We start from the raw sequence: 72,089 nt of genomic DNA, 5'->3' as shown, positions 1-72,089 counted from the left end.
CTCCAACCACATGACTTTGCTCAGCCAATCGGATGGCATGTAAGCCTGTCCCGGCTTCCTCCCGTCAGATGCGTGGAGGCAAGCCAGGTGACAGAGCTGTTGCAGGTGTGTATTGGCAAACATTTGCTTTTCCCGTTTTAATGCATTTTTTTTTAACACAAATTAACTTATGCAACTTAGATGCTGATTACTGTGAGCCAGAGCCATAGTGTTGTTGTGCACTGAACAGAACGGAATTGGTGAGTTTGAACTTTTAATTGACTGTTTGTATTGCTACCAGCTGACGCTAATTGGCTGCTGCCGGTCCAAACAATTTGATTTTGATTTGACCGATAGTTGTTGAATAACGAATGTTGTGGAGCTACATAGTATGTATGTAGCAGTTGAAATGTTTCAGTTAAATCCTTATTGGTTATATTATATTTAACCAATTTATTTATTTATAAATTGTGTGCACAGGAACAAGAATAACTTAATGTATTTAGCTTAATTGGCTGTGATTTCTTATTGGCCTTGTTTATTTAATGCAGGCCAGGTGAACCTTTGGGGTATGAAAGAGGATGGCGAGCCAATGAAGGGCTAGGAGCAGGACTCATTCTGCAATTGAAGCTTCCACTGGTTGGGTAGGAAGCTATCAAAGACAACGCTCTGTCCCCATTTTCCAAATGCACTGATTTCTGCAATCATACACACCATTCCCCTCATTTCTGGACAATAGCGCTTGGACATCTCTCATGGACATTCAGATAAAACTCATGGACTTCAGTGTGGATCAGTGGATTTGATATTAACATGTGGTGTTTATGGGGGAACCGTTTTTTGAAAATGTGTATTGCTTGGTATAAGCCAGAAGAATCTGCTTAGTTGTCTTTGTGCACCCTCACTGGGTTTTGATTAATTGGATAGCTGCAGCAGGAGTGATTATTTAAGTTTTTCTTTTGTTATTTTTCTTTGGGGTTTGGTTAAATACATGGTACCTGCAAAAAAACATTTTTGTGTTGTGTGTATTTATTAATTACTGCCCATCAGCTCCAGTAGCATTCCTAAATCTTCTGATTAATGATAACCATAATATTTCACTCAATCCCTAGCCTGTATTAATTCATTAGCGCTTCATCAGTGTTACATACAGGTCAGGTTTTTTGTCCCCCTTTGAATTGATCTTCTTCATATTGAAGTGGCGAGCCGGTAGGACCATTCTTTGTTTTTTGTTTTTGTTTTTTTTCCCCCACTTTGCCGTCTTTGGATTACGGACATATTTCCCCATTGTATGAAGATGGACCCTAAGGAGGAATACCTTAAAAGTGAACTTTAAAAATAATATTTTGCCCTTTAAGTTACAAAGAGTATTTTTAATGTGTTCAGGGGGAGAAGATAGTAGAAGGAAATTTTATTTTAAGCATCAGTTAGCTAGGACAACACAAAGATTAATGAGTGCAACGGTTAGGGGTATACGACTGTGGAACTCTCTTCATTATAATTTAAAGAATTGTATAAGTTTACATTGTTTTAAAAAGTGTTACATGCTTAAAACGATAACTCAATATGAAGAATGCGAATGAAATTGGAGTTCATTGAAAAAGGATCCTTTTATAATTTGTTTTATTTTTATTTTATTTTTCTCCTTGTTACTATGTGGAGTGGTGTATATTCTCATTGTAAATTTGTAGTTTGGTTTGTGTTAGGACCGGAGAGAAATGTTAATATTACTTTGTTCCCTGATTTTTGGTGTCCACTTGTAATCCGGTTGTTCAGTCTGACGTCACTAGCCGTGTCTGGGCCTAAACTCCGCTGCAGGTCCATATATCAAACGATCACTGTGGCATTACTGGGAGTTGAAAAACTGTCTAAAGTCTTTCATCTTTAATAAAATGATCAGCGTTCTGCTCTACCAGGTGTAACAATTGAGTTTAACATCCAGGCATCCATGAAAACGGAAGTTATGACATTTAACGGAGTTAGAAGTTAGCAGGGAGTTAGCTCGCTAGCTTCTATCTAAATACAATATAGCATGTCCTGACTGCGGGGTTTTGGAAACAAATTCAAACGTACAGCTCTGTTATCACTTCCAGCATAAATGAAGACAGGAAACTAAACAGCAGTGACGTTTGTAGGGTTACTGAAGTTGGGCTAGCTGGTATATAATGATGTGCTACGTGACCGCTAGCGACACAGCTATGTTAGCATAACATAAACAAGCTAACTTTTTTTCCCACTCGATAAAAGCATGGCAGGATGCTGTAAAAGGACCAAACTTCAGCCAGGAGAACAACTGAGATAATCCATCCACAATACGAGGTTAGTCATTCATATACTGCTGCATGGGCTGGGCTGTAGCTACATCCTAAGGTTTTAAAAACTGAGCTTAAATAAATGATTAGCGGTAATAAAAGCTGAGGGAGGTCAACAGTGATCACTGACTGTTTTAGGAGCTTTTTGAGATCAAATAGAAGAAAATACAAAACATTAAACATGTTAACAACACAAAAGCCATATTAAACGCAGACTACTTTAGACCCGGAAGTAGGATTCGTCACGTCATCACTTAACGACCGGATAGAAGTTGGATTGTAGATAGGGGGCGGGGTTTAATAAGAATATTTTCTTCTTCCTGCTCCTTTTCACACATGGTTGTAGTGCTTTATTGATAGAAAGTGTGTTGGTTTGTTTGATCTGTTGTACCAAGTGTGAAATAAATGAAATGAAAAGGACTCTTGCACAGAAATCACAGCTTTGATTTATTACTTAATTGTGGGCATTTGTTGTGTGTTGTATTATTTTTCTTCCATTTCCCCTTTCCCCTATTTAATATATTTTTGGTACAAGACATTGCAGTCTTTGGTCATCATTCACACCATCTAGGCTCCATAAAGAACTTTCTTCTGCGCGTCAGTCAGTAAACTCATCCATTGCAATAAAACGAGCCCTTCAATAACTTTGCGTTACAGACGTGTTTATTTGCGGCTGTAACTGGTGCTTTCAGACTTCAGTACAAACTGGATGATTAACCAGATGCAAAGAAAGAAAGCTGACAGATCCTAATGCGAGACATCACAGAGCTCAAAGTAAAGAGTACTTTATCCTACATGCCTTCTTTCTATACTGTACTGTCATAAAGGAACATGGTAATACGTGACTTTATTGTTCTAATGTTAAAAAATCCAGTAACTGATAATGTGGATGGTCTTGTCAGTGTATATATACTACATATTTTTTTATAGTTTGCATTAAAAGAGCAGCCAATCACATGCTCTGAACTTCAGTGCTGGGTGGGCCTCCCTGTCGGCCTACATTTAAAACACTGAACGTTTCTTTACTTCAATTCCAAATCAAAGCTGAAGTTTCACATGTTTTTGGTTTTTTTCCACACTAGCATGGCAACGATGCGAGTATAATACGACTACAACGACCTCTCCTAACATCACAACACATGGATGGATGGAGATCTGTTTATCCTGCACATCAGCGATAGCAGCTTGATATGCAGGCTTGTCTTTTTCCTCTCCCCGTCTCCGTTCAGTGCTGCACCACGTTGTTATTTTCACTCAAATTCATTCTCTGATTTGATATTTTCTGAGTCACTTGAGTCAGATAAACATTCAGCGTTGCTCAGTCGGGAAATGTGTTTGCGTGGAATCATCACGCGTCATGTTCTCCGAGTTAAACAAGCTCGGGGAGTCAGGAAGTCTGTCCCTGTTTCAACACAAATGTAACCGAATGCTCATCTCAGTGACAGTACGTGTCAGCAAGAGGAGAATTATAGGCTGTTTAGGAACTTTACTGACACTGAGGCCGTTTTCAAGAATTATGCTGCACCACTGATCCGTTTCTGAGCTTGAGTTCTGTCACATTCATGGGAGTCAGTCATTTCAGTTCTTAGGCCTGACCAGCGAAACCACAGTAACCTAGAAGTGCTCAGTGTTCTCATCATTTGCTTCTGCAAAGAGGACTGGGCCACAGTTCCTCCACAGCAAAGTGAAACGGTCATTGCCACTTATCACAAACACTTGGTTCAGGGAACGATTACATTTTCCACACAGGGCCGGTTGGTTTGGTTTGCTACTTTCCTTTAATTCATGAAATCATCACCTAACAATTGCATTTTGTATTAACTGGATTCTGCAGTCAGATAAACATTCAGCCTGTTTAACCCTGACAAGTCCGGTTTGTCTGATATTAACATTTATTCGATAAACACGCTAAAAGCTGAGAAATGCGGAAGGGGGGAAATGGTTTTATAGCAGCGCATTAGCGGAGAACTGAACGCAGATGTAACGATTTTAGATATGATGACTAATTTTTAAATAATTCTCCCGCAGCTTTCCCAGAGTCGGATCACATCCGAGCAGAACAAAGGCCTGCGGAGGATGCAGATCATCTCGGTGCCGTTTCCCACAGTTTAGAGACTGAGCGTTTAAAGCTGGAGTGTGACCGTGACGCCACTGACCGCTTGAATCTATTTTAAAAGATTATTATTAATTATTATTATTATTATATATTTTTTTATTATTATTATTATTTTGTACTGAAAGGTTCGTGAGTGTTTGAGTCGCGTTAATGCGATTAAAAACAGATTAGGGCCTCTTACCAAAGGCCTTTTTATAAAAAGATTTGAAATGAAATGAAGCCGAGTTTTACTGAAGCAACAACATAAAAACCGAAGATATCTTCAATATCCCTGCAAAAGGAAACGAAAGGGGGAAAACGGCCCAGCTGGTTGTTTGAAGGGCGTTTGACAGAAAATAGCCGAGCAGTCGTCCCGTAAGCCTCGAGGCCTGGAAAACGTTGGGACTATAAAATAATTCATGTACAATAATTCACACAAGTGTGGCGTTATCATTAACAGACAGAAATCATGTTAAAGAATGAGGCCACAGCTGCAGGCCTGCGATAATCCGCACTGAACATCCACCGACCTGATTCAGCATCGTCAGCAAACACCGATTTGTTTCCATGAATTTAGGACGACAAAGAAACAAATCTTAATTACGAAACACAATAAATGTCACGTGGATGTTAGAATAGACGGAGGGAAACCTTCAAAGATGAAACGAGAGAAACTTACACTCGCTGAACGGGTTTTCTCCTCTTGCGTCCTGCATACATGGCTGTTACTCTTACGGAAGCCTCTGGAGAATCCGTCTTTCTGCGCTACATGTGCAGAAACTCTGCTTTTATCCTCCGCATCAACTGGAAAAGCAGGATCGTCAAATTAAAATATGTGATAAAGAATCCGACCTGCCATAAACGAGAACATTCAGCTCCGCCTAAACATCAACTTGTTATGAGTGAGAAAGCAACGCAGTTTTGCTCCTGAGGAAAAGGAGTGCGCACTCTGCTCCACTTTCCAACTGCAGCTCAAAGACGCGCTCCCGGTATTCCCATTTACTCAGCAGTGTCCTCCAATTAGGCTGGACAGCAGTTACGAGATGGACAGCGGGTGCGCGCATTCCACTGGCGAGTACGCCCCATGCAAATTTCTAACGGATGCGCGCTTCATGGGATTCGCCTTAAATGCAGTTTGGGCAGCGGGGATGCGTGTGGGAAACGTGCGCGTGCACATAGGAGAGTCTCCTGGAAACACTAGCACGGTGAGTTCACGCAAGCGCGTTCCCGAGCGAGTCCTGGCGTCCAATCAGCGCACAAAGCAGACGCGGAGGGTTATGCGGAGGCTGAATGTGGGACATGGGTCAGACTCATATATGTCAGGGAGTTTATGCGGACGTTGATAACGTCTGTGATGGGACAGAGGGACGAACGTGAGCGCAGAGACACAATATTACCGCAAAGAGATGGAAAGACTACAGAGAGGGGACAAGGATTCAAATAAGAAAGACAACGTGGAAAACAGAGTGTTGGCAGACAATCAAATAATTACATCATTTCTGAAAGAAATAATTAATATACCTTAATGCTCGTTAATAGTGTCATTGTTTAAGTTACGTTGAGTAATTTGAAAAAAATTATTTTGTGGCTCATTTTCATTATTCTGTTTTCCATGATTTCATCATTTTGCTTGTTAACCTGCTGGTGCAGCTCAGGATGTGACGTTTTGTCAAAGCTGTCCAGATTTACCACTAACGAGAGAGCTTGAAAATTATGTGCAAAACAACATACGAAATCAAAATTGAGGGGAAGAACATTACCACTTATTTTGAAACTAAAGGAAAAAAAATATGTGCCAATAAACTCAACCCCTTCATTTAATTTGTTTTTGATTGAAATTGAATATTACTTAAACTCTCTTAAATTAACTTCATTCAGAAATGTTTAACGAATGAGCTATCACGGATACAACTTTCAAGTACAAAGTTGTTATGTTTTCCCTCTCCTTTATTTATTTATCCTTCTTATTTCTTTGTACTCTATATTGTTACTCTTATTTGCCCTCTATGTTTACTGTACAAACTGAACTGGAATGACTGGCTGTTCACTTTATAATTTCAAATAAAGTTCGAGGAGGAAAAAAAAAAGATTTACCACTAACGTCCAATCAAATTCTCTCATTCTCAAGTGTTTTATTATAGAATATATAGTTACATAATTACAATGTGAAGAATTAAAATCGCTCTGACTTTGCAAATGTTTTTAAGACACTGTTAATAATAATTAAATGAAAAATGCTCTGATCTGTTTCCAAGCAAAATGTAATTTTAAATAAATTCAATTGAAATTTGATTAAAAGTATTTCATTGAGCTAATCCACCGTCAACCACAAAGATATATTGTTTTACCTTAAAGCTGTGATGAACAGGTTTTTTCTCTCTCTCAGGGCCGCAGTAGGAATTGTATCTCCTCACAAACTGAGCCCTCAGACGGAGACCGCACGCTTCAAGTACGCATTTTGAGTGCGATTACGTCACCGCCACGCGACGACGGCTGTGCCAATTCAAAGTGTACTTCAAACAAAATGCGTACTGCAAATGCGCCGTCGATTTCCCGAAATATATAAAACGTGGGCTGTATCCCAATTCAGGGTCTGCAGCCTTAAAGGCTGCATTTTAAGGCCGATTACGTCACAGTTGCGCGCCGAAGGCTGTCCCAATTCAAAGGCTGCTCGAAATGCGGCCCTCAAATGCGTCCTTCATTTCCCTGAATTTTAAGGCTGTGGCGGTGTAGACTTCGTGGCCCAACATATCCCACAATTCATAGCACGGCAGTCAGTGTGGATAATTTTTCCGCAGACGGCAGAAGCGGAGCGGCCGAAGACTAAACTGTGAAAATTAGTGATGGCCAAATGAAGCTTTCCGAAGCACTGAAGCTTGTATTGAAAAACGGTTCATTACTCGAAGCTTTTCAACACAGTCCTCTCCGGTGACATCTGGTGGTGAAAAGTTTGAAGAGCAGCTTGAATCTGCAAAATAAAACGGACTGCTCAATTATCACTGCTCACTCAAGAGTGGAGTTCTCTCTGATATTGGGCCACCGTTCCGTTGCTTTGAACATGTAATTGGTTTTGTTTTCTCGATTGGGGGGCTGAAAAAATGTAATGCGTATCTGCGTAATACATTTTAATCAATAAACTTTCCCTATTTAAACATGCACTATGGTGGCCTTTCTCTGCTCATAACTCCTTGATGTTGGTAAATACAATAAGTGAGCAATATATATAATATACATATGAGAATGCACAGCACATTATGGAGTATGCCCCTGCTGTGAAGTCCTGCCTCCATCTACTTGTCGTTTAATCACTGGACAGCTGGACAGGTTCATACAAAATATTAGATGAGGCCAATTGTCCTATACATATTTTTGACCTAGGGGTGGGATTGATTGTGAACTGGAAAGGGAAAATGCTTAGGGAGCTGAGTACGGCTGCATCGTCACTGATTTGTAGAATCATTTTGATTCGATACAGGATCCGATTCAATTTGATTGGAATCTGGAAAGTTTTGCCTCAGTCAGAAATATTACAAGTCTGATCATTTAACAGTATATATCCATAATTTCGTATCTATTAAAAGAAAGCTGACACATGTGAGACTTAATTAGAGATGTAAACAGAGAGTTATGAAACCTGCAGCTGCAGAAGCCAGCGGGGGAAAAAAGAGGCAAACACAGCGCGGACCCGCCGACACATCAAAATCTGACTCTGACGCGTCGGGTCCGCGCTCTGTGTTCACGTTTGTATGCAGAATCCGTAAACCTGCTCCCAGTTACTGTTTTAGCTGCATGGTGTTTGACGACATGTTGTGAGGTTTAACCTGAGATGCTGGCGTTTCAGGCATAATAACGTTAATTTACAAATCGACACGGGATTGTAATGAATCAATATCACTTTATTCAATTTAGCATGGATTGTAATCAGAAAGGCGATAATCAAAACCCACCCCTAATCAAGAACTTGCAAAGTAAAAACATGATCTATGTCAGGTAGCCCTTTTGTTATTTACATTTAAAAAGAGGATTAGTGTTACTGTGCGCTGGCTGAGTCTGTTTCTTTTCTTAGAAATAGTTTCTCCTGCCCTGGAGAAAATCCACTTGCATGGAACAGAAGAGGCTGTGGAGTGCAGGAACCACACTGCAAGCTGGTAGATATGCAGGTATTCCTGGGTCCTGCAGACTATCACCTAAAAACAATAAACAAAATGATTTTCTAAACTGTAGCAATGTAATGTACGTATAGTGTCAAATACATTTTTGTAGTCTTCATTAGCTTTAATTCACATGGAAGTGTTCCTAAAGTCATATGCTGTAATGATATTTACATTATGAAAACATGATTTTGGACATTTCAAGTTTTTCACTTCGGCAGATAAAATGAATTGAGCAAAATCAACTCAAAATATTCCCACACGCCAGAACGTCCTCTCTTCCTCGCTGGCTCCATATCTGTCAGTGGAATGATCACCTCTTCGCTCTCTGTCACCATCAACACACTCCACGAATCCCGTGGATGATTCACTTCCTTATATCCGTTTGAATCAGGTACCGAAGCAGTTACGTGCGTAATGAAGCTTCGGACGTCACTGGTCACGTGACTTTTGCCAAACGAAGCAAGCCTCGACACAGTGCTTCTGAACCAGTGTGTTGTTTTTTTCGACACACGCTCCGGAGCGTCAGCTTCAAGCGGGCCATCACTAGTGAAAAGTAAGTACTAAATATGATGTCACTTATTTATGTGTAAATGTTTAATAATGAGGAACATTAAAACATTGCTGTTGGCCACATGTCAGCAAAGTTATGTGACATTAGTGACGTTTGTACTAACTTGGTTTTAAAGCCTTTACTTTAAAATATACGCTGTTCAATAGCTGAGCTTAATCTCACAGAGAATGTGATGATTTATGGATAATTAAAGTCAGTCATATATCCACAAACACAACAAGCTGAAAGTCAGTGATGCTGCTCGGTTTGCAGTCCTGAATATGACGGCACCAGCAGGATTCACTGCACTGTTAATGTGAGCTGTGTTATATTGCTGCCTCTGTTCGGTGGTGTCGAGCCAAACGGACTTTAACGTGTGTTTGAACGAGCTGACGGTTCACTCGTTAAGCTGAAAGAAAGATGCTTTAATCACAGCAGTCACACATGTGTCCACTGCACCATCTTGTTTGTGTCTCTAGTATGAAGAGTTGGACAGCACCAGGCCCCGACATGGTTCGCACCTACTGGCTGAAGAAGCTGACTGCACTCCACGAGCGTCTGGCAGCACAAATGAACCAGCTGCTAGTTGACGAGAGACACCCGGAATGGCTAACCGAAGGTCGGACGGTCCTGATCCCCAAGGACCCCAAGGAGGGACCGGTCCCATCCAACTACCGACCAAAGGAGGGATATTAGGCCCCTTATGTCAAACAGAGTGATTTGTGGCCCCAATAAAATGATTTGTGACCCTAGGAAGTAAGTAACAAAAATATGATATTCATCCAAAATATGCTAGTTCATAGCTCATTGCTTCCCCCCCCCCCCAAAAAGAACTAATTGATTAATTTAAAAAGGTTTTATATCTAATAGCATTATTTTATTTTTAAGCCATTAAAAAAAGTTTGTACTTTTCATGCTTAAAAAACGCCATCTGGTGGTGGGTCAGTGTGCCTGCACCTGTGTGTCTGTGTGCGCTCGTGCGCCCGTGCTTGTGTGTGTGAAAATGTGTTAAACCAGAGTAAAAGTGCTTAGTTAAACTTGTGCTTTTGTAGGCATTCGACCGTGTCCCTCGGGGTGTCCTGTGGGAGGTGTTGCGCGAGTATGGGGTGTCTGGCCCATTGCTACGGGCCATTCGATCCCTATACAACCGTTGCAAGAGCTTGGTTCGCATTGCCGGCAATAAGTCGGACTCGTTCCCGGTGGGTGATGGGCTCCGCCAGGGCTGCCCTTTGTCTCCGGTTCTGTTCATAATTTTTATGGACAGGATTTCTAGGCGCAGCCAAGTGGCGGAGGGCTTTCGCTTTGGTGGCCTCAGAATCTCATCTCTGATTTTTGCAGATGATGTGGTTCTGTTGGCTTCATCAGGTGAGGGCCTCCAGCTCGCACTGGAACGGTTCGCAGCCGAGTGTGAAGCAGCGGGAATGAGGATCAGCACCTCCAAATCTGAGGCCATGGTTCTCAGCCGGAAAAGGGTGGAGTGCCCACTCCGGGTCGGGGATGAGTTCCTGCCCCAAGTGGAGGAGTTCAAGTATCTCGGGGTCTTGTTCGCGAGTGATGGGAGAAGGGAGCCAGAGATCGACAGACGGATTGGGGCTGCAGCTGCAGTAATGCGGACGCTGCACCGGTCCGTCGTGGTGAAGAGGGAGCTGAGTGTAAAAGCGAAGCTCTCAATTTACCGGTCGATCTACGTCCCTACCCTCACCTATGGCCACGAGCTGTGGGTAGTGACCGAAAGAACGAGATCGCGGATACAAGCGGCAGAAATGAGCTTCCTCCGAAGGGTGGCTGGCCTCTCCCTTAGAGATAGGGTGAGAAGTTCGGCCATCCGGGAGGGGCTCAGAGTAGAGCAGCTGCTGCTCCACATCGAAAGGAGCCAGCTGAGGTGGTTCGGGCATCTGACAAGGATGCCCCCTGGGCGCCTCCTGGGTGAGGTGTTCCAGGCATGTCCCACCGGGAGGAGGCCCCGGGGCAGACCCAGGACACGCTGGAGAGATTATATCTCTCGGCTGGCCTGGGAACGCCTTGGTATTCCCCCGGACAAGCTGGAGGAGGTGGCTGGGGAGAGGGAGGTCTGGGCCTCTTTGCTTAGGCTGCTGCCCCCGCGACCCGGCATCGGATAATGCAGAAGAAGATGGATGGATGGATGGATGGATAGTGCCCGTGAAATAACAAACAGGATTTTCTCGCATGCAAGTCCAGGTGATCTTATACAATTAGAGTTTATAGGGCAACAGTTACAAAATAATGTTTCAGTCATTTTACGTGACTATGATTTGTCTGAATTTGAAGATTTATTCTTGAGAACTGTGCAATCAAATTGGTCGGTTATGTGTGAAGGCTCGCTTGAGCTCATAGCTCAGATCGTTTTACCGCTACCGGAAGGGGGTCTGAGGCATCTTAGTCAGATACTCAACAACGAAAAGGTGTGTTTTTTTTTTTTGGGGGGGTTTTTGTATACGTAGTCCATAACCCCGTGAATAAGTTATGTTTTTCCATAAGTCTCGCCCACCTTCTGCACCCCGATTTTAACGACCTGCAGGCAGAAGCCTTTGGTGGAGAAATTCAACAAAAAGCTGGTCTAAATGATCAAACGCCTGTGGGCTTTAATCAGATAATTACATTCGAAACGCTACTCAACTGTAAAATTATAGTATTTTACCGTAACGAGTATGATCGTAGCTTTTGTAAATTTCAAACTAGTACACCAAATACAGAAAAAACCCTGTGCTTACTTTTATTTGACAATCATTACTACGCTATTAAAAACTTAAAAGGATTTATGGGCACAGACTGTCTGTAATTACTGTTACACTGGGTATAATCACGTGTTATCTCATTTCTGCCCCGATCGCTGCTCTGTCTGTATGCAATCCACATGTAGTAGCGACATCCTGTCTCCGCTGTTATGCCCAGACTGTAATCGCACCTGCAGATCTCCCCTTTGTTTCCAGAACCATAAAAAGCCAATTGAGAGGCGTGAAAGACTCTCAAGCAACTGTCAGATCTTTAAAAAATGTCTCAAGTGCTCTCTTCTTTATTATATTGCTGTAAAAGGGTAAACCCCACAAATGCAAGAAGAGCAAATGCAGAGAAGTGATCAACAAACGCAGCTAGAAACAAAACCTAGCTTATGCAGGTCCTTACCCTCCCCCCTCAGCCTATAGTCTGGAACGCATGACGACACAAGGCAGGCAGGAATTTTACGAATGGTATCATTCAGTCAGCTTCGGCACCTTTAATTTCATGAAAGAGGTCCTGTTATACTGTGAAAACGATGTTGAAATTCTAGCTCGGGGTTGCACATTGTTCAGAAACGGGTTTATTGAAGAGACAGGAGTAGATCCTTTCAGCCGCAGCACGCTTGCAAGCGCGTGCCTGAAAACTTATTTAACAAACTTCATGCCAGCGAAATCTTATCATTACCATGCCCTGTAAGTTACCGTAATCAGGTCAAATCATTTTCCTCATCCTCAACTCAATGGCTCGAATATCTCTGGTACACACAAGGTGTTTTTATCAGACATGGACTCAATCAAGGAGAAAAACAGCTCTGTTGTTATTATGTGGATGGGTATGGTCAGATTAAGGGTAAAACATACGTGTGGGGGATTTTTGGGCTGCTACTTCCACGGCTGTGTTAAGTGTTTTTCGAATCAGGCCGATGTTAATCCCCTGTTAGGTGCGTCTCTTGCACACATAAACAGCGCCACTCAAGACAGGCTCGCTAGATTGAGAGCTGAGCATAATGTGTGTCTTGTTATAATCTGGGAGCACGAGTGGACAGAGTTAAAACGTAGTGATGAGAGTGTAATCAGCTTTCTCAGACGTTACGATCCACCAGAGCCTTTGAACCCTCGCCATGCACTCTTTGGAGGCCGTACAAGCCCAGCACAGCTGCGTTGTAGTGCTGGGCCTGGTGAGAAAGTCAGGTATGTGGATGTCACCTCGCTGTATCCATTTGTAAATAGCACCTGTCGTTACCCCTTAGGTCATCCTCAAATAATCTTTCGAGATTTTCAGGACCCTAAAAACTGCTTTGGGTTTATCAAAGCGGTTGTTTACCCACCCAGAGGGCTCTATTTTCCCGTTTTACCATATAAAACAAAATCAGGTAAGAGTCTCTTTACTCTCTGTCTCACTTGTGCTGAAATGAACAACCAACAGGGGGCGTGTAACCATAGCAACGAGGAGAGAGCTCTCAGAGGGGTGTGGACCACCCCTAAATTTAACCTGGCATTAGAAAAGGGCTATCAAATAAGTCGAATCACCGAGGTATGGCACTTTGAGAAACAGAGTAACACAATATTCACAGACTATGTACATCATTTCCTGCGTAAAAAAACAAGAGGCTTCAGGCTACCCATCAGATGCTGTAACTGAGGAGGCTAAACAGCTTTACATTAAAGACTACCAGGTTAAGCAAGGAATAACTTTAGACCCTGAAAACATAAAACTAAACCCTGCTAAAAGACAACTGGCCAAACTGTGTTTAAACTCCTTTTGGGGAGAATTCGGTCAGAGAAATAATCTCACGCAGAGCAAACTGGTGAGTGACCCCGAGGAATTCTTTAACCTCATGTTCTCTCCAAAATACAAAGTGAGCTATTTCTCTTTTGTCAGCGATGATGTGGCTCTTATTCAATGGTGTTATGTGACCTCTGCACTCCACTCCCAAACTCCACAGATAACATCTTCATTGCGACTTCACTGCTTCATATGGGCGTATGAAACTCTACAGTTACTTGGATCAGCTGCAGGAAAGGGCTATTTACTACGATACTGACAGTGTTGTTTATCTCACAAAGCAAAATCAATCTGAACTAGAATTAGGTCGATATTTAGGCGATCTAACAAACGAGTTGGATCAGGATGATTTCATTAGAGTTTGTTGCAGCTGGACCTAAGAGTTATGGCTACATGACCAGAAAAGGTAAAGTTGTTTTGAAAGCAAAAGGCATCACACACACATGATGTCTGCGAAAGGGTCAACTTTGAATCTGTAAAGATTCTTGTTGACAATTACACTGATAACTGTGGAGGAGGGTCTACACTTGAGGCCCCTCAGCACAGTATCGTTCGTAATAAATCAGCCTTTTCACTACAAAAGTCATCATTCCCCAAAAAATTCCGAGTTGTTTATGACAAGCGTAGATTGCTGCCAGGAGGTCTGACTTTACCCTTTGGTTATTGATTATTTTTGTTTGTTTTTAAAATGTTTCAGCCTGCTTTAATCCAGTTTGATCCCAGACTTCATGTGCCATTTTCTTGTATGGTTGTCGGGCCCAGTGGCTCTGGAAAGACCTTTTTTGTGAAATCTGTATTGGAAAACTGTTACATGTTTTGAGCAAGCTTGTTGACAATGTTGTGGGTTTATACATCCTTTCAGCCTCTGTGTTCTGAGCTGCAAGAGAAAAACAAAAGCATTAAATTCATTGAAGGTCCAGAATCTTCATTCTGGACCAACCTTCTTACAGGTGACAAGGCTCTGCCCCGAACACGTTTCAGTTGTTAAAATTAACAGTGGTTACAGCGCCACCTAGTGGGAACAGGAAATGTCATGTTTTACACTTTGGAGTACAGTTTCAAGCCACTTCACCCCAGCAACCTCAGATTTATCCAGGAAAGCTTTGAGGATTTGGTCTTAGGTTCGATTGAAAACTGTGAGCGTTTCACAAACGGCGCGACCCCAGCAGCATGGTGAGTGTTGATGTTTTGCAATGAAGTAAAACTGCTATAACTCAAATCTAGTCCAGTATCTACCAAACTTCACAGGCACGATGAAAGTCCCGCCCTGAACAGATTGATGTACCCATTATCAGCAATAGAGCACCACCCAGTGGGAGCAGGTGGTGCAGTTGGTCATGGAATATTGCAAACTGGCTCCACAGCACAAAGTACAACATTTACAGAATACAACATTTCAAACAAGCAGCTCCTGCACTGTTTCATCTGTGACTGAAATTTGGTAGCCTAATGTATTATCTTAAGGTCTCTTGGAGTCATAACCTAAACCTAACAGGAAGTCAGCCATTTGGAGTTTAGACTGTAATTTTGGCAACATTTTTCACCATTTTCAGGCCTCGTACCTGAATGAACTCCTCCCAGGGATTTCATCAGATCAACAAGCTGTTCGGTGAGGGGAATCCTTGGTAGGACCTTCTATTGTCAAGCATTTGAGTTTTTGTGAAACAGCGTGGTCGTGGTGTCACGCTGAGTTCCCATCATTCACCGTGCAGCATGTTCACAGCAGATATATCGAACAATTATCTGGTAAGTTATTGGACAATGACACATTTTGTTGTGTAGCCTCTGTGGATGTGACTGAAGTGGAAACTTTCAGCTTTAATTCAAGGGATGTTCATCGGTTATGGACTTTAGGCAAAGGATAGATCCAAATGTCAAAAACAATACTCTTATTTAAAATTATGTTCTGAAAAGAAATGTGTCAAAATAAAATTCCTAAACAGATGAAGATATATTTTTGTTTAAACCCTTGAAATGAAAGTGATTAAAGCCTGCAGTTCAATCATTTCAACAGGTCTGTTCATAAGTAACCGTTCCTTTTGAGCAGGGGCTCGTCTGTAGCAGCACTGTAGACGTTGGTAAGCACTTGTCCTTCATGCTTTAGGTACTTGGGGTGTTCAGAGACAAGAAACACAGTGCATTTGTTTGGACACTCGGTGATCCCGGAACAGACCCCATCATAGCTGTAAATGGGTTCTTCATGCTCTGAGACCAGCACAAGAGAGCAGGAGACTCTTTTTGTACAGTGGATCAAGCAGCTATCACACGGGCTGGCATTTAATATGTATTCTGATGTTACCGAACTCTCCCCCACTTTCAGTAATGAAGACCAGCAAATTTACAACCAGCTCTGCTACAGCTCAAAAGTGAGAGAAAGGTGGGAGACAATACTGGTGTGTGGGGATCCTACATCCCTGTACACCAGTGTTAAGGAGAGGAATGCTTAATGACAGGTTATGGTGGATTTTGCAAAAAGGATTGAAATGGCTGTGGTGAAGTGCAGTGGTACAGGTATCAAGAACGAGGGTGATGCACAGAGCAGTTGTAAATACAGGGGGATGAAGTTGACGACAACGGGAAAGACTTGCTTAAGAAGCAACGTGACAGTGAGCAGCAGTATGGCTTCATGCTGAGAGAAAAGCAAGCGTACCAACAGAGAGCTGTGGAGAAGGTCTGAAGGAGTTACGCTGTCTCTTTGTGGAGAAAGGATGTGATGGTGACAGGAGGGGAACTGTGGTCCTGCACGACTGCAAGGTACATGAGGCTGGTGCAGGAACTATATATAGGACAGTGAGCCAGTGGTGAGGTGTGCAGCAGGAGTGACAGATGAGCTCAAGGCAGAGGTGGGATCGTATCAAGGATCTGCTCCCAGCGCCTTCTTGTTTGCTATGGATACACACATGGTCTGTTAGATGAGGTCAGGCAGGAGTGTCCATGGACTCTGATGTTTGCAGACGACATTGTGATCTGAAGTAAGAGTAGGGAGCAGGTAGAAGAAACTCTGGAGAGGTGGAGGTATGCACTGGAGAAAGAAGAAATCAAAGACTGGTAGGAAGGTGTACACACAAGGAGCAGAGACGGTGGAAGTAGATGAGTTCAAAGACCTGAGGTCAACCATCCAAAGCAACAGGCAGTGTGCAAAAGAGGTGACGATGCATGGTGGAGCAGGTGAAGATGAGCAACAGGGGCGACGGAGGAAAAGCAGTAGTGAAAGGGAAGCTTTACAATACAGTAGAGACTCTGAAGATGATGGCACTGACGAACAGGAGACTGGGCTGGAGCTATGCACGTTCAGTCCTCATGTAACTGCACTGTTAATGAACTTTAACATGCCACTCCACGCTTGGGTTTCTGAAAACTGAACAGTCTTAGCTGGTGAACAGGGAACAGGTCACAGTACTTTTCTCAGTCCTGTCCTGTCTTTGGAAACGTTTCACTGGGATTCCTTTAAAATGTTTTTGTTTGAAAGGATCCATCCATTCACAAGTACATCAGAGCAGTGAACATACAGGCAAAGAGCAGCTTTTTGGAGTCATGGACATGAATCACAGCGTTAATCCAACTATGGATGTGGTGACTTATCAACATGTTCATAGTTGTTTGAAAGATCAGACAAGAAACCCCTCAAACGTCTCCATCGAGTGGATGGAGATTAACGGGACATTACCCAAACATAAATTCTCCTCATTTCTAACAGCAAGTGTACTTTTACTGCCAAGAGCCATCACATCCATTAACAAGTTTGTTTAATAAATGACTAAAAGATTTTCCCTGTGGCGTTTATCTGCAAGTTTAAATGTTGGCTTTGTTTTCATGCAGTTTCCTCTCCTGATTTCTGGGCCACACGCTCGAGGACAGAAAGAAAGTCTGCTCTCCTTTCCCGTCTCTCTCAGGGCCTGTGGTCTCAAACTCTATTCCGATTAATTAAATAAGCAAGAAAATAACAGCAGTAAACATTTTACTACTAAGTATCATTTTATGGGTTGGAAACAAATGTATCTGGTAGACACTGGTGCTTCAACACCCAGTTAACTAACCAGTTTCGTCTTCGTTTATTTTACATATAGTGTTACATTAAACGTGGCCAAAATTTGTCCATGAGCCAAGACGTCAGGCTTAAGACGACTATGTGGTTGCACAGAACCCCAATATGCTAACTAGCTGATCCCAGGCACACAGCTGTGGGTGTGAAAACACAAAAACTCAACCCACTTGCTGTTCAAGCCTCCAACCTCTGGCACGTGGCTTAAAGGCCAATGAGATCAAACAGTTGTAAATAAGCTGAACACAATGTTCGTACTTGCACACATATTTATGGACATTAGACAAAAGGTAATTATTTGTTAAACTTGCATATAGTATGACAAAATGAAAGTAGATTACATTGATTGTTTTTACAAAGAAGGCACGAGCAGAAAAGGTCAAAACTGCAGCACGACTGAGCCAAACATGTGGCTCCGGGTTTTTCATAGTGGCTTCAGTCCGCATCAAAGTCCAGCATCACAGGCCTCTCGTGGGCTCGAGGGCCTCGGTCTCCACAGTCAGTGCTTCACGCTGGGAGTGAATGTTTTCATCACGGCTCATTCGACACAACACAGGACGCAGGAAAGAGAAACTACAGACTTTTAGTGCGCTTTCAATTAACATTGTATGCTTTTCATATTTAAACACTGCAACAAAACTCACTTCCAAATATAAACATGACAGATTCCTGCTGTGCAGCAGGAATAAGAAGCTGCCTTGTTCATGCTGTTGCTGCTCAGGTGACTGGAGATGATGTTTCATGTAGTGTGAATATATTACAGATGCATCAGAGGAACACAATCAAATCAAAGAAGGAACAAAGTGGACGAAACAGTAAACATCTCCACGTTTCACTGAAAACACTGGCACATTTTCATTTTAGTTTCCCTGGTTTGCATTGAATGAACGTTGGATGCACTTAAAGATCAACCGTGTTCGATACGGTATCTCCTGTAGGCACGGCTTCCCTACCACCGAGGAACTTGGACAACAACCAGGAAGATTTATTTGATTTGATCTGCGTTCTACAACAAGGCAAAAAATAAAAATAGATAAGAGATGATTTCAGCTGCCTGTTCAGTGAGAAGGCACAGAGAATCTAAAGGGTTATACTGGATATGGCTCAGTTTTAATGTGTTTATTGTCCATGCTACATCACAATAATGGAAAGGGGAGCAAAGCTGCTGCATATCCAGCTGGACGCGTCTCATAAAGCATGTATGAATGAACTGCAGGTAGCACGTCCTTTGAACCAGGTCAGAAGTCCATTCTATTAATGAGCTGTGAGTCTAAGAAATACCTAAAACTGTCTCTAAAACTTAAGTTGTTCGCTACCTGTTGTCCAGGTGTGCAGCTCCCACAGGTTTGTAACACTTTGCAGTGATACATGCTTCGACTTGAACGTCCGTACAGTTACAGCGACTCTAATGTCCCCCGGTTCCCCTAGTCATTTCCCATTCAACCACACCCACATCGACTCTGGTCCAGCAATGCTTGTTTTTTACGTTTTGGCGATGACTTCATGAAGTAATGTTTGAATTTCTGCAGCAGCCTCCAAACTCACAAAGCTCTGCGTCCTGGAACAAACTCTCCATCATTTACGCTGCACACAGCAACACACATGTATGACATAATAACATGTGCAGACCGTTTGTTAAACAAACACAACTAGTATCACGTTTATGCACTCAAGCCCTTTAAGGGTTTTATCTAAAGTATCCAGATTACATATTGGAAGGTACTGCTCGCTGACGTTTATGCTGTTTTATAATAAATTTGAAATTCATCCCAACTTTATCAGAATGAACATACTTAAACATCATGGCTCTAAATAACATCTTTGGCTGTTTGTGTCCTACCTGGTCCGAGCTCCACCATAGTAAATGCACTTGTGGCTTCATACTTCATTATTATCATAGTGTATCTTCACTAAAGCAACAGCTTTTAAAGACGACAGAGGCCGGACAAAGCGTATCTGATACAGAGGGATATAAAACACAGTAACAAGTGTACGTGTGTGGATGTGTGGATAAGCACTGATACAGGCAAAGATATGCTGTGTTTGTCCTTCTCCAGCAACTGTAGCACCAGCAGCAGCGGCACGGAGGCGTGTCTCCATCCCATCAGGTGTGTGGCTGCATCAGAGAAAGTGTGAAGGAAGCTCTGTTGTGCTCAGCGGGGCTCGAGTCGTTCTGCTGGACAGACAACAGGATGCTCAACCATTACACCGACAAAGACACTCACAGCAGAGTCAGTCAGGTCGTTTTGGGTGGGACTCTCTGACCTTTAACACCAAAAACTACATTCTCTTGTTATATTTCTTTATCGCTGCACATATTAGCAGAAAAACACAAACTTTTTGGATAAAATAAAAATATAAAGATTGCAAATAGAGCAGATACCCAAGGCCTCACTTAGGAAACAGATACAGGTGATAATTTCTTCAGATGCAGAACATAGAATCATTAAAATGACGAAACATATTGTTTCTGTCTGACATTATGAACAGGAAGTCGGTCCAGTTAAAAACAGGAAGTAAGAACACAACAAGAGTCACGTCCCAACAATGACTCTTCTCCTCTCAGAGCGAGCGCATCGAGGGAGATGCAGACGGATCATCTGCTCACAATTTAATTATAGGAAAGGTTTGCAGCTGGATTTTAAAATCAGGAGTATCAGAGGGCTCAGATCGCCACCTCAGCATGTTTACGTGGGGTTTGTGTGTCCCAGGCCTTATGTTGTCGGGTTGCTTTTCCCCCTGGGAGGGTCTCCCAAGGCAAAATGGTGAGGATGAGGTGAGTGTCTTTAGCCTATGTGACTCGGCCTGAAGAGGATACATGCCCACCTGTAGACCCACAGCCTGCAGGAGGCACAGTGTGTGTCGGGCGACAGCCAGCGGCAGAAGCCCTAGGTGACCAATCCCCACTATCGAGACTGGCGACTGGGACTTGGAACCAGTTTGGTGGTGAAGGAGCCTGAGCTGGTGTGTGAGTTTGAGAGGTCCTAGCTAGTTACAGCAGGGTTTACCTCAACGCATGGTTTCACTCTGAAATCAGCCTCCTGAAAAGGGGCTGGACTCCTTTCTGGGGTTGCCCTCGATGAGAGGGGTCAGGTCCTGGAGCGAGGAGTTTAAGTATCTCTGGGTTCACGAGTGAGGGAAGAGAGGACAGAAGTAAGGCCGAATGTAGTTCATTTTACTGGAGCGAGACAAAATATAAACCAACAATCCAGAAACACTGATTGATTGCATTGATTTGCATGTCACTGACTGAAATAAGTCTTTGGCACCCACACACTGGTTGTGTGCCCAAGTGGCTCGCAGACTACAATCAATCAGTCAACCAATCTTACCCTACAGATACTCCCAATCTTAACTTGTTATGTGCATAGACACCTGTCCACAGAATCAGCTTCTTCCATCCCAACCTCTCCACTACCATGGGCAAGACAGACCATCCGGACTGGGCTACAAGACCATCAGCGAAACGCTTGGTGAGAAGGTGACAGCTGTTACTGTGATTACTAAATCAGGTCCCCTCCGTCTGGAGCTCAATGCAAAGTCATTTCCTGTGCAATGACTTGCATTGAGCAAAGTCATGGGATGAGGATGATCATGGAAACCGTGGTGGATCAGCATTAATCCACACTTGTTAAAATGTTATGTGAAGGCAGTTGGGACCACAGTTACCGTTGGTAACACAAACCTCTCACTGCCAATTATGCAGTTCCTCCAAAAAAGCCTCCTACATTCATACATTTGACATTTCGATGACGGGACTCAGGGCCACCTGCTAATGCTGTAGTACAAGCTGGGGGTGACTGTTCAGTTCTGAGTGCTTACCTATATGTGCTTGTTGCTTTCTAGGTAGTGCTGAATGCTGTGTGAGTGCTCTGAGGAAGGCACATTGGGGGGAACAATTAGAGCCCTGAGGTTCTGCAGGTTGATGGCTGATGCGTCCACCGCAGGCTCACTGTGGTTCCACTGGGAGTAGTAGGAACCTTGAGGAGGACTCTGATCCAAAGATGTGCCAGGCACCTTGAGGCTTGAAGGCTCAGAGATGGACAGGATGTCTGGGTTGGAAGAAAACATGCAGCTGCTGGGTGCAGCTGCCTGGTAACCTGCCAGCCCTCCCTGCTGTGTGCCATTCAGTCTGGTGCCATTCCTCGGGAAAAAAGTAGCACGGGTTTGGTTTTGTGAATTTTGGCTCTGCAGTGCTGGCATGGTCTTGTGTCCATTTTGCATCATGCTAGCATGAAGCAGCTTTTGCTGCTGGCTCTGTGGCCACTGCTGAAGAGGAAGGTTGTGCTTGTCAAATGGAAGACTTTCCTGCAGGCGAGGTGAGGAAAACTGAAAGGGAATATTAGGTGCACTGGAGGAAGTAAAGTCTTGGCAAGGAATCAGTGGTGGCACACCGTCCATAACAGTGGGTGGTGAACTGTTTGGTTGGGGAACAGAGCTCTGTATGTGACAACTTCCTGCCATTACAGGTGCCTGCAAACTGCTTTGGTGTGGCAGAAGATGGTTGGACTGCTGGACTTGACCAGAACTGTCCTGACGGAAGCCCATATGTGCGACAGACGCTTGGTCATGGGACTGAAAAGGAGCTAAAGAATTACCAGCTGAGATGTCAGGGACAGTGAGATCAGGCAGCTCAATAGATGGGCTGAAGATGTCATGGAGCTGGAGCTGCTGAAGAGAAGGCAGGCTGGGGTCAGGCCGGGGACCCCGGTGAGACAGCATCTGGGCGCTTTGCCCTGATGCCACTGCTACACTGACCGCATCCTGTTGGTGAACGTAGGGGCCTTTCACCGGAGAGTAAGTGCAGTCGGGGCTGGGTGCCTGTAATAACTGTGGCTCGCAGAGATCAGAGGCTGAGACGAGGGCAGCCTGAGTGAAGGGCTCCTGCTGATGGTTGCTGATGGCGGTGAGGCAGCTGGGAGGGACGGTGTCCAGACAATCCTCGGCTTTCTCCTTGAACAAAATGCTGTCGATGTAGTCAAATACATCGCTGGCGACGATGCTGTCCAGATCAGAACTGACCTTACTCTGCGAACCCTCCTGTCCTAATCTCTTCAGAGCATTTTCCCACTCTGAGAGCTCGGCGTTATCCACCTCCAGTGTTTGCAAAGCTGAATAAAAATCCCCACTCTGCACCATTTTTTCAAAGCTGCCGATCACGGCCATGACGGACTGCTTGGCCTCCTCTTTCACCACAACAGGCTCACTTGTTGTGACCGTTGCCTCGCTCCCCTGCCACGCATCACTGACAACGCTGACCAGGGCCCTGCTGTCCATGAACACTTGATCCACAGGCAGTGGGGTCTCCACAGTCTGGGTGTAAAGACTTTCATCCTGACTCAAGAAGCAGTCCAGCAAAGAGCCAGGCACCACGTCCTTCTTCATGTCATTGTTGCTGAACACTTTATTGGACTGATGTTGCAGGATGTCCATGGTGGGGCCGGTGTTATAGAGGGTGGCCTCTCCTTTGGTGAAGCTGAAGGGAAGCTGCAGGCTCCTTTGGCGCAGATACTCCTCACCCTCAGCGTTACTGGAACAACCAGACACAACACAGTCCATCACCAGACAACCTCTTATTCTTACAGTGTCACGTGACTCTCTGATTTCATCCTTTAAACAACCAGTCGAGGGGACACTCACCTTATAGCTTTCTGATATGCAATGATAAATTCAGGTCTCCCTCCTTTGTAGATGATCTTGGCATTGGACTTCACCCACACCCAGCTGCCCGGTTTGCTGAGGAGCCTGAACACAGTCAGCCCAGTCTCTCCTGTTTTAAGCACTGACACACAGGAGAGGGTTCACAGTGAGAGAGGAGGTGTGCTCGTATTCATGCTATATGAAATCCTATATTAGGCAAGAATGGGAAACCAAACAACAGCAGCTGGTCTCCTGCGTTCATGTTAAAAGAATGTTGTCCTGTCACAAAAATATAAAGTTCATATACAGTGGGGCAAAAAAGTATTTAGTCAGCCACCGATTGTGCAAGTTCCCCCACTTAAAATGATGACAGAGGTCAGTAATTTGCACCAGAGGTACACTTCAACTGTGAGAGACAGAATGTGAAAAAAAAATCCATGAATCCACATGGTAGGATTTGTAAAGAATTTATCCGTAAATCAGGGTGGAAAATAAGTATTTGGTCACCTCAAACAAGGAAAATCTCTGGCTCTCACAGACCTGTAACGTCTTCTGTAAGAAGCTTTTCTGTCCCCCACTCGTTACCTGTATGAATGGCACCTGTTTGAACTCATCATCTGTATAAAAGACACCTGTCCACAGCCTCAAACAGTCAGACTCCAAACTCCGCCATGGCCAAGACCAAAGAGCTTTCGAAGGACACCAGGAAAAGTATTGTAGACCTGCACCAGACTGGGAAGAGTGAATCTACAATAGGCAAGCAGCTTGGTGTGAAAAAATCAACTGTGGGAGCAATCATCAGAAAATGGAAGACATACAAGACCACTGATAATCTCCCTCGATCTGGGGCTCCACGCAAGATCTCATCCCGTGGGGTCAAAATGATCATGAGAACGGTGAGCAAAGATCCCAGAACCACACGGGGGGACCTGGTGAATGACCTGCAGAGAGCTGGGACCAAAGTAACAAAGGTCACCATCAGTAACACACTACAACGGCAGGGAATCAAATCCCGCAGTGCCAGACGTGTTCCGCTGCTGAAGCCAGTGCATGTCCAGGCCCGTCTGAAGTTTGCCAGAGAGCACATGGATGATACAGCAGAGGATTGGGAGAATGTCATGTGGTCAGATGAAACCAAAGTAGAACTTTTTGGTATAAACTCAACTCGTCGTGTTTGGAGGAAGAAGAATACTGAGTTGCATCCCAAGAACACCATACCTACTGTGAAGCATGGGGGTGGAAACATCATGCTATGGGGCTGTTTTTCTGCCAAGGGGACAGGACGACTGATCCGTGTTAAGGACAGAATGAATGGGGCCATGTATCGTGAGATTTTGAGCCAAAACCTCCTTCCATCAGTGAGAACTTTGAAGATGAAACGAGGCTGGGTCTTCCAACATGACAATGATCCAAAACACACCGCCCGGGCAACAAAGGAGTGGCTCCGTAAGAAGCATTTGAAAGTCCTGGAGTGGCCTAGCCAGTCTCCAGACCTCAACCCCATAGAAAATCTGTGGCGGGAGTTGAAAGTCCGTGTTGCTCGGCGACAGCCCCAAAACATCACTGCTCTCGAGAAGATCTGCATGGAGGAATGGGCCAAAATACCAGCTACTGTGTGTGCAAACCTGGTAAAGACCTATAGTAAACGTTTGACCTCTGTTATTGCCAACAAAGGTTATGTTACAAAGTATTGAGTTGTATTTTTGTTATTGACCAAATACTTATTTTCCACCCTGATTTACCAATAAATTCTTTACAAATCCTACCATGTGGATTCATGGATTATTTTTTCACATTCTGTCTCTCACAGTTGAAGTGTACCTCTGGTGCAAATTACTGACCTCTGTCATCATTTTAAGTGGGGGAACTTGCACAATCGGTGGCTGACTAAATACTTTTTTGCCTCACTGTAAATATGTTTTTAAAACACTGTAACATTTAAAAATGAGTCTTTTTTAGGTTTTTGTACTCATAAACATTGATTCATGTGTGTAGATGTCTTATGTCCGTGCCTAGAGAATCCCACAATCAAACCTAACCTATGTAACTGTTTAACATGTGTAGATGTCATTTTTAATCGTCTTTCGTCCTCCCGCCACTGCTCTCTCCTCCCTCCTCTCATCCTCTGAACTGAAGTCCGAGCTCTGTCACCCAAACGCGTATAAACATCCGCATTTATTCCAGATGTCACAATCACTTCGTTGTAATCTCCCGTCCCAGCACAGCTGACGATGCTCCAACTAAACGACCACACCAGGTTATAAAGTTTGTGTTCGGCTCAAGTCACAATCACACTTTCCCTCTGATACAAAGTTTGACTATATTCTTGCAAATGAGAGTTCATTCACTAAATATTTACGCCCAACAACGTCAGACACACGTCAAAGACAGTTTCAGACTAAGACGAGTCACGAGCAGCTTCACGGTCTAATGCACGATCTCAGTCTGCAGTAGCTGCGTTGCAGCATGTCATTTGAAGGCTGACTTTGAATTGCTAACATACTGCGGATGTGGTTGTCGGCACAGTGCATCATGTCAGCTGCGTGGATAAACTGGTATCCGGAGCCTTTCATGCACAGCTCAATCTCGGAATAGCCCAGCACGATCTTCCCCCTGGAAACAACAAATGGTGGAGTTATGGCCAGAGGAATAAAATTCAGTTAGCGGTAAAGCTGACTCCACCGTGACTGAGGATGGTGTTCTGAGACTTTAAGTACTTTAAGAGCAAATATATGAAGAATATAAAAAACACACCAGCCCAGATAATTTGCTGTACCTGCTATCGATCCCTGTGGGGGTGAAGTCCAGCTTGTGCTTGGTTTGAAACAGGAGCATTTTAGCTCTGATCTCCACGATGGACGGAGGCTGCACGGGCATGGCGATGGCGAACAGGGCCAGCTGAGGTCTGTGACATGCCCCGTTGTCCCTCAGCAGACTCTGGCCGTGGAGGTACTTCAGTCGCCCCTGGAACTTGAGAGCCTGGTTAACACAAGGAAATGAGATGTATTTTTTCTTTTTTTTCTGAGCTGACCTTTAACCTTCAACCTTTAAACTAACCAGAAAGCCCGAGGAATTGTCCAGCAGGCAGCGGAAGCGACACACGAAGCTGCGCTCCAGGAAGGAAGAGTTCTCCGGCGGGAGGTGCTCCGGATTGTGCATGACTGTATTACCACAACTCTGCAAGACTGAGAAGGCAGGTGAAGCTGTTACTGCACGACAGAAGAGTCTGATGTGAAGCTCTGATCTACGCCATAACAGCAGAGTGACTCTGTAAACAGGAGCCAGGTCAGGCAGCGCATCAGGGTTTGTGCAGAATTGTTGCATGCATTGAAATTGTACTTGTGGAACCTTGTGATAGACAGGGTACATCCTGCCGCCTGTCCTATAACAGCTGGGACGAGCTCCAGCCCCACTTCAGCATGGATGGATCAATGACAGGGACGGCTGGAGGCCACGTGCTCATACGTGGTCATACGTGGTCATACGTGTGTCATTGGCCATAATTTGTACTTCAGGCACTCAAATGTTGTATAAAGCCAAACAAAAATAATACTGGGTCACACTGTGAGACGATTCCTTCCAATCAGAATCAACACTACTGAAGTGTATCTGTAATGGTATACGGCCTCAGTGCACATGTGTAACATGCACATCTGTCAAGGCACAACATACTTAGTGAATATAACACTAAATACACACACACACGTGTTTGGATTTAACAGGAAGCCAGTACAGGAGAAACCTGCTCTCTTTCTGTCAGGACTTTGGATGAACTGGAGGCTTTTCAGGGAGTTTTTACTTCCTGATAATAATGAATTACAATAGAAGAAGTAATAAATGCATGAATTAGCTTGGATGTTTCTGATTATCTGTTTGAAAATGCTACACCGCTTTATTCTGAAGTTATCACATTCACAAGATTTTCAGAAATCTTGACCTCTGACCTTGAGGTCACAGGAATTCAAACTCGTCCCAGATGTTTAGCAGCTACACCTGTGGTATCTGTTTGAAACTTGCACGCTGCCTCGTTCCTGAGTTATTGCATCACTAACTTGGGTTCCACACCATCCACACCACCCGTGGGAGACGACAGCAGTGATACCTGATTGGCCTTTTACGACGGAGAGGTAAAAAGGTTATCTGATAGGATGTTTGGAGCAAATATGTTGATGCATGTACACGTTTGCTTGAAAAGCACTCACCATCCTTGTCGGCTGCAGCGGGTGGGTTCAGAGCAAAGTGCAGCTGCTCTCTGAACGTGCTGCGATCATCAGTGTGGATGAGATCAAACACACTCTGATGCACCACGTCTGACTGTTGGCAGAGGAGCACAGCGTCGGTCAGTCAAGCTGCACAGTTTAAATTTGGCTTATAAAACATGTGAACAAGGCATAAACACAATGGATGTCACCATCTGTACAGAGTAGGACTGTAATTCACATGCTTGGATTTATAAATGTTCCAAAGAGATTCAAAAATATTATTTTCACATGATTATTTTATTGTATACTGATGAACTCTAATATTGAATGAAGCATTTCTTTGAACTCGATGTGCTGTTCTCTTGGCTCGGCCTCCTTCAGCACTGCTCCAACAGTGAAACCTCACAGGATGGAGGTGGATACTAACTTCATCCACTGACGTCTGAAACTTCTGGCTGCTTCCTTTAGGGGTCGCCACAGCCTCGTCTGCCTCCCTGTCCTCAATATTCAGCATTCCCTGCTTGGTGCAGCCACTATTCCTGCCCTGCACACCTGAACCATCTCAGCCTTGACCTGGACTTGCCTGCTGTCCAGGATGCTGTCCATCCCGCTCCCTGTAAACCTTGTAAATCATCAACTGTTGCTGCTATCCTTCAGTGTGCCTGTAATCTCTTCTGTTGTTTTGGGTGGTGGACCCTCGATAACTAGACTCATCCAACGTTACTACCACTGCTCCTCGCATCTTTAATCAAACACAACATTTAAAGTAGGAGGTGTTTGTGTGACTTCTGCATTTTAAAGTGCAAGTTCACACTCAGACCAACTTATCCAAACACCAAAGTCATAAAATAAAATAATCCAAACCCCTCAGTCTGTGTTCTCCTTTGTCTCCACACGCCGTCAGCAGCAGCACATGAACACAGCCTCCACATACTGATTTGTCTCAGTTATCCATGGCAGTGTGTGGCTTAATGCTGGGCTCACACTGTGCGATTTTTGGCCCATTTTGAGCCGATTTTTGAGTCGTGCGACCGTTTTGGTGATCGGCCCGATTTTGGCCTTCATCGTGCGTCGTGCATCGTGTAGTATACGTGGGGTAACGAGACGCGATTAACCCCTCACGACCAGCTCCCGATCATCAATCGCTTGGTCGTGAGGGTGTCACCGCAGTTTGCCACACTGCGCACGCGCAAACACAAATGTCAGCGAAAAAGACGGCGTAGCACGGCAGTGCAGCGTGTGATCTGGACACAAGCGATGGAGGCACAACTTGTAGAACTTTGAAAAGCTCATCCGAGCCTTTTCGATGTGGCCTCACAAAATTATCACGACCACAACAACCGTGAAAATAGTTGGATTTACTCTGCTGCTCAATCACAGCTGCCTGATCATGTTTTTCATTAGCAATTTAGCAAAGTTGATGGTGGTGGTGTGTCTGTGTGAGTGAAAGACAGAGAGAGAGGGAGCGACAGATTTTCTGTTATAACCTTCGTGTTATGGAGGCACAGTGTGAGCACTCAGGTCGCATCAGAGCATCGGGCCGTATAGTGTGAGACCTGCAGCGTGACCTACCAACTTCTAACCCCTGCGAGTCAATCGTGCAGTTTGAGCAGGAGCTGAATCGCGCGACTGAAAAAGTCGTACAGTGTCTGCCCAGCTTTAGCCTCTGTCTGTGCTTTGGTGTGTGCTCTCCTGCTGATTACAACAGCTACACACTGACAGCGGTCTGTTCTCAAACCACTCAGTCAAACGGTTTTATTTTTAACATCACAAAGAAATTTGTAAAGAAGCTTTCCTGCAAATATACAAAATCCATTTACCTCCTTCCTGAGAACTTTTAATCTCTTCATGAATGAAATCATCTTTGAAAACAGTATTTTGTATTTACGGGTTATTTAATATTCAAATGTGTTTGATGATGTGAAACAACTACTTTTTAATGGCACTGTGTGTGTGTGTGTGTGTGTGTGTGTGCAGTGACTCACCTGGTGGAAGCCCAGGTAGTCCTTGATTGTGGGGGAGGCGTAGAACACTAACCCAGCTGACGTGACCACCATGACGAACCCATTCAGAGCCTGTACAGACAACACAGTCGCTGATGACACAAACATCCTGCACAAGTTCAGAACATTCACTGTGTTCTTCAGCTAAATCTCTCAGCACATCGTACACACACTGTCACGCTGTGCAGCAGTATCTTTGTGTGAGGCTGGAATATGGGCTCACAATGTGGTCATAAATATTTTGTACTTGTAAAAAAGATTTGTGTGTGGACTTGTAACTTGTAACCCTGCAAGTTACAAGTTACAAGTACGAATTTTGACCCTATTTTTCTTCCTTTCATCTGATTGGCCAATGTCATGTCAATCACAAATGTAACTATCCAATCAGAGAACAGATGGGTTTGGCTGTCGGAGGGGCGCTTTTTTGAACTGAAAAATAGGGTCAAAATTCGTACTTGTAACTTGTAACTTGCAGGGTTACAAGTTACAAGTCCACATACAAATCTTTTTTACACACAAATCTTTTTTACAAGTACAAAATATTTATGACCACATTTTGAGCCCATACATCTGTTCTCTGATTGGATAGTTACATTTGTGATTGACATGACATTGGCCAATCAGATGAAAGGAAGAAAAACAGGGTCAAGATTCGTAGTTGTAACTTGAAACTTGAGTGCAGAGTTTCACACATATTCTTTGGCTCCACACACAAATTCTTTTTACACACACAAAACTGATTTACAAGTACAATTTGAGCCCATACTGGGAGAGTCTCATGTTGTGGGTTTTGTTTTGAATGCATCACAGAGCACAACGTTGTGTCATTTCAACCGCTACAGTTTGCTCTACCAGATCTGCTGAAGTCGTGTTTGGGCCTTTTCAATAAGCTGACATGAATGTTAGCCTGCTGTTATTCCACATTACCTGGATTATATCAATATTCACACTATACAAAGATTAGCAGCATCACAGTGATGCATGTGTTTTACATGTCGTCACACTGATTTGTGTTTGTGTGTGGACTGAAGTCTACGTTTGTGAGTTCTCAGAAGTTCACAGGAGTTTATGCTTGTGGATCATACTCTAACATCTGGATGCTTTTGGAGAAAATCTCTATCCACTGGTTTCTATCAGGAAGCACAAAGCGTAACACGTTTTGGCACGTTCACCTGTCATAACGTCCTCATGACTGGACAGATGTGGATTAGCTCCACACAAAACACAACTATGACACAAACAAACTGAGTGTGTTTGTGCACCTGCCAGCGGCTCACCGATCACTCAGGACCAACACTGTTACTGTGCTCGTCTGTCAGCGTCATGACTCTGGCTACAGAGCTGTTTATCTGAACCAGACTCACATGCTGCTCTGTAACACCACACGGGGTCATTTGTGATAAAGTTATCAAAGCAGTTTTGTTGATTCTACGTGTGCACTGAAATGAAAATGATTCTAGCTTCAAAATTAAATGAAAAAACAAAAAACTGCTCAAGGTTTAAAGTTGGCATTACGTAGTAAAACTGGCATGCAGAGGGACGTTCATAATGAAAGCTCCTGAGTCTTACCTGGAGCAGCAGGTCGCCCTCAGAGAGGGCTGTAGCGTCCATGTTGTTGTGCCCGTTCAGCCCAGGAAACATCACGCTGCTTTTGCTGTTCTTCATGGTGGCTGCATCACAAAACATTGGCAAAGAACCGAGGGAAACAGGAATCAGCTGACCATCAACAGCACGACCAGTGACTTAATGCATTCATTTGAGCTGCTGTAAAAACCACGGCAGCAGCAGAGCTAGTTCGGACGACCATTTCCAGGTAGAGAAACTTGGCAATGTGTCCGTTGTGTTTTTGTGACATTAGGAGTGTGTGCGAGGCGCATGCATTGCAAACAGATAAACCAAAGTGAATCTGAACATGTCGTATCATGTTCAGATTCAGAGAAGTTCTCTTATTGTTCAATGAAATTTAAACATGTGCAGCTAAGCTTCCAATAGCTGATTGTGATGCAAGCTTTAAGCTATATCATGCTAATAACGTATGCAATTAAAAGTTCAAGTTGGTTCCACTCTGCATCATGAAACTAGACTCTTATACTACATTAACAGGCTAATGGTGACCTGTGGAGCCTGTCCTGGGTGTCACATCATGCTTTTGCAGCAGAAAAGGCAAAGCCACATTTTTGGCTTTAGCAGAGGTCCAGTTGCTGGTTTCTCTGCCAGAAAATCGGTTTTCCCATCACTGGAAAGCTGATCTGGCAGGCTGCATATCCACACACACAGACACATTTATGCATCTGCCCGGGGGACTTTTAGCAGGCAACAGCTACACTAATGCTTCCCTTTATCTGGACAGCCACTGCAGGATACGGCCTCTCTCACTCTGGTCGTCCAGTCCTGCTGCACAGATCTTTTGATGAGAGAAGCGGCCCTTGAGCGCCACCCCGTCGCCTCACGTGGACTCACGTAGCACATACACAAACACTCTGACCTGCACAGCCTGACTTTTACACAAAGCTCAAGACCTGACATGTAATGAAAGCCACACACACAACCGCTGCTAGCAGAAAATGTGAGTCTCACGTGTGGCTGTAGAAGCTATCAGACAGACAATCATGCTAACTGTATTAGAAATAAACAGACATAATTCATTTGTGCTTCTTCAGCCAAACATATACACAAACAGCACACTGTTGTCCAAATGTGGACCAGCCACCACATTCCTCCAACACTTTTTTCCTCCTAATTCAGTGTTTGCGTGAGTAAGTAGGCCTCTTTGTGGCGTCTGTTTGTTTTCATTCGAGCTGTGTGAACTCTGCGTTGGGTTCTCGTGTTTCCATCGCTAACAGCTCAACAGCTCATGGCACTGTGGAGCGTCCTGACAGCCCTGTGAGGTTGTGCAACAAGCATGTCTATAGATGCTTGACCACGTCTTAGGAAACACTTCTGAGGGGGCAGTGAAAGAAGAGAAACACAGATTAACATTAACATGCATGTACAGTCTGCACGTGTACAGCCACCTTGAGACTGTGCAGATATCTAACAGTCAGAGGTGCCCTGCAGTCGTGAGCAGTCTACGGTTTCTCAGCCTTCCTCTGAGCCCAGGCACAAAGGCAGCTGCAGGGCAGTGACAGGAGTTCTTTCACGCTGCCGGTGCTTCCACTGAAACCCTGAGAGCTCTTTGGACAGGTAACCTCAGCTTGCTCATTATACTTTAGCACTGGCCCTGGGCCATCGGGCTTTTGCTTAGACTGAACCCTGTGACCTGTGACGCGAGTGCACGTTTGAAATGTACTAAGCTGAATGATCACAGTATAGCTTTGCATTCTGAGCTGTAAAACCAAATGAAACGAGTGCTCTCTGTGGCGTCAGCTCCAGTTAGAAACAACAAACCAGCAACTGGCCCGAGCGAACCAGAAGGATCCGTCCTGCAGCTTCCCAAATAACACTGACTGTTATGTCCGTGACTCCGCCTTACTGCGAAAACCAAGACAGCACCAAGACAGAGCGAATGATAAACCATTTTATGGCTCTTCTTGTTTTCGCAGGCTACAGTGTAACGTGACACCATGACAGCGCCTGTTTCAACATCAAACTGCAGCTTCCTGTTTAACTAAACAGACTGGCTAAGGTCCACTGTACCTCTGATGGAAGATCCATGTCTGCCGTTCAGGGATGTGCTAGCCTTTCATGCCTTTGCTCCGTGTGGTAATTAAATAACTATGAAGTCTGAATATTCAGGACACAGAACACCTACATCAGTGAACAGTGACAGCTCTGGAAAGAACAGCAAAGAAAGGGCACTAAAATAAGCCAATAAGACTAAATAAACAACTGAATTGGATTGTTGAGCATGTAACGTGTACTTGAGAGTAACAGCATGAAGTGGAGGCACAGTGAGGCTAAGGGGAGAAAAGGGAAATGCAGTCACAGTTGGAGGTCTGCCAAACTCAGAGTAGTAGTATAAAGCATGCCAGCAATGCATATGGGAATATTATCTAGATTTGAAAACATTTAGTTCCAGTAGATCCTGTACAGAGATCTCTGTTCTCACGCAGATGTGCAGGAAAGGGCAGAGCTCGCTGCGAGGAAGCCAATTAGCTGGATCACTTGGTCCAAAGGTTCATCCTCCCATCACGCCTTCGATCAGTGAACCCATTTACCTCCCTGATTTTAGGGGGAACACCTGGCCTCTATCGCTCAGTATCAGACTTCAGTGTGATCCCAAAAATGAAGCTTTGGGTGGAAACAGGTTTGCTGAGCGCACTCACAGTTTAGAGTAAATTGTGGGATGTGCTAAATACCATCACGCCGCCATGAAGTTATGCAAATGTCACCATTTTCAGACCTGATAAAGTACAAACAGTAAAAATGTAAGAAGTGGAGAGCTTTGAATCTTCAATCAGCTGTTTGGGTTTATTAAAAATGCTTCACCCCAGCCAGGTGTTTGTGCTGACGGGTGCGTAACGCTTTCTTTAATACCTCAAACCACACAGAGAGAAAACAACCCTGAACATCTATAAACGAGGTACTCCACACTCAAATGACACAAATGAAATCAAACCCAACACCAGACTTAACAAGAGCGATATAGTGAAACAACAACAGCTCAGGATAGCCGGTGTAAGAATCTGGGGCCTCAGCTGTGCTGAGGTGTTCGTCAGCTCCACGATGCACTTTGGCCACAGCGCTCAAAACAGGGTTCACCACCATCACAAGGTCCCACAGCTGCAGTCTGGACGCTCCTTCTGCCACTTTGCACGGGTTTTAAGAGCAGAAGGGTTCACTTTCTTGGGGTAACTTTGCTAGGACGTCCACTCGTGGGAGAAACTGTCTCCAGAGTTCAGAAAACATAACACAACAGGACATTATGTTGACTGTGCCAGGTGTTTCCACCTCATTAAGTGCAATGAATCAACAGTTTGAGGCAACACAGCAACAGCAAATCAGATTGAAGCAGTTGGATGCTGCTAGAAGATAAATGCTTCAAGTATGGACACATGTTATGATCATTATGACCTCTGAAAGCTAACTGACGTTTACATTCTTGGCAGATTTGAATCACAGTGCTTAAATAAATGTAATAACACATGTTCTATGTTTCTGGTGTCCATCCAAACTCTGAGTGGGACAACAGCCGATGCTGGGGGAGGACATAAATAAGCAAATGTCCTCACAGAAAGCCTTGGTGAGCTCAGGCTGACCAGCAGAGACTCTTGTGGGTATGAAGAGAGATGTAGCGCTGCGCTCTGAAGAAGAGGACAAACCTTCAGAGAATGGAAAAGATGGAAACTGCTCTGCCAGAGCTGAACGAAGCACGGTCACAGACTTCCTCCTAATGAGCCCACCAGGACTGAGACCAGACCGGTCTCCTCAAAACTGATTCTCTCGTCTTCCCACGTCGTTCCTGCTGTTGCAGTCACGTGTACAGGTGTGTGTTTACATGGTTAAGACATCACAAATACCAGATGACATCACATTAAAGTGCACCACCTCAACTACGATTGCTAACAGGCCTGGATGTTTTCAATCAACTTGGAAACTGCATTTTTCTCGGTTTTCTACCAGCACAAATATGCAGCGAGCAGCACAAATATGCTCGCTGCATATTTGTGCTGCTCGCTGCTGCTGCATATTTGTCAGCAGCAGCGAGCCACAAGCCTTCCAAAACATCGAGCCCTGCTTCACGAAGTCACGCTATGAGGCCGGGGGCCCAGCTTGTTCAGGGAGATCTGCAATCACCAGGCAGCCTGATAATGTTTCATGATCATGTCATGGAAACGGCCCCTAAAACTGCCTGTTTCTTTTTCCTCTAGGCCCTTTTCTTTGAGCCAGTGTTTTACTTTGGTTTTACAGGATCCGTATCTTAAATCCTCGGCATGTCACCACTTGAACGCTCGGGCTCCGCGCTCATATTTTGACCAGGACAGTCCCCGTTGATGACCAGAAAAAACTGCTGCTGACTGAAAAATCTCTAAGGTCAAAACTCATGCAGGAGTCTTGGTTTCAAAGAGTAACACGTTTGAGTTTTCTTTCATGATGCAACCCAACACTTCTTCACACAGACCTTAACTCTGAACTACGAGCTGTATACTCAGCACAACATCTGCCAGCGATGAAGAGCTCTGCATTCCTCTCAGATGTTGATCTGAGTCAGGTATCGACTCCGATCAACATCTGCATCAAACTGAAATCAAAATCAAACTGTGGAATACACCAGGCACAAACACACGCACATGCAGGTATGTACTGCCAAATTCCACATTTACTTGTTTGTTTACACAGCTGACTCAGTCGCACAGCCTGACAGCTCACGAGCCCAGCTGATCTCACGAGCCGCTCCTCCCCGTCTCACTATAAACACAGCGGAGGGAGACCATCATTAGTACATAAACACCATCAGCTGTTCTTACCGGCCTCGCAGCGCCGCCCTGTTGAGCCTTCTGCTCCACTCCTCCCCGGCAGCTGCGCCCGGGGCCACGCCTCCGCCACACACTCCCACCGCCCGTTCGAGGCCGGGGAGCCGTCCGGCCGAGCCAACTCCCCCCCTCGCGAGCGAGAGAGGAAATCGGCCACCGCCATCTGTGCCCCCGGCCTATGGATCACCTTGAACTTAAAGGGCTGCAACGCCAGATACCACCGGGTGATCCGGGCGTTGGCATCCTTCATGCGGTGGAGCCACTGCAGCGGGGCGTGGTCCGAACAGAGGGTGAATGAGCGTCCCAGGAGGTAATAGCGCAGGGAGCCGACTGCTCACCGGATGGCCAGGCACTCCTTCTCCACGGTGCTGTACCGGCGCTCGCGCTCCGCTAGCTTCCGGCTGATGTACAGGACAGGGCGGTCAGCTCCCCTCACCTGCTGAGACAAAACGGCTCCCAGCCCTCTGTCCGAGGCGTCAGTCTGCAGAACAAACGGGAGGGAAAAGTTAGGAGTGTGAAGCAGCGGCTCCCCACAGAGAGCGTTTTTCACTCGCACAAACGCCGCCTGGCACGGCCCCGTCCACTGGACCAGCTCCGGGGCACCCTTTCGAGTGAGATCGGTCAGGGGGCTGGTTAGCTGCGCAAACCCCGGCACGAAGCGACGATAGTAACCCGCCAACCCCAAGAACCGTCTCACCTCCTTTTTCGTCCTGGGGCGCGGGCAGGATGCGATAGCCGCCGTCTTCTCCACTTGTGGACGCACCTGCCCACCCCCCAGGTGGTACCCCAGATACTGCACCTCCCTCCGTCCAACCGCGCACTTCTTCGGATTGGCCGTGAGCCCCGCCCCCCTCAGGGACTCCAGGACCGCGGCCACCCGCAGCACATGCTCCGCCCAGGTGCCGCTGTGGATGATCACGTCATCCAGGTAGGCGGCAGCATACGCCGCGTGCGGACGCAGTACCCGGTCCATGAGACGCTGGAAAGTGGCCGGGGCCCCGAACAGGCCGAACGGGAGTGTCACGAACTGGTACAAACCGTACGGAGTGGAGAAGGCCGTTTTCTCCCTGGCCTCGGCAGACAAGGGAATCTGCCAGTAGCCCTTGGTTAAGTCCAGCGTCGTGAAAAAGCGATCCAGGAGCTCGTCGACCCGAGGCATGGAGTAGGCATCAAAGCGTGACACTTCGTTCACCCTGCGATAGTCGACACAGAACCGTATAGACCCATCCTTCTTCGCCACCAGAACGATGGGGCTACACCAGGCGCTGTGCGACTCTTCTATTACTCCCATCCTCAGCATTTCCGCCAATTCCCTCTGCACGATTTTTCGCTTATGCTCCGGGAGCCTGTAGGGCCGTGAACGCACCGTCACGCCGGGCTGCGTCACGAAATGGTGCTTGATGAGGGACGTCTGGCCGGGCAGGGGGGAGAACACGTCCGCAAAGCGCTGTTGCAACACGACAACGTCCGCTCTCTGGGCCTGTGTGAGATGGTCATCACAAGGGAGGGAGGCGGGAATGATAGAATTTGGCACCTCAGGCCCCAACTCATCTCTCTCCTTCACCAGGCTCACCAGAGATGCGGTTTCAACCTCTCTCCACGCTTTAAGGAGATTGAGGTGATAAATCTGCGCGGCTCCTCCCCTGTCCGAGCGACCTCATAGTCCACGTCCCCGACATGCCGTGTGACCACAAAGGGACCTTGCCACTTGGCAAGCAACTTCGAGCTGGAAGAAGGGAGTAACACAAGCACTTTATCTCCCGGTGAAAATTGCCTGAGTCTAGCCCCTCTGTTATACAGGCGTTGCTGACGCTGCTGAGCCTGGAGCAAATTCTCCCGTGACAACCTCCCCAAAGTGTGGAGTTTTGCTCTCAGGTCCAACACGTACTGTATCTCATTTTTGGCGGGGCTCGGACCGTCCTCCCAGCTTTCTTTAATCAGGTCGAGCACCCCACGTGGCCTCCTGCCGAACAGCAGTTCAAAGGGAGAAAATCCCGTGGAGGCCTGGGGCACCTCCCGCACTGCGAATAACAGAGGGTCTAGCCAGTGATCCCAATTGCGTTCATCCTCGTTAATGAACTTACGAATCATGGACTTTAAAGTCTTATTCAGCCGCTCCACCAGCCCGTCAGTCTGAGGGTGGTAGACGCTGGTCCGAATAGATTTAATGCCCAGTAATTCGTACAGTTCCTGCAGTGTGCGAGACATAAACGACGTGCCCTGGTCAGTCAGTATCTCTTTCGGGATTCCGACTCGGGAGATGACCTGAAACAGTGCCTGGGCCACACTCTTAGCCGAGATGGTGCGCAGCGGAACTGCTTCCGGGTACCGCGTTGCGTAATCCACCAGGACTAACACAAAGCGGTAACCGCGTGCACTCCGGTGAAACGGCCCGATGAGGTCCATGCCGATGCGCTCAAACGGGACCTCAATGAGGGGGAGAGGGCGCAAAGGCGCTCTCGGTATGGCCGGTTGATTAACAAGTTGGCAGTCCGGGCAGGACGCGCACCAGCGGCGCACATCCGCTCGGATGCCAGGCCAATAAAATCGGGCCGTTATTCGCTCCAGAGTTTTCTCGTATCCCATATGCCCTGCCATGGGGTTATAGTGGGCCGCCTGGAAAAGCGTTTCCCGGCGGCCCTGTGGCACCAACAACTGGGTGTGTGTTTCCTCAGTCTGAGTGTCACGACTCACTCGATATAATCGGTCATTTAATAAGATGAAACGTGGGTAGGTCTGCGCGGCCTCAGGGCGCACCACGTGACCATCAATAGCCATCACTTGGTCAAAGGCTGAGCGTAGGGTGCCGTCACGAGACTGCTCCAGTGGGAAATCACCCATGGGGGACACTTCCGGGGCCGGCGGGACGTCCCGTGAGGGACCCGCCGGCTCCTCCCCCCCGGAGTCGGTGTCGGACGACCCCGCGTCACCGCTGAATGCCGCGCACATGCTACACCCCGCTTCCGGTCGTGATCGCACCCCCGCGTACTGCCCCAGTAGCTGATGAAACCCCGGCCAATTGGTACCCAGAATCAGGGGGTGCGACAGGCGCGGGCTAACCGCCGCCGTTACCCTATGTGTATGGCCCTTGTATTTTAGCAGCAGCGGCACTATGGGGTACCGGTGCACATCACCATGAACACACCTCACCTCCACCCACTCGGCCTCCAATAATGCCCCGGGGCGAACCAAGCCTTGGTGCACGAGGGTCTGTGTGCAGCCCGTGTCCACCAACGCTTGGCGTATACCCCCTCGAGTCCTTACCTGAATACTGTATGTCCCTCCTGGACCGGGGGAGGGTGCTGGGGCGCCAGCAACGCGGAACACCTGCCCCACTTCCATAAGCGGACAATCCCTCCTCAGGTGTCCCGGCTGCCCACACTTCCAACACTCCGGCCCCGGCGTTTGTGCTGCCCTCCGTGGCTCGGGGGCGGCTCCACTCGGCTCGGTTCCCCTGGACGGCACCATTGCCGCGAAAGGGTTAGTGGGGCTCAGCGCCGGCAGCCGCTCTGCCTGCCCTGGTGCCGGCACACGGCGCCTCGGGGCCGGCACTGGGGCCTGTTTGTTCGGCCTCCGTCCGGCGTCCCCGGACTCCCCTGCTCCAGCGGCAAGGTGGTCCTCCGCCAGCGTCACCGCTACCTCCAAGCTTGCGGGCCGGTGGCACCGGACCCATCTCGCCGTCTCCGCTGGCAATCCCTCCGTGAACTGCTCCAGCACCACCTTGTCCACCAGCTTCGTCTCGCCCTCCGATGTTCCCGGCTGCAGCCAGCGCACCGCCGCGTCGCGCAGCTGTCGGGCCCAGGCGAATGGTCGGTCCGATGTAGCCAGCCGACAGGCCCGGAACCGCCGGCGATGGTCTTCGGCGGTGAGCCCCAGCCTGTCCACCACCGCCCGGCTCACATCCAGGAAGCTGCACCTGGACGCCGGAGGCAGACTCAGGGCCGCTGTTTGTGCTTCCCCAGACAGCAGGGGGAGCAGCCGCGGAGCCCACTCCTCCCGCGGCCATTGGCACGCCTCCGCCGTGGCACGGAAGGTCTCCAGAAAAATCTGTGGGTCGTCCCCGTCCCCCATCCGGGGCACCGTCACCGACAGTGGCGAGGGCTTCGGCGTGGCAGCGGCCCCGACCAGCCGCTCCAGAACTTGTGTCTGTCGGTCCGTCTGCTCCCGCAGCGCGGCCAGGTGGGCACGCTGGTCGGCCGCCTGATCTCGGCTCATCGCCGCCATCTCCGCCAGCATCTGCGCCAAGAATTGCAGGGGCTGGGCGGGTGGCGCGGTCTGTGGGTCGGACATTTCCCCACCGGCACTTTCCTGGGTTTCGGCACCACTTGTGGAATACACCAGGCACAAACACACGCACACGCAGGTATGTACTGCCAAATTCCACATTTATTTGTTTGTTTACACAGCTGACTCAGTCGCACAGCCTGACAGCTCACGAGCCCAGCTGATCTCTCGCCGCTCCTCCCCGTCTCACTATAAACACAGCGGAGGGAGATCATCATTAGTACATAAACACCATCAGCCCTGTTGAGCCTTCTGCTCCACTCCTCCCCGGCAGCTGCGCCCGGGGCCACGCCTCCGCCACACAAACATCAAAGCTCCTTCACGTGATCAGGGCTGTCTGCAGACACCTCAATGCATTTTGCCACAGCAATATAAAGAAACGCACAAACACTCTTAGAACATGCAGTGAATGCACTGTTTGTAGTCTCAGTATAAACATGCCACAGTCACTTTAAGCTGTAGTACTTAAGCATTTTGCCTTACATGAAAAAGATCTGAGACCGGAACGAAACACAAGCCCACCCTCAGAGGGTCGAGCCAGTGTGCTGGTCCTAAACAAACATCAACAGGAGGCTTCGATTCAGACTGATCTATTTCAATGTTAGTTTTAGAGAAGAAGAAGAAAGTTGTACGGTAAAATCTGAAGTCCTCAAACTCTTGATCGTCTTAGTGCTTAGCTAACTGTGAATGCACTGGGAAAGTCTCCTACAGACACGGGAGCCTGTCTCACCTGTACAGACAGAAAGGTGGAAGAGGAATGCCAGCGCTCATGTGATAACATGTAATATCCATTCACACTGCAAACAGCTGGGCTGACAACAAGCACGCACACTTTTCACACACTGTCTGTTTAAAGTTGCACAGCATTCATAATTTCACTTGGTTTCAAAGATGTCTGTTACTGATAAAATCCGTCTTTGGAATTCACTTTGTGCATTTTTACCTCTACTTCTGTACGACTCCTGAACCAAGAGACGCAGACACCTGGAGATAAGACACTTCATGTCTATTGTTAGAGACAGCAACTTACTCAGCAGTCTGTCAGGAAACAACTCGGCTAAAACGTCTGTCGTACTTAAAGACAGGGATCCTCTGCAGCTGTGTACGACTCACATGTCATTGACTTTCTTCTGACTCATCAGCTTTTCAAAGCCTGCACGTTTAATTAAGGTGCAGCAACTCTTAAAAAGCATTTGAGAAATATTTGAGGCTGTTGTGGGTGTTGCTCGGAGGCAAGGTGGGGTCAGGTTAGCGGCAGTGAGGATGTGCCGTTTCCTAAAACTGGATTCCTGCGTGCTTCTCATTCCTGCCTCAGCTGTCAGATGTAGTTCAGTCACTTCCAGTGCTGGCTTCACTGCGCCCAGTTATCAAGCTTTGTCTACCTTCACTCCCACCTTAGTCTACATTACCTCATTCATACAAGTGTTTGCTTGTATTCATTATCAGTATTTTGGACTTTTGTGTCATTATTACGGTTGAATTAAAAACTCTAGCCTCTATACTGATTTATCTCTCATATATACCTTTCACTGCGTCCACTGTTTCATGCCTACTGAGTCCTACACGTCCCCCTGTTGGACTGACAGGGTTCTAGTGACACAGTGCACCTACATCTGCAGGGAGCTGCAGACAGCCTATCTGCAGAGAGCATCTGCTGCCAAACGGAGGCAGTGTCCAAAGTATGTGGTCGAACCGGTCTGTGGGCTGCTCTTCCTCGTGCTGTTGTTGGTCTCTGAGAGCCACAGAGAACAACTAAATCATATCATGCAAAGAACAGAAGGGAAACTGAGTGTTAAAGACAATGTAAAGTGTGCACTGCAGCCACTGCAGCTGCATTTCATACTGCACTCTTTATCTTTGATGCCTCTTGCATTTCTCCTGATGCTAAGCTTCTTCTCTGTTCAGGTCGGCTTGTCAACCAGCCAGCGTCTGCTCAGTGCAAGGTCGAGGTATGCGCTGTTGGCTTTGTGTGGTTAAACACATTTCTCAACCACAGTATTACTCAACACAAGAGTCGGTAAGACCAGACATATTATCGTTTACTCTGTGGTACAAAGAGCAGGCTGTCATGTGTTTGTGGCAGCGAATGTGGAGGTCAGAGTGGGCTTATCATCATTTCATTTCACCACACAGCACTGACATTTCAACAAATCTTTGGATATGCACTTGTGGCTGGTCTTTACCTTTGAAGAAGCTCTTAACCCTCAGATATCCCACGCTGAGACGGAGGACTGACAGCTTGTCCAGGCGAGAGCGCACCTCCTCAGGAAACGGCAGCAGGTCCATCAGCCTGTCAAGCTCCCCGTTCAGCCGATCCCGGTGGCGCTTTGACGGGTTGGATTTAACCACTGCATTGCCCTCACTGACCTTCTTTCTGAGGAATTACAAGAAAAAAATCTGGTTAGTGATTTCATGGCAAAATATGAATGAGCCTGGCTAACCGGGGTGCAGCACGGCACATGGATGCACTGAGTCAGCCGTGCATCAGAGCTGCATGTGTTACTAAACCGTGACGAGACAAACTCAGAGCGAGAAATCCAACTCTGATGCTAACATGACACCAGAGGAACATATCTATTGTTCTAAACACCAGAACAAAGCAGACTGGCTGTTTTTTCCCAAGGAAACAATCTTCAGCTCAGGATAAATAGTACAGACAGCAGTTTACCAGCTACACATGTTTCTTTTCCAACTATTTATTTATAAGTGACTTATGTATGTATGTATGTATGTATGTATGTATGTATGTATGTATATATATGTATATATTGTACTATTCTTAGTTAGCATATTGTCTGTCTTGTCTTAATGTTGGTTTAAAATGGAGCACTGTAACAAAAAATTATTTCCCCCAGGGATCAATAAAGTATTCTGATTCTGATTACACAACACACGTTTCCACAAGTCATTCGATCAGGAGGAAGACCAGTTTTTAACCACGACACCCGCGGACATCTGTTTGACCACCCATGCTCAAATGCAAAGGGGGAACTCATGAGGCTCACTGGAGATACATGTCATTACTCACAAATCACAAACACATGCTGAACTGGGAGGAAGACCAAGTGTCAGTGAAAGTGAGCGATCAGCACTGTTATCATTCCTTCAGTGAACACCTGCAAACTCACCGCACGAGGAGAAATACCGCCAAATGTTCAGAAAACAACCACCTGCTTAAGTCTACACGGCAGCTCACTCGTGCCAGGATCACCAGATGGAGCAAAAGCGTGAGAAGTCTCAGGAATGACAATCCTGCAGTTCAGACAGTAAACATGAAACCAAATTTGTGACAGATGCTGTTTCAGGTTCCAGCAGCGTAAGCCCAACATGGCCTACGTCACGAAACTACGAGTTATAGTCAGTCATGAATGCTACAAAGCTTTTGCTTTATTTATGTGGAAATGATCAAAGACCCTACTCTTATATTTTGTCTTCTTCTACAACACTTTAAACTTGTAACATCCAGAATTAAGATTTTAGATCGTTATATATGTTCACTATTTAAAAACAGCTGTATAATCTCTACATACATGTTTATGTCAGAAAATAAATGACAGCTGAATATCCAGTAATAAAACAGAAACTGTCAGCTTGACAGAAACAATCACTTGATTTATGTTGTGACCATTGAAGCACACACTGACTGATATGGAAACAAATGATCAGGATGACTTCTTCCATGTTCTCCCTCCTACTTCTGTGCTGAACAATAACCTGGGATTTAACTAACCAATGTATTTTAGAGATCGTTCTAAACGGTCTTTCTTGTGATAAATCACATATTTCAGACATGGATTAATTCTTATAACTGACACCAGCGTAGTGTCAACTGACCCCCAGCAACTCTAGCCATGAACCATGACTTGATGTGAGTCTGTCTGAAAACCTTAAACTGAGCAGGATTCATTATTAATGAGTAAAAAAATCATGTGTGTGATTGTGTGGATGACTGAATGTAGTGTAAAGTGCTACACAAATGCAGGCCATTTACCATTTTACAAAACTTCCACAATAATATTACGACAGGTTAAACTAGGGTTTGCCTTAAGCTGCATCCACACTCATGGCAACAGACTCATGGCGAGTCACATTTCAGGCTCTGGTTGCCCGGTTTGCTACCAGGTCATGTCTCAATCAGTGGTATTCATTACTCTCATTACTCGTCACTTTTTTCAGCTTCCCGTCCACTTCCTGATGCCGGCAGTTATTCACTTGGAGTTGTGCTGTCTACCAACCGAGGTTATCTCTTCTGCTGATTCAACAGTTTCTACATCTCCTACAGGAAATGGTAAATGTGTTGATTCTTTCTACCCTCCCGGAGCATTCAAAGCACTTTATACATTCATACAAGCACCATTTCTATCTAACAGTCACACTCGGCATTGGAGAGCAGCTTGGGGTTAGTATCTGACCCAAGGATATTTGACTGGATTAGCCAGGGATTTAACCATCAACCTTCCGATTAGCAGATGACCTGCTCTAGCAGCTCTCCCAGTGTATCTTTGCACTGTGGTAGTCATGCGTCCTCCTTTTCTTATTCTTTTCTGTGCTTTATGGTGGATGGCGCCACCAAAAAGGACCAGGATGGAGCGCCAACCAGATAATTACTGTTGCTTTACATTTTTATAATATGTATATTATCGACATATTATTTGTAATTAATTTTGCAGTTACGGTCATTATCCGGTTGTTCAGTCTGACGTCACTAGCCGTGTCTGGGTCTAAACTCCGCTGCAGGTCCATATATCAAACGATCACTGTGGCATTACTGAGAGTTGAAAAACTGTCTAAAGTCTTTCATCTTTAATAAAATGATTAGCGTTCTGCTCTACCAGGTGTAACAATTGAGTTTAACATCCAGGCATCCATGAAAACGGAATTTATGACATTTAACGGAGTTAGAAGTTAGCAGGGAGTTAGCTCGCTAGCTTCTATCTAAATACAATATAGCATGTCCTGACTGCGGGGTTTTAGAAACAGATTCAAACGTACAGCTCTGTTATCACTTCCAGCATAAATGAAGACAGAAAACTAAACAGCAGTGACGTTTGTAGGGTTACTGAAGTTGGGCTAGCTGGTATATAATGATGTGCTACGTGACCGCTAGCGACACAGCTATGTTAGCATAATATAAACAAGCTAACTTTTTTCCACTCGATAAAAGTTAACGTGAGTGTTCTCGGTGGTCAGGAACAAATGTAATCGCATGGCAGGATGCTGTTAAAGGACCAAACTTCAGCCAGGAGAACAACTGAGATAATCCATCCACAATACGAGGTTAGTCATTCATATACTGCTGCATGGGCTGGGCTGTAGTTACATCCTAAGGTTTTAAAGACTGAGCTTAAATTAATGATTAGCGGTAATAAAAGCCGAGGGAGGTCAGCAGTGATCACTGACTGTTTTAGGAGCTTTTTGAGATCAAATAGAAGAAAATACAAAACATTAAACATGTTAACAACACAAAAGCCATATTAAACACAGACTACTTTAGGCCCGGAAGCAGGATTCATCACATCATCACTTAACGACCGGATACTGTGACACCTCAACATGAAAGAGTTCAATTCATATGAACAGACTCGTCAGGGAACAGCTGTGTCTCTACAGCCGGAGGCTTTTCTTCAAATCTTTTCTTATGAAGTGGAACCGATCAGTAAACTGTGTTAGTCTAATCACATTAAACCACTTGGTTTACCAGTAACATCCCCTTCAACTACTACTGTAGCATATTTAGAGTTTGTGGCTGTCTTTCTCTCTTTACCAAAACTCTGGTTAATGGCAGGTTATTAAATTTCCTCCTGCAGCACTAACTCGACTTACCCGAGCTGTACCTTCCCACAAATGGTGCAAGCCTGACTTCACTCTCAAGAAATGCTAGCACACACAAAAGGCAGCGTTCAGAAGCATTTTTTCCACTTTGCTTTGCCATGGATCACAGGGTTGAAGACATCTGGGGACTCGCTGTATAAATGGTAAATGGCCTGTATTTATATAGCGCTTTACTAGTCCCTAAGGACCCCAAAGCGCTTTACATATCCAGTCACCCACCCATTCACACACACATTCACACACTGGTGATGGCAGCTACACTGTAGCCACAGCCACCCTGGGGCGCACTGACAGAGGCGAGGCTGCCGGACACTGGCGCCACCGGGCCCTCTGACCACCACCAGTAGGCAACGGGTGAAGTGTCTCGCCCAAGGACACAACGACCGAGACTGTCCAAGCTGGGGCTCGAACCGGCAACCGGCGAACTCCCAACTCTTAAGCCACGATCACCCGTATAAAAGGAAGATGTTTTAGCATATCTGTTAGGATTCCTCATCTCAACAGGGCAAAGCAGGGATATGAACCCAGAGTCCTCCGTCTCAGCTGTAAGGCAGCGCTGATGCTCATTTGTCTGCTCTGAACAGGCAGCGCGTCTGCCAGATGCAGAAGGATGACTCGGTGGTGCAAAAGTATGAAACACATGCTGACAAACACAGGTGGCAAAACTGGAAGCAGAAGAGTGTCCTCGACAGAGGAAAAAGAATACTTACACTAAATCCCACGTGTTCTACATACATGTGAAAAAAGACAGAGACATGACAAATGAGTGACAGTGACAATACTGGAGTCAGGACCACGAGAGCTGAAAGAACATGGTTATTCCCATCTGCGGCTGTGCGTTGTGACCTGTCTGTATCCACTGAATCACACGAGGAGATCCCCAGCACAGAAAAGCTCAAACATTAGTGACAACAAGATGTAACATTAAGTCAGAAACAGCATGAAAGGATGAGCTGTGGTAGAGGTGGGTTGCAAAATGGCTTGCAGATGCACAGAAACAGCTTGAGTAGCATGGCCTGCATGAAATAACCATTTAGGTACGTTGGAGGGCATCAGCTGAGATCTGAGGACTGTGTGAGCTAAAGTAGCCTGAATGAACTAGTACTATGCCCGACATCGCTATAAAGAGAAACGATAGAATCAGAGGAAACCTCTTCAGTAATAATTTCATCTTCAGCATTAATCCTGTGTTTAAGTCATAATCAGTGGGAACACTGTGTTTTTGGTGGTGGAAGGAACAGGAGGAGTTTTTGAAGATTAATTATGTGTCAGTTCAAATAGTTTTGCTCCCTGATTGCAAAGTTTTAGGAGAACATTTTAAAAGCTTTTTATAGAAATGTGACATTAACGCACTGAATGTTGGTAGGGATTTGGATGAAAAGTTTCCTCAGGCCAGACCTGTGCAGGAGCTTTAAAAGGCTCCAGGGTGGGACTGCTTTCCCACTTTGAGCCCTCGTCTTTCACTCTGGGAGTAAAGCACGGAGGCAGGCAGCTGCTCTGAAGGCACACGGGACGCAGAAATGACTCTGCAGCTCTCTGACCTGCACCCTGCTGGTTATATTTGATGCACTCCACATTTATTGTGCATATTTTCTGTACACACATTGGTATTTCTGCTGAATGGTAGTGTTGACAGCATACATATTATTTGCACTTTATCTTGTGACACCTCAACATGAAACAGACGTGAGTCATTAGGGAACACTTCTCTGTGTGTGTTTGGTGGCTACATCCTTTCCTTTCGGGGAAAATAATAAAAAAAGGTTAAAAGCGTGCACTGTTTGTGTACAAGTGAAAATCGAAACAAAGGCCACAGAACAAAGGGTAACGTCCTGCCACACCTCTTATCAGCATGTCTCTGTGTTTTTCACAATCCCTTTAGATTACAAGTCAAAAGAAATGTTTGCACTGCAAGTATATTATCCCCATTAATAAGGACACAACTGCTCACTGCAGCGAACGCATGCTGATGCTATAAAGCGCACACCTTTAATCCATCGTCACTCACTGGAACCACCACACTGAACCTTTAATCCACTTAGTCTGTGTTGAGTACACATTCACACACAGAGAGAGCAGCAGGTAAGGAGCCCTACACACTACCATGGAACCAGACTCATCTCAGTGCTCGTGTTTCACCTGCTCTGTCAGGATGCCTCTGGCCCGTCTCCTGTTCAAACACACAGAGCCAATCACAGAGCTTTGCCTAATATGGCTCAACTTTGATTGGTACTAGCAGCACTTGTAATCTAGTCAAGAGCTCCACCTTTTTGGACCAATCTGATAAGGGACACCTGTAAGATAGTCCAGGATGGAGCTGTGGATATAAATGTACATTTCTTCGTGTTAATATTCTTAGTCTGTAAAGGCTCATTTTGTGTTTGATAGATGTGATAAACAATGAATTCAGTTCTGTTTTCAGACGTTTTACAGGTTTTGATTACCCTGAGCGCCCTGAGCCACTTTACAGCATGAGCCAGCCTCATGTATCTCCGTACCACTCTGCCCTCCCCAAGCACACCTCACTTCTTTACTAACAAAAATGACCAGCGGTGAAAAAAGTAAAGGACACACACACACACACACACACACACACACACACACACAGAAGAATGTCCAATCATCAGTTTGTGTCCTGAACCTCAAGTGCGTTCAGTTTATGCAGCAGGACAATGAAACACACTAGGGCTGGGCGATATGACCCAAAATTCATATCTCGATATTTTTTAGCTGGATGGCGATATAAGATATATATCTCGATTTTTTTTTTAAAGCTATAAGTTAAGAACAAAAAGAGAGTTCTTAGTCACACTGTGTCCCAGATGTCACACGGGCACTTTTATTTACATACAGCGTAGATGTACATGAAGAAATTACTCAAAAATAAATTATCAGCATTTATTAAATAATCATGGTCCATAAATAAAAGAAAACAATGTTGTTTTTGTGCATAACAAAAAGCTCGCAATTGTGCAGTCAAAATGTAAACTAATAGACGCTGAGCAGAATAACAAAGAGACAGATTTCACAGCTGCACCACGTCTCTGAACAGGTGCCATTTGTGGTCCTTATACACACACAGTACGTATCACTCCGCGAGGCTCCTCCTCGGTAGCCGTAATCCTCCGACAATCCATCAAGTGGTGCAGCTCCGTAGCTTAGCAAAGTCATATTAAAACATTTTTTGACAGATTGCTGAGCGCTGTGTACCACATAAAATCGGTTCGCGGTCAGTAAGCACAACCAGAATTCATACATAAGGCGCGCTGTCGATTTTTGAGAAAATGAAAGGATTTTAGGCCATGCAGCTCCTCCGGGCTGCATGTCGTTAGCGCGGTTAGCTCGCTAACACGTTGACGCCATCCAGCCCCACGCACGGTAACTCGCTAATGGAGATTTTCCGCTTTCATCTTGTTATTGCCTGCAGGTGAAGCTATGGGGGAGGCGGAGTTGTGTTCAGTGAAGGAGAGGCGAGGCCGAGTAACGTTGCGTAGAGACAAAAGTGGACGAAAGAGAGGCAAACTTGCGGCTCCACAAGTATAATTATAACGTAACATAGACTATATCGATATAAACGATATTGTCACATCTTATATCTCGTATGAAAATATATCGATATTTTTTAAAAACTCGATATATCGCCCAGCCCTAAAACACACCAAAAAGAAGCTCCACAGGTAGAGCAGGTCATCTGCTAACTGGAAGGTTACTGGCTCAGTCCCTGGCTACTCCAGTCTGCATGCCAACGTATCCTTGGCCAAGATGTTGAATCCCAAGTTTCTCTGTGATGCATCTGTTGGTGTGTGAATGTGTTTGATAGAATGCACAGAAAAATGTGCTTGGAGGTTTTAAAGTGGCCAATCAAAGTCTGGACCCAACTCTGACTGAGATGCTCAAACATGACCATCCATGCTTGGAAATCCTCCGTGTGGCTTCCTCTTCCACACCGCTGTGAAAGGCTCGTTGGCAGTTATCATTAAAGCCTGACTACAGTTCACACAACCAGGTGTCAGGTTTAGGGAGCAACTACTTTCACATGTGGCCAGGTAGGTTATGATTCCTTTTTTTCTATAATAAATGTATAATATTAATATTTATTAGATGAAATGACATCTAAGTGTGACAAACAAAACAAAAGAAATCAGGAAGCGTGTGAACAATGTTGCTTTCACACAGAATAAACTTGGAAAATGCAGAATATTTAACATAATAGACAATGGCAAAGGAGACTGGCAACATACATGGTAAGAATATGGATGATAAAACAGATTGTGGATGGACAGATCTGCCGTGGAATGTCCCTGTGCACTGACCACAGCTTTTTACAGTCAGGCTCAATGGGTCCTTTGTGCAGCTGAGCACAGCTGGCCGTCCAGGAAACCTCAGTCCTCACTGCACAGCCCACACTTTCAGAAACACAGACGTCTACACACAGGCCGACTCTTTAGTTTGGGATTTACACCGGGAACAGCCCATACACAATAAACCAGATCGGTATAATCAGACACATCAAACCCACAGTGTTCACTCTCAGCATCTGTGTTTAACAGTTTATGGAGCTGACTCCGTTTGCACAGGAGTCCCAGAGCTGCAGACAGAAGATTTTACTATAGTCTGAATACTTAAAGCAGAGCTGAAACACTTTCCCTACATTAGGAAGGGTTAGCATTGCAGTTTTTTGAAAAGCATCTTATTTGAATACAACTACAGCTGCTGAACATAACTGCAGTTCTATGAATATTTGTGCAGCCCTCTAATTTTCCTCTTGGTTACGGGCACACTCCCAAAACACAGTTATAACCAGGAGGTAGGGGAGGTTACATACAAACACATAAAAATGTCACTTTCAGTAGCATTTGTTCAATTCAATGTCTTTTTCTACAAATGTCTGCTATTTATGTAAAATGATGTTTCATGCATCTTTATTACTGTAACTTAGAGCAACACACTTATCACTATTTAAGTAACCGGCTTTTGTTAGTGACCAAATACAATGTAAGAAGAAATAAATCCAGTTTTACTGTTTGTGTATTCCAACATATTTATCCTTCTGATGTATTAAGATAATTCAGCCCAACCGTGTTACAGTGAAATTAACAGGATTCTAACTCTAAAAGCATAAGTGTCACCAACGTCCCCTCACAAATACAGTTAGAGTAAAAGTCATAAACAAGGCTAGTTGATGACTCTAGTATTACCACCTCATTATTAGACTAAACCTGAGTTGGCCAATGTCTGAAAACATGTCGGTGGTTAATGTATCGATGGGTCCACAGCCAGCTGCTATTGTGCACGTTTTGAATTTGCATGGAAGTCTTGGAAGTTGGTATTTAGGAAATTTGACTATATAGGTCACGCTAGTGTAACAATCTGCTGTATAATAAGGTTCACAAGAAAAAAACTAAACAGAAAAGGCCATAGTACCCAGAGTTAACCCCCCCTACACACACACAGACACACACACAGAAGCCCGTTCAGCTATCTTAGTCAGGACCTTCATTGACACAATGCTTTATCTAGCCCCTTCCCCTGACCATAACCTAACTGTAACCCTGACACTAAAACCACATTTTGAGCCTCAAAAATGCTTCAAACTTGTGAGGACCGTGGGTGTGTCCTCACAAGTGACTGTTGGTTCTCAAGTATAGTAGAATGCAGATTTCGGTGCTCACAAAGATAGACAGGAACACACACACACAGGGCCTATCACAGCACAATAACCTGCAGGCAGAAACTTTAATACACAGACGCAGATTTTCATCAGTGCTAAACCATCAAAAGCTTACACTAAAAGACTCTCTCGCGTATGTAATTTGTAACGCACAGAAAGTCACAATAAACAAAAGTAACTGAAAGTAAGAAATGATCAGAGGCGGTGGCCTACTTTTCATACATCTGGTTAACAAAAACAGAAGTATGTCAAAGTAATTTAAGTACCCGCGTGTTCGTGTAACTGAGCATTAAAAGCTAGAAACGCCAAACAATAGTGTGGAAAAGAGCGAGAAAGACGCACACGGCGCGAGGCCGTATCACATTACAATAACATCAGAGGCTCGCGCTCCCCTTCCTCCACCCCGCCCTCCCCGGAGCATCGCGTGAGAGCAGCAGCCGACTCTCAAACTTGATTGTGATTAATGCGCGAGGGCAAGATATCCATGCCAGATCCAGCATGGAGGCGCATTCTTAAGGTGGTCCTAAAGGAGGAACCCTCACACGCCGTCTCAGAAACACAGCACCACATTTCAGCAAACCTTACAAGTATACGGCTTTATAATTACACACAGCTGACTTGGCGATAACGGGAGAACACAGTCCACCTTAACTGGTTTAATCTGTCATTTCCACCACAGGTTAATTTCATAACTTGACAGCGAAGTAACCGAGAGTGTCGCACTTATAAAAGCAAAGCAGTGTGTAACTTCAGTCACCTTTCTATACTGCACAGAGATTTAAAGTGAACTACAAGTTAGTTCCTGCTTACGGCTTTTTGCCCAAAGTGAAGCCTACCGTCACCCTAACACGTGTGCTCATAATGTTGTTATCAACAGCGGTAACTGCTATTATTATAAGGTAAACAGTAAAAAGTCTTACTGTTTGAGGGCGGGCTTCTTCCTTTTCTTGTTCGCATAGGTCCCCGGGTTTCTCAGCATGGTGTCACCTAGTCCTCACAGCCTTTACGTTAGAATAACTTCAGCTCGTTCACTCCTCCACTCCGGGGCTTTCATCCATCCGACAGTCCTTTATTTAGCCTGTTGATCCTAATCCCAGGTTATAGACCTGCCGAGGTCCTCGGAGGGCTGCTGCCGCCTTGACAGCTCCCGTTGGCGGTCACTGTTGCTGACCTTGGTCGGCAGCGCAGTGAGGGTACGCGGGGTAGTGCTGGTAGGTTTACTGAGAGGGGAGCAAATGGAAAAATGTTTGGCACAGAAGTCTTGTGCCGATGTCCAACCCCTCTCCTTTGGATAAACAACGCCGCCTTATCATTATTATTATTATTCAGAGTCACTCGAGTTTTCGTTCTCGCCCTTACACGGGGCGTTTTCAGGAAACGTGTGTACAGTCTGTCGAGACAGCTTTTTAAGGTGGAATGGACTCATTGTGGATGTCGAGAACGCTTGCTTTTGTAACATCCACCATATTTGCGTCTTTTGAGTTGAAAAAAAAGTTATTTATCTGAGGTGTCTGACCAAAGCAGGTCGTGACGTCATGGCCATGGTGGCAGCAATCTGTCCTGGGGACTGTGTCCCCCTATCGCTCTCTCCCTCCCTCCCTCCCTCATTCACACACACACACACACACACACACACACACACACACTGTCCGACGTTTTATTCTGTGAACACAGAGGTGTGTATATTTCATGTGAGCCAGCCTGTTTGGACCTTGATTCTTTGTATTGTGCAAGTCTGAGTAACCATTCCTGGTTTTCACTCTAAGAACTCGGGCAGCACATATCACTTTGATTTTATTAAAATTGAACTTTCTACCTATGTTCATGAGAAAACATTGTCTATTTAATTACTTTTACATTATTTCTGTGACTGCAACCGGTGAATGGACCTTCTGTCAGTGTCATTTTTCAAATGCAAATTTCTGTTTGTTCCAGGTTATCACAGAGTTTTTTATGCACAGTTCAAATCCAACCATAGGGCCTGAAAAATGACGCAACAACAGCTGCACTTCCTCTAGGCACAACATGAGGCTTGCTGCAGAAGTGAGACAGTCCAGATAAACTACGATTGTTTAAATTACAGTTTTTAAAGTTACAGTCTTATTCCGAAGGGGATTCAATTCATTTTTCACCTCAAAATTCTACACATTCTACACACAATACACTATAATGACAAAGTTAAAAATGTGCTTGAAATCCTTGCATATTTATTCTAAAAATATAACCTGAACTTAAGTATTCACAGCATTTGCAGACTTTTTTTTACGCATCTCAAGAGGTGTTCGGCTGATTCACAGAGCAGCCCTGAAGCTGTCCTTTGTTATCTTAGCTGTGTGCTTAGGGTCATTGTCCTGTTGGAAGAACCTTTGCTTCAGTCTGAGGTACAAAGTGCTCTGGAGCAGGTTATTATCAAGGGTGTCTCTGTACATCTGAACATTACTGAACTGTGCAAATGTGGAACAAGTGAAGTTCTGTCCATACTTTCCAGATGTATGGTTTTCTAGGTACCATTCAAGATGTTTGTGCATCTGTTTAGTTGAGTCGAAGTCTAGTATTTTATTAGTTTGTTCATGTTAATTTCAGATATTGAACAATTATGTAGGATTGCTTTCTTTCATTTGCACAATATCTCTCAAGTTAGAAATATCCTGTGTCAGAGAGACACTGAAAAACCAGTTCATGCATTTATTACTTCTAGGCTGGACTATATGTTATTATCAGGAAAAGTCCAATTTATCGAAAACATGGCAGAAAGCGTACTGACGAGGACTAGAAAGAGAGAGCATATTTCTTCTATGCTGGCTGTTATGTGGTAGCATCCAGTCTCTCGTCCAAATATGGTCACTTCTGGCTCCAAAAAACTAACATGACTGCAGCTAAAATGACAATAGAGGCGTGGGTAACTTGCACATCTGTGAAGGCACCATTAATGCTGAAAGGCACATACAGGTGTTGGAGCAACATATGCTGCCATCCAAGCAACAACTTTTTCAGGGGTGTCCCTGCTTATTTCAGCAGGACAATGCAAAGCCACAGTCTGCATGTGTTACAACAGCGTGGCTTCGAAGTAATAGAGTGGCCTGCCTGCAGTTCAGACTCGTCTCCCACTGAATATGTGTGGCACAATATCAAGTGCAAAATATGGCAAAGGAGACCCAGGACTGTTGAGCAACTGAAGTTGTACATCAAGCAAGAATGGGAAAAATTGATGCTTCACAATTGTAGTGTCCTCAGTTCCCAAACACTTACTGAGTGTTGTTAACAGGAAAGGTGATAAAACACAGTGGTCAGCAGGCCCCGGTCCCAGCTTTTTTGGAACGTGTTGCAGGCATTCAATTCAAAATGAGTGAAGATTTGCAGAACAACAATAAAGTTTATCAGTTTGACATATCTTGACATATCTTGACATTTGACATATTTCCATATCTTGTCTTTGTGGTGTGTTCAATTGAATATAGGTTAACAAGGATTTGCAAACCATTGTATTCTGTTTTTATTTAGTTTAACACAACGTCCCAACTTCATTGGAATTCTGTACTATTGAAATTATACCATCATATTATATCATATTAAATATTGAAGTTAAATGTGAGATGACTGTGCCACACAGTGTCTGCAAAAACATCTAATCTGGTCCTTAAGTCTGATGTCATTAGCCATGCCTGGGTCCTAAACTCCGTCCTCTTCAGGTCCCAAAGGTCCCAAACGAACACTGCAGCATCACTGAGAGTTACAAAATGTCTAAATTCTTTCATCTTTAATAAAATGATCAGTGTTGCTGCTTTACCAGGTGTAACTACTAAGTTTAACATCCAGGCATCCATGAAAACAGGATTTATTAAATTTAACAGAGTTAGCAGTTAGCAGGAAGTTAGCTCACCAGTTTCCACCTAAACATGATATAGCATGTTCTTACTGAGAGATTTCTGAAACAAATTCAAACGTACAGCTCTGCTGTCACTTCCAACATAAATGAAAACAGGAAATTAAACAGCAGTGACGTTTGTAGGGTTACTGAAGTTGGGCTAGCTGGTATATAATGATGTGCTACGTGGTGGATAGCTACACAGTTTATGTTATGCTGTTAGCATAACATAAACACAGTGAAGCTGGAGGATGAACGCTAACTTCCTCCCCTCGATAAAAGTTAACGTGAGGGTTCCTGATGGTTAGAGACAAATGCAATCGCATGGCAGGATGCTGTAAACGGACCAAACTTCAGTCAGGAGAACAACTGAGATAATCCATCCTAGGGTGACCAACTGTCCTCTTTTCCCTGGACATGTCCACTTTTCATGTTCCGGGATTTTCGAGATTGATAAAAATGTCCGGGTTTTCCTATATTCCGACAGAGGACCCATGTATGTGACGTCATCCCCAAACTGCTGCTTTGTGAGCGCTTGTTCTGTGCTCACAGACGGGACTGACAGCGCGCAGCAATGCGCCTAATGATGTTTAAAAGATCCCAAAGCGCAAGTGCATCTTTTCAGATGTACATCTTTTTGAACTGCAAAAGAAATTTCCCGATGGCCGATGTGTAAAAATAACTCAGTTGTTTGGTGGTGGCTATGGTGGAGCTTCCTCAGAGGCCAGCAGGTTGATGAGGGAAAAGGGAGGCAGGAGGAGCAGAGACCCGAGGCGAGTGTCAGGTGAACTGAACTTCAGGTAAGAAGTTATGACCTGCAGTCTATGTGGGTCAGATATAAACCAAGTTTAGGTGGAGTTTATTTTTGTTGTGCTGACTTTTTACAGTCAGTTACAATAACTCGTACTGTGTACTAGCTAGCATGAAGGAGTTTCTATACAGCTTCTATACAGATGTGTGGTGAGAGGGAAACATGAAGATGAAACCAGGAGATGTCCTTACTGAATCATCAGAGCTGAGCAGGTGATGGAGAAACAGGTTTACCTTTTAGGTGACAGGAATGAAGGGAAGTTATGAACTGTTTCTGTGAGACAAATAACACCAGGATCCTTTTCTAAGTAGCTGACAGCTGGTAACTGTGCAGGGGCGGGTCTAGCAAAGTGTTGCCAGGGGGCCAGGTAGGGCATTAACAGGGAGAGGGGGGCACAAAGAAATACTTTTCTTTCTTATTCTCATTTAAAATGCTTTTAATAAATAATTATCTGAATCTTACGACCAAAGTTTTATCTGACGTAAAATGTATAGAAATCATACATATACCAAAAAGACTGTACATCACTGTCACAACAGCGTTTCATTCAAAGGCTTTATGGCTTTTCCTGTAATACCTGGTGGGCCGGTCTCTAGTCAAAATGCCCGGGCCGATTTTTGTTCCAGTCCAGCCCTCTTTTCTTATGCAGATGAGGCATTATTTCTGTACCATTATTTAATTCCAGAGATTTTTAAGTTTGGGGGTTTTTTTGCACTTGTTGACTTGTAAAAGCCTATATTGTGGAGGTATGTAATAACGACAGGAGAGGTCTCAGTGTCTCATTCCAGCTTTATTAACTGACTCTGTAGAACTTCACATACAGTAAGCGCCAAAATCTCCACCCCAGCACTTCCCTTCAACTTGGGTGTGAGTGAAGACACCTGGTGGTCCGCCACAATATGACATATTTTATTTCACAATTCATTAACCTCACAGAGAAGGCATGGTTTAAATATGTTAAATATGTTTCTTCATGACTGAGCTAAGTGTCCTCGTTTTTGGAAATCAAAACATGGTCATCCTAATCCATCCACAATACGAGGTTAGTCATAACATACTGCTGCATGGGCTGGGCTGCAGTTACATCGGAAGGGTTTAAAAACTGAGCTTTAAAATGAACAGGGTTAATAAAAACCGAGAGAGGCCGACAGTGATCACTGACTGCTTTAGGGGCTTGTTCAGATTAAATAGAACAAGATACAGAGCATTAAAACATGTTAAAAACACAAGAGCCTTATTAAACGCTGAGTAGTCTGGACCCGGAAGCAGGATTCATCACATCATCTCTTAGAGACTGGATTAGGGTAAATTTTTGTCCTGTAAGAAAATATAGACCTCTCTGTGCAAGTGGCAATCCAGGTACCTAACGCTGTCCATCTACACACTTCTTCAAGTTGGCAGTGAGCCCTTCACCATAGCTACTATCTGAAGCCAGACCTGTTTTCTTTTCTGTTTGTTTGGTGTTTGTGTTGATTGACTGTGCTGTGAGCTGATCGATTGTTGATGTAGTGGACTTCATTTGTAATCTTCTTGGCAGGGGTGTGGAACTCCAGGCCTCGAGGGAAGGTGTCCTTGAGGGACAGATCTCACCCTGGGTCAACACACCTGAATCAAATGATTAGTTCATCACCAGGCCTCTGGAGAACTTCAGGACATTTAAACCAGCTGTGTTGGATGAAGGACACATCCAAAACCTGCAGGACACTGACCCTTGAAGCCTGGAGTTCCCCATCCCTGTTCTAGTGTGTCTTTTACTTACACAGTTGTGAGAAAGTAGAAGAGGGGAGTGAGGCATGGCACACAGGAGGGAGCATCAATGTCAGGACCTTTGGGTTTTCACAGAAAATTGAGTCTTTGGCACAGAAATCAACACTCAAGCTGTTAGAGGCAACTTAGAGGATTGGAACTTTTGTTGTCATTGTTATTATTATATATCCCATGATTACGTGAAATCCAGCATGTTATTAGAACATGTTTCTAAGACCAATCAAAAAAGGATTTGGAAGAAACGTCCAGCTTCTGAAAGTTTTTTTGTTGGGGCTCCTTCATGACAAATTACTCTATCAAAGTCACGCGGCATGTAGCAGTTAGCTTGTGGGACTGCTGAGCTGTTACTGAAGTCCAGGTTCCTTGAAAGTAGCCTTCAACCCATCTGTATTTTTGGGTTTCTTATCTTCCTCTTGACAATATCCCACAAATTCTGGATTGGGTTCAGGTCAGATGAGCAGTTGTTAACATGGTCAGCAGACCATTTGGGGGGTGCCGAGTCCTGTTGGAAAAATAAATGAACATCTCTGTCAGGCTTGATGACTGAAACATGAAGTGCTCTAAAATGTGGTCGACAGCTGTGTTGACTTTGGACTTGATAAAACACAGTGGACGAACCACCACCAACACCAGCATAACACGGCACCTAAATCATCACAGACTGGAAGCTTCACACTGAACTTAAAACACTTTGGATTCTTTGCCTCTCTACTGGATTTCTGAATGAACTATGAGCCATAATAATCACAATGATTACAAAAAGAAGCTTGAATCATTTGACTTTATGTGAAATGAATACAAAATAGTTTATTTTTTGGAATTAAATGATAAAAAAGTGGATGTTTCCAGCAGTCCCTGACAACCCAAACGTGTTGCTTTAATGACTTCATTCTGTGGACTGGGCTATTGTGATGTTACAGCAGGAAAATCGCTGCAACGCTAGAAGCACTATGGTCTAAACACATCTTTGTGTTGTGGCTTTAAAAATTCCATTAATTTTGTTGAAACTAGGAACACAGACTGGAAGAAAAACAATATTAAACATTTTAGTACAATAAAAGTTCAGGATTGTGCAAGGATTGAAATGTAAATAATTTTTTACAGTTTTGTCTTGGCACAGTATGAAGTAACAATATGATCTGGGACCACAGGTGGGTTGAGGAGCCAGAAATTGTACTCGAGTAGCATTACTTTAAATTAATATTGCTCATATAATATTACTCTGTGCTGGTTTCATCTCTGTCAGGGTGATGTCTGAAGAAGTCGAGAGGTTTCTGTCTGTGCGTGATTCTTGTGCTGTACAGACTTCCAAGCGTCTCATGTTTAACATGACAACTTTATAACACTGATGTTTTTTTCTAACTAACACTATAATCCTAAATCACAGTAACCATTAAAGTCAATATAAGTCAGTGTCCAGTGGCTCACAATTTAATGCATAACAAGCATATTTCCCAGCTTTTAAGATGCTCTCCTCTGTGGTCCAGGATGTCCTGAATCTTGAAGTACTGCAGCTGCAATCAGGGTTTTTCATCACTTCCCCGAAACGTTTCTGGATCCCGTCCTGCAGGGTATCAACACACTTCTACACATTTTGCAAGATGACTCAGCCTCCTCAGCTTCTCCAGCAGCTGGTAAAGTGTTGACAGCATGTGCACAGATGATTTCCCTTGGAGGATGTAACGGGCCATGGCAACAGGCTTCATCACAGCAGTGTACTCAGCCAAAAATCCCATTTCAGCAGCATTTAACCTAAAAAGGTTTAAAAAGATAAACCATAGCCATTCTCACAACAATATGATTACTGTGCATTGTCTGTGTGACACAGAGTTACTAAAGAAGTGTGGATTCACCCATTAGTCACACATTAATATTTACAAACAGTACAAGTTCTGTCAACAAGTTCTTGATCGTTAACGGCATGCAAACATTGCAGATTGCTTTCTCTCTATGAATGCGCACAACTCTTTGCACATCAAGGACCACGGAGCTACAACGAGACTGACGGGGTCAGAAAAACTGAAACTTGCTTACTCATGTTCCACTTTGTCGTTAGCGATGATTGACCTGCTGGTTTCATTTCACAGAGCATGACATTTTGCAGACTCTTAACTGAGACAACCTCTTGTATGTATCATTAGCAGCTTCTGCAGCAGTGGCTGATGATATAAGGTTGAGCAGATGACACGCACACACATCTTGATACTCCACCTCTAACTGCATCATCAAGAACCCTCCACCCTCCTGTCCATTGGTGGCTTATATATATATAATCCAAAGGCCGTCAAGAAGTTTGAACCACTATCTGATGTCCTGGTCCCTTGAATGGATTTCTTCTAATGCTGCGGTAAGAAAGTCAAACTTTTAAGAGGTCTACAAGTCAGTGCAAAAAAGAGATGTCATCCAGGGACAAGTGACTTGTAGGTGCTGTTTTCTGGCTGTCCAGCAGTCTGTGTGGTAGCAACATAGTTGACAGTGCTCAGTTTTTTGATGGTTATGTTCTTCTTGTTCTTGGCAGCTTCTTGTATTTTTGAGCACAAAGTTTTCCTTGGCATTACACTGAGGTTGCTAGGTTTCCGTGATATTCTTTAGGAGGCTATCTCAGCTATAGGAAATGGTTGGTTGGCCTCACCAACGTAGGTGGTTGTAGGAGGAGCAGAAGTTTCACCTGCGTAGAGCCAATGAGTTCTTCACAGGTGGCTCAGTAGAAGAGGAAGACTTTTGTCTTCCTAGTCTATTTGTTCTGTATAGATCTTAATTTTGTGGGGTTGGGCCCTCTGTTGGCAGAAAAAAGAAATCAGACTATGAAACTACATGTGACTAAGCAGTTTGTATACACTTTAAAAAAATATATTTTTCCCCCTTTTTGAAAGAAAAAAAAAGGTCATACCGTCTGTGTGTTTCCACTAAAAAACAAAAATTGTGCCATTCATATCCCGCACAAACAGTTTGTGGTGACTTACTTAGTTCCTCCTACGCCAGGAGGCGCATCGGGCATCGATGTCAGTCAGTGGCGACTGCTTAAGCTTCGTCCCAGGCAATGTCAACGGTTCTCAGATCATCAATAAATGTTCGACGCCATGTGATCTTTGGTTGAGCTTGGTTTCGCTTGCCAGTGCGTGGGAGCCATGTAATGGCAATCTTGGCCGGGCGATAAGGGGGTAGACGTAAAATATGGCCCGCAAAGCGGAAGCGCCTTTCTGCAACAACATTGGCTAAAGGGCGGGTGCCTGCTCTTTGTAAGACCTCTTCATTCGTTGTTCGGTCTCGGTAGGAAATTCTCAGGATTCACCGCAGGCCACGTTGTTGAAGCACTTTCATGTGTCGAGTAATTGCATTTGTTGAGCGCCAGGTTTCACTAGCATATAGGAAAGACAATGGAGTTCAATAGTCTGATCTTGACCCTAACATTCAGGGAGGTTTGTCTGTGAAGGTTCTCAGTCATCCAGGTCATCGTAGTCAAAGGAGCTTGCAAAGAAAAGCGTCTGGACTTCTTTAAGTTACTTGAAGACGTTTCACCTCTCATCCGAGAAGCTTCTTCAGTTCTAAGGTCAAATGGTGGAGAGTCCCAGATTTAAACGTAGTGGGAGTTTCCCCCCACAGAGGGACAAAAGGACCCCCTGATGATCCTCTAATCGCCTGAGCCAAGGTGTGAAACTGGGTGTGGGTCCCAATCAGAGAGGAGCATGGATGGTAGCAAGGTGTTTAGCAATGTTATAAGTGGCTGAGTTTTTCCTTCAGACTCTAAGCCTGAAGGGAAAAAGAAGGAACACACACATGTAAAGGAAGCACTCAAAACGTGCGGCTATCCTAAATGGGCGTTCTTAAAGTCAGCAAAGAGGCACAGAAAAGAAGACCAGACACCAGCGAGGGAGGATAAGAAGGACAGACGCAACAACATTGTCATCCCCTATGTAGCCGGTGTATCAGAGAAACTCAGGAGTTTTCTCCAAGCATGACATCCCGGTGTATTTCAGACCCAGCAACACGCTCAGACAGAAACTGGTTCACCCGAAAGACAAAACTCCAAAACACAAACTTAACAATGTGGTGTATGCTGTACAGTGCAGCGAGGAATGCTCAGACCTCTACATTGGAGAGACCAAACAGCCACTTCACAAGCGCATGGCACAACACAGAAGAGCCACCTCCACAGGACAAGACTCAGCAGTCCATCTGCATCTAAAGGTCAAAGGTCACTCTTTCGAGGATGCCAATGTTCACATTTTGGACAGAGAGGACTGATGGTTTGAAAGAGGAGTGAAAGAAGCATCTACGTCCACTGTGAGCGACCATCTTTGAACAGAGGCGGGGTTTACGACACCAACTCTCTGCCATCTATAATCCAGTTTTGAGATCCTTCCCAGACGTCTTAACGCCCACTCACATCCTGGGCCATCTGACCTCAGGAATTCGCATGATAAGGTGGGGCCAGGTTTCACAATGAGCTCACCCGAAACTCTGGCTGATTGGGACCCACACCCAGTTTCACACCTTGGCTCAGGCGATTAGAGGATCATCAGGGGGTCCTTTTGTCCCTCTGTGGGGGGAAACTCCCACTAGGTTTATATCTGGGACTCTCCACCATTTGACCTTAGAACTGAAGAAGCTTCTCAGATGAGAGGTGAAACGTCTTCAAGTAACTAAAAAAGGTCCAGACGCTTTTCTTTGCAAGCTCCTTTGATTCAGGGAGGTTGAGTTCCAAATAGGTTGGAGACGTCGCAGGACACCGACCGCCTTCCCTACTCTGACGTCGACATCTCAGTCAGAGATCCCGTCAATTGAGATGATGCTGCCAAGATATGTGAAATTCTCCACCTCTTCAGCACGTTGTTGGTTGCTCATGACTGGAACGCGGGCACATGCATAGCCAACTTGGTCTTCTCGGCGCTGATTCTTAATCCGACTTTCGTCGCCTCCCTCTGCAGGGCCGTGGTCAACTTTTGGAGGTCTTCCTGAGTTTAGTCCGAGTCGAGTCCAAGTCAGTGAGATTACGTGCTTTGTGCCAGGGGACACCTATGCCAGCTTGGTCAACTGATCGTCGCATGATGAAGTCAATTACCGACAGGAAGAGAAAAGGGGATAGCACGCATCCTTGTCGGACGCCAGTACTGATCTTGAAGAAATCTGTGCAGCCGTCATCCATCCGGACGCAGCAACAGGAGTTGGGGTAGAGACTACGAAAGGCATCTATATACTGCTGAGGGACTCCATAGTGGCGTAGGACAGCCCATAGCTTTTTTCTCCTGTTTTGGCTTCCCTTCATTGGCTTCCTGTTAAATCCAGAATTGAATTCAAAATCCTGCTCCTCACATACAAGGTCTTAAATAATCAGGCCCCATCTTATCTCAATGACCTTGTAGTACCATATCACCCTATTAGAGCACTTCGCTCTCCCTCTGCAGGCCTACTTGTTGTTCCTAGAGTATTTAAAAGTAGAATGGGAGGCAGAGCCTTCAGTTTTCAGGCCCCTCTTCTGTGGAACCAGCTTCCAGTTTGGATTCAGGAGACAGACACTATCTCTACTTTTAAGATTAGGCTTCAAACTTTCCTTTTTGCTAAAGCATATAGTTAGGGCTGGACCAGGTGACCCTGAATCCAGGCAGCATGTTGGCACGGTGGTTAGCACTGTTGCTGCACAGCAAGAAGGTCCTGAGTTCAATTCCACCATCAGGCCGGGGTCTTTCTGTGTGGAGTTTGCATGTTCTCCCTGTGTTTGCGTGGGTTCTCTCCGGGTACTCCGGCTTCCTCCCACCGTCCAAAGACATGCAGCTTGTGGGGATAGGTTAATTGGATAATCCAAATTGCCACTAGGTGTGAATGGTTGTCTGTCCCTGTGTGTTAGCCCTGCGACAGACTGGCAACCTGTCCAGGGTGTACCCCGCCTCTCGCCCTATGACAGCTGGGATAGGCTCCAGCGCCCCCCGTGACCCTGAAAAGGACAAGCGGAAGCGAATGGATGGATGGATGGATGAATTGAATTGAATTGAATAGAGTCGGCCGGTGGATGCTGTCAGAGGCCTTCTCGAAGTCAGTGAAATTAATAGAAATCTTTCTTCGGTATTCCAATGTTTGTTCAATGATCATGTGGAGGGTGAAAATTTGCTCAACGCATGACCGGCCACTCTGAAAGCCAGCCTGCTCTTCTCGCAATCGTTCATCCACTGCACGTCGTAACCAATACAAAAGAACGAGGCAAAACACTTTCCCGGGTACCGACAGCAATGTGATGTCTCGCCAGTTGTTACAGTCACCCAAATCACCTTTCTTTGGAAGTTTGATGATGACGCCTTTTGTCCAATCATCAGGTTATTGGTTATTGGTAACTTTATTGTCCTATGTAGGTACATGTGATGTTGACCAGCAGGCGTTTAGGAGTCTTGTAAGGGCGGCTTCCAACTGGGGTCCGCCATGCTTCAGCCTTTCGGGGAGGATTTAATCCAGGCCTGCAGCCTTTCCACGCTTGAGGAGTTGGATCGCTGTCTTGACTTTGGCGGCACTGATTTGTCTGATATCGACAGGAAGGAGGTCCATGGAAGGTGCCAGGTCTTCGGCCTCGAACAGGCGGAGTGGCTCGGGTTGGTTCAGAGTATTGCGGAAGTGTTTGGCCCAGCGTTGGTCTTGTTCCGCTTGTGGCTGAAGAAGTTTGTGGTGATTTCAAAATCAAGATTAAAAAGATGAATATATACAAAGCTAAGCAGCGCTAGCTAAAAGAGTCTTTTAAAAGATGTAACTGGAAGTTTCTCTGACAGCGTTTAGCCTTTCCTCTTAGTTATAAAGTTTACTGAAGAAGGAGTCAGGACAAAGATGATGAAAAGATATTAAAACAGCTTAATTACTGATGAACAGTGGCGGCTCTGGATGATTTTCATGGGGTGGCAAAGGAGGCACAAGAGGTCTAAGCAGGGTGGCACATAGCTGCACACTAAAGTATGTGAAAATCCCCTGTGTGTAAATGGAGTCAACAAAACATCCACAAAAAACACTTTAAAACGAGTTATTGTATCATATTCTAAGAAAACAAGGTCTATAAGAGGCTTTTCAACAAAGAAGTAATTCGTTTTTACAAGTATTTTAGGGACTAGTATTTTGGGAGGGGGAGGCCCCCGGTTTCCCCTCTGGTAGCTGCCCCTGCTGATGTAGTCTCCAGCAGAGAAAGGGATATTTTTTTCTAACAATCCCCACATACTCAGGTAAAAAAAGAAAACAAAAACCTTTTCTTATAATAAAGTTGCAAACGCAGCAGAAATATACATGTAAATGTGAACAAGGCCTGAGACTGTGATTCTACAACCCAGAGAAGTCAGGCTCCAGTCCTCGAGGGCCGCTGTCCTGAAACCTTTAAACTTGCACACCTGGATAAAATGATCAGGAACTTGACTGCATGCTGAGGTGGTGCTTCAGCCACTTGATTCATGCGTTGGATCAGGGACACAGCTGCTGTAACGTAAGACTGACGTCCACCTACCACAGCAAAGAGCTATTTAGAGCCAAGTGACTGCCACATGTTTCCTCAGGTGAGAAGCTGAGCTGTTGTTCGCTGAAATGTCCGTTTGTTTCGGCTCACACAGGACACACCACACACTTTATATCTGGTCATGTGACTGCACGGCTACATCTGATTGGTGAAAAAGTTACAGGTAGATCCATTGGCAGCATGATTTCTTATTAGCAGTACCTAATGTGTGAAATAAATGATCTGAAAAATTGAACTTTTAGAAGTAAATTTTTTTACCTAAACTTCCTCAAGTAAACGTAACTCGTTACTACCCACCTCTGTCTGGGACGCAGTGTAGTATTTTCATGTTAGTACTGTGAAAAGCATCTCTCAGACGTTTAACAGGGTGATTTTCACCGCGTCACCTGACCTCACCCTGCTCACAGACAGTTCTCGCTGACACTGCTCACACCCTAAACTACCCAGATCGTTTCTTTGTAAACAGCTACTTCCTCATAACAGATGCCATCCTCACATTCCCTCCTGAAAAACTGTCACTGGTTCAAATACACACGAAGAATCATTTTAACAGGGTGTCAGATACAGTTTCCACCTGCAGCACAAACACAGCGTGTTAATGTAAATGCTTTGTTTTCATGAAAAAGTGCAGTCAGATTTCAAGTGTTTTGGGTTGTTCTGTCTTTGTGTCAGTAAGGTCATGACTTTCTGAAAGATTTAAACATAAACTTTGACATTAAAAGAAGACGTGTGCAAATATCTTGTATTCCTGCAGAGCACTGCCTGAGATGGAGGCTTTAGAAAGAAAGCTCTACCACGTCGCCTTCAGGCCTTCAGTTACTGTGAATGAGATCTGTTGTAAAGTGCAGCAGGGAAAGTGATTACTGTAGGTCGACTGGAAATTTTACTTTTACTGATTCCCCCAATAAGAAGGTTTTTTTTTCATAGGCTTTTAAATTATTGTGTGGATGCTTAAGCATCCACACTATTGAGTTCCTGTTTCTCTTTATTCTTTATTATTATTATTATTATTATTCTAGTTGCTTCCGTACACTTTTCGCCGTTAAACTACTTCCACAATTTTCAGCCGATTTTCACCGTTCAAATTTTAAACTATTCAGCTATTTTTGCTAATTCCTGCTACGATTTTTGCTATTTTTAACTATTATACTTTTTAAAATATTCCACTTTTTTCCTTTAATTTGTCCCATTGAAATGAATGGGAAACTTCAGCAATTCTGCTAAAATTTGCTTGTTTTTGAAACTTAACTACTTCCTCATATTTTCACCTAGAACAACCATTCAAACTTTAAAATGTTCACAAATTATTGGGCTATTCAGGTATGATTCAGCTTTTTCAAATCTTTTACTGTTTTACTTTTATGCCTCTTAAAGTTTTGAGTTGCAAAATTGTGATTTTTCACAAAATACATGTGTTGTTATGGTTGCTATGCTCTTGGCTTCCAGTGTGCCACTGAAGGTTTTGCAATTTTCACTTCATGTCCGAACAACTTCCTGCTACTTGCTCAATTTTCACTCAACTTCCACAAATTATACATCAAAACGTAGGTATTTTTGCTGGCTTTCAGAAAATGTCACCATCATTGTTGTGGGATTTATAGAATTTTTGCAAATCTCCTCAGACTAACACAAGGTCAGAAAACTCTCCATATAAAGTGAATGGAGAGCTTGTTCAAAATCACCGCTGGATTTCTGTAATGAGAGGCATATTCGAATCGTCATATCTCCTTAACGAAGCAAGGTTAAGACATGAGGCTTGTCCCCGAATATCTTCAGACACCCCTGACGCTCACAATTCAAGAATTTCTTTCTCACCTATTACCATTCTGAAATGAGTTGGACTTGTTTGAGGGTAGGAAATTCGTCCTTCGCTCAGATTTCTTCAGATTTCAAACTGTGGAAATGAACCACTTTTTTCTCTCGTCATAACTTTTTGTTGGATTTCCACAGAGACCTGAAAATTTCCATGATTGTTCACCAAAGCCTGCTGTCTCTTACGGTGAAAGAATGATATCGATACTCCAAATAGATTTCAAGTCACAAAGCGTTGTTTGAGGGCAAGTCAAGGCAGTTTTTGCTTCGCTCTACTCAGTTATGGTGCATTAGAAGTCAAATATCTTTAATAATTCATATTTTAATGATAAATTGTAAACACTGGAAGATTCCCCCATCTCTTCTGAACAAAACGGTGTAAAAATGACCGCTCTAGCCCCTACGGTTTGGAAATTATGGTCATTTGTTTGAGGGGAGTCCTCACTATGAGAAATAGGCTACAATAATCCTGTGCCTCTCTGTGCTGCGTGTGTAAAAAGAGGCACATGTTTTGGCGGGAAAAAGTACACAGGCTCTCTGATTGGTGGATTCAAATTCAGCAGCTCCCAGGCTGACCTAGAAACTTACTTCTCTCTCCCTGTGCATTTTTTTGCTGATTTTTTCATTTAACAAGTATATTTGAGGGACCCTCAGCATGTTCAGCATTTTTTCAGCTGTCCATTTTGCTTTTCCAATTTTTCTGTTTAACTTATTACTATTGTGCTAAATAATACTATTTCTGCTATTTTATAAGATTTGTGCCTAATATAGTATTTCTGCTAAATTACAATATTTCTGCTTTTTATACTATTTGTGCTAAAACATAGTATTTCTACTAAATGTAGTATTTATGCTTAATCATACTATTTCTGCTTTTTATGGGATTTGTGCCTAATATAGTATTTCTGCTTTTTATAGGATTTTTGCTCAAACATAGTATTTCTACTAAATGTAGTGTTTATGCTTAATCATCCTATTTCTGCTTTTTATAGGATTTGTGCTTAATATAGTATTTCTGCTAAATTATAGTATTTCTGCTTTTTATAGTATTTGTGCTAAAACATAGTATTTCTACTAAATGTAGTATTTATGCTTAATCATAGTATTTCTATATATTTCTGCCAGGTCCCCAGGCAGCCAATCCTCTGTGAGGACTGAGAAATTCAAATTTTCAAATCAGGGCCTGCACGGCTTCCCAGCCAATCATATATGTGTCCTGAGGCATTCAAATTTGCATATTGGGGCCTTCATGGCTTCTAAGCCAGCCAATCATATCTGAGGGCTGAGGAATTCAAATCCACAAATCAGGGCCTGCACAGCTTCCCAGCCAGCCAATCATGTATGTGGGCTCCAGGTATTCAAATTTGCATATTGGGGAATTCGTGGCTTCTAAGTCAACAAGTCATCCATGTCATATATCTCTAAAAATTCATATTTTAATGATAAATTGTCAACACTTGAAGATTCCCCCATCTCTTCTGAACAAAACGGTGTAAGAATGACCGCTCTAGCCCCTATGGTTAGGAAATTATGGTCATTTGTTTGAGGGGAATCCTCACTATGTGAAATAAACTGAACGAAGCAGGTCTATGTCTCTGTGCTGCGTGTGTAAAAAGATGCACCTGTTTTGGCGGGAAAACGTAAACAGCCTCTCTGATTGGTGGATTCAAATTCAGCAGCTCCCAGGCTGACCTAGAAACTTAGTCCTCTCTCCCTGTGTGTGTGTGTGTGTGTGTGTGTGTGTGTGTGTGTGTTTAGTGGGAGAGAGAGGACCCTGCCCTTATTTGACAGTATGTCATTGTAGGATTTAAATTGAACATAGTTAGACTGGTTGACTGGATTAGAGCCTGTGTTTGTGTGTCCCTCTGTGCATTTGTGTTTCAATAAGTTATTACTATTCTGCTAAATCATAGTATTTCTGGTACTTTTCGGTACTTGTGCTAAATACAGTATTTCTGCTAAATCATACTATTTCTGCTTTTCATAGGATTTATGCCTAATATAGTATTTCTGCTAAATTATAGTATTTCTGCTTTTTATAGGATTTGTGCCTAACATAGTATTTCTGCTAAATTATAGTATTTCTGCTTTTTATAGGATTTGTGCCTAACATAGTATTTCTGCTAAATTATAGTATTTCTGCTTTTTATACTATTTGTTCTAAATTATAGTATTTCTGCTTTTTATAGGATTTGTGCTTAATATAGTATTTCTGCTAAATTATAGTTTTTCTTCTTTTTATAATAATTTGTGCTAAAACATAGTATTTCTACTAAATGTAGTATTTATGCTTAATAATAGTATTTCTATATATTTCTGCCAGGTCCCCAGGCAGCCAATCCTCTGTGAGGACTGAGACATTCAAATTTTCAAATCAGGGCCTGCACAGTTTCCCAGCCAATCAAATAAGTGTCCTGAGGCATTCAAATTTGCATATTGGGGCCTTCGTGGCTTCTAAGCCAGCCAATCATATCTGAGGGCTGAGGAATTCAAATCCACAAATCAGGGCCTGCATGGCTTCCCAGCCAGCCAATCACATATGTGGTCTCAGGCATTCAAATTTGCATATTGGGGAATTCGTGGCTTCTAAGTCAACAAGTCATCCATGTCATATATCTCTAAAAATTCATATTTTAATATTAAATTGTCAACACTTGAAGATTCCCCCATCTCTTCTGAACAAAACGGTGTAAGAATGACCCTTCTAGCCCCTACGGTTAGGAAATTACGGTCATTTGTTTGAGGGGAGTCGTCACTATGAGAAATAGACTGCAAAAATCCTGTGTCTCTCTGTGCTGCTGCGTGTGTAAACAGATGCACCTGTTTTGGTGGGGAAAAGTGCACAGCCTCTCTGATTGGTGGATTCAAATTCAGCAGCTCCCAGGCTGACCTAGAAACTTACTTCTCTCTCCCTGTGTGTGTGTGTGTGTGTGTGTGTGTGTGTGTGTGAGACAGAGAGAGAGAGAGAGAGAGAGAGAGAGAAAGGCTTTTAATGGGATGATCTCATTCTAAGATTCAAATTCAATATATTTAGACTGGTTGACTGAATTGGATCTTGTGTGTGTGTCTCTCTGTGCATGTGTGTTTTCTTATGTGTACATATTTGTGATTGTGTGGCTGTTATAGATTTTTTTGCTGATTTTTTTCATTTAACAAGTATAGTTGAGGGACGTTCAGCATGTTCATCATTTTTTCAGCTGTCCATTTTTGCTTTTCCAATTTTTCTGTTTAAGTTATTACTATTGTGCTAAATCATACTATTTCTGCTATTTTATAAGATTTGTGCCAAATACCGTATTTCTGCCAAATATAGTATTTCTGATTAATTATAGTTTTTTCTACCAAATCATAGTACAGTATTTCTGCTTTTTATAGGGTTTGTGCTTAATATAGTATTTCTGCTAAATTATAGTATTTCTGCTTTTTATAGTATTTGTGCTAAATTATAGTATTTCTGCCAAATTATAATATTTGTGCTAAAACATAGTCTTAATTTAAAATTACAATATTCATAGTTCATCACAGTGTCTCTGGTAAATCACAATATTTCTGCTCTGTTGTACTATTTTTCTAAATCATAGTGTTTCTGTAATGTTTAAGTATTTTTGGCTAAATATATTCTTTCTGTTATCTTATACTATTTCTCCTAAATTCTTGTATTTTTGAGAAGTTATCATGTTTCTGGTAAGTTACAATATTTCTGCTAAATTCTGCTATGCTATTGTATTTCTGCCAAGTATTATGTTTCCTCTAAGATATTGCAGTTCTGCTAAGTTATTCCATTTTAGCAAACTTCTTTTGCTTCTGCAAAGTTTTTACAATTTCTGCAACTTTTCAGCTTTTTCAGCTAGTTTTTGCATACAGCTTCAGCTTTAAGCATCCACACTGCATTTTCGCAGGAAATGCAAATTTTTCTAGTCTCAGTTTAATTTACACATCATCTTGTTCATCAAGATCATTTCCACACGGTCTTTGATTGTAGGGCTGGGCAATATGACCCAAAATTCATATCTCGATATTTTTTAGCTGGATGGCGATATAAGATATATATCTCGATATTTTTTTTTAAGCCATAAAGTAAGAACAAAAAGAGAGTTCTTAGTCAAAGCTGTGTCCCAGATGTCACACAGGCACTTTTATTAACATACAGCACAGATGTACATGAAAAATTACTCAAAATTAAATTATGAGCATTCATTAAATAATAATGCTCCATAAATAAAAGAAAACAAGGTTGTTTTTGTGCTAAACAAAGAGCTCACAATTGTGCAGTCAAAATGTAAACTAAAAGACGCTGAGCGTAATAACAAAGACAGATTTCACAGCTGCTCTGTTCCCAAGTTTTACTGTGTGACTGACAGCCTGGAGTTTGAAATCCGCTTCATAACCACGTCTCTTACAGGTGCCATTTATGGTCCTTATACACACACAATACGGTAATATTACATTGATGCACAGTACGTATCACTCCGCAAAGCTCTTCGGTAGCCGTAATGCGCCGACAATCTATCAAGCGGTGCAGCTCTGTAGCTGACCAAAGTCGTACTCAAACATTTGTGACAGATTGCTGAGCGCCGTGTACCACATAAAATCGGTTCGCGGCCATCAAGCACAACCAGAATTCATACATAAGGCGCGCTATCAACTTTTGAGAGA

The 72,089-nt window shown here is 44.4% G+C and overlaps 2 protein-coding genes and 1 long non-coding RNA gene across 6 annotated transcripts in view; 1 reads left to right on the top strand and 2 right to left on the bottom strand.

The window, feature by feature from the left end:
* LOC147310841 (uncharacterized) overlaps positions 1-2,899 on the top strand; it is a 3,513-nt gene extending 614 nt beyond the window's left edge. Inside the window, exons 2-3 of the long non-coding RNA XR_015125406.1 lie at positions 181-239; positions 531-2,899. This is a non-coding gene — a long non-coding RNA (uncharacterized LOC147310841). The remainder of the gene's footprint in view (positions 1-180; positions 240-530) is intronic.
* The window catches only part of LOC147310840 (aryl hydrocarbon receptor-like), a 69,273-nt gene extending 63,789 nt beyond the window's left edge, over positions 1-5,484 (bottom strand). For 2 of the 3 annotated variants that reach the window (XR_015125405.1, XM_086267017.1), the window contains exon 1: positions 5,066-5,482. Coding sequence is in view for 2 of the 3 variants with exons in the window: in XM_086267017.1 (XP_086123143.1) it covers positions 5,066-5,106 (41 nt within the window). In the remaining variant the exon portion in view is untranslated. Of the gene's footprint in view, positions 1-5,065 lie in introns of all 3 variants that reach the window. The other variant, XM_086267018.1, reaches the window with a different exon arrangement.
* Positions 5,485-17,911: 12,427 nt separating this feature from the next.
* Positions 17,912-53,066, bottom strand: LOC147310839 (aryl hydrocarbon receptor-like). Of its 2 annotated transcripts, none has more exons than XM_086265489.1 (11): positions 52,622-53,066; positions 42,382-42,572; positions 31,071-31,171; positions 29,484-29,573; positions 27,499-27,610; positions 26,354-26,481; positions 26,073-26,275; positions 25,800-25,909; positions 23,297-23,438; positions 21,479-23,186; positions 17,912-19,832 (listed from the first exon to the last, which is right to left on the bottom strand). In XM_086265489.1, the coding sequence occupies exons 1-10, from the start codon at positions 52,678-52,680 to the stop codon at positions 21,479-21,481; spliced, it is 2,844 nt and encodes a 947-aa protein (XP_086121615.1). In that variant the 5' UTR covers positions 52,681-53,066; the 3' UTR covers positions 17,912-19,832. The 2 variants fall into 2 exon arrangements, with proteins under 2 accessions (XP_086121615.1, XP_086121614.1); XM_086265488.1 differs by having other exon boundaries at positions 17,912-19,829.
* Positions 53,067-72,089: the final 19,023 nt, after the last annotated feature.

The sequence above is a fragment of the Aulonocara sp. 'chitande type north' Nkhata Bay genome, linkage group LG16 (assembly GCF_057382095.1).
Source record: "Aulonocara sp. 'chitande type north' Nkhata Bay isolate Kocher_YH1m ecotype deep benthic linkage group LG16, A_spYH_male_GT1.1, whole genome shotgun sequence".
In the NCBI taxonomy this organism is placed as follows: domain Eukaryota; kingdom Metazoa; phylum Chordata; class Actinopteri; order Cichliformes; family Cichlidae; genus Aulonocara; species Aulonocara sp. 'chitande type north' Nkhata Bay.
The sequence above is the reverse complement of the archived record's forward strand: the minus strand, read 5'-3'. Positions and strand labels throughout refer to the sequence as shown.

Coding starts and splice junctions, on each gene's coding strand:
- LOC147310839 (XM_086265489.1), bottom strand. CDS start 52,680: ATGCTGAGAAACCCGGGGACCTATGCGAACAAGAAAAGGAAGAAGCCC. Junction 29,574..31,070: donor AGGGCGACCTGCTGCTCCAG/GTAAGACTCAGG, acceptor TTGTCTGTACAG/GCTCTGAATGGGTTCGTCAT. Junction 26,276..26,353: donor ACAATTCCTCGGGCTTTCTG/GTTAGTTTAAAG, acceptor TGTGTTAACCAG/GCTCTCAAGTTCCAGGGGCG.